Source organism: Vicugna pacos, unplaced genomic scaffold (genome assembly GCF_048564905.1).
Source record: "Vicugna pacos unplaced genomic scaffold, VicPac4 scaffold_21, whole genome shotgun sequence".
NCBI classification, from domain to species: domain Eukaryota; kingdom Metazoa; phylum Chordata; class Mammalia; order Artiodactyla; family Camelidae; genus Vicugna; species Vicugna pacos.
Window position 1 is genome coordinate 12,286,457 of NW_027328742.1, and position 71,904 is coordinate 12,358,360.

Sequence of the window (71,904 nt, forward strand, 5' to 3'; positions counted from 1 at the left end):
TACTGCTTAAATGGTGAAGTCCAAACTCCTTAGTCCGGCATTCATGACCCTGTAAGGCTCAACTATGATATACCTCTCCAAAAAGCTCACTGTAAGTTAAGTTAATACTCTGGCCAAATGATCTATAAGTTAAATTCTGAATAGACCACAGCATCTCCCACCTAGTTTCTCTTGCTTATGCTGTTCTTTCTCCCTGGAATGCCTCATTTACCCTGTTTACTTCCGCAAGACCCACCCAGGTATTAAGGTCTAGTGGAAACCCTCTATCCTCTAGGAAGGCTTTTCATACAACGCAGATAATTCTTTTCTCTCACTCTCCTCCGGCATTTAACACAAGCTACCGTACTAGAAGTTACCCTTTAGGTAGAGGCCTCCATACCTCTCAAGCGGGAACCTGTTAGTTTGTAAATTTTTAGCACCCTCAACTGTTCCCGACCCAGTGCCTTGTACACCGAGAGTTTGACAGCTGTTGGCAATCATGACCACCTTAGTCTGAAGTAGCTAACCCATCCCCCTACCGGTAGGCACCTGGGCCGGCTTCCTCACCGAAGCCCCTATGATGCACGAGGGAAGGGGGACGACTTCAACGCGAAGGATGGTTCACCCCCTGTGAGGTCAACAGCAGTGGAAGGAATGCTGTGTGAAGTCTGATTTAAATGCAGTAAGAGTGCCAAGGCGGTGACGCTCAGACTAAGATCGGACGGGGAAACGGTTTTTGATCACCTCGCGCACCGTTTCTCCGACGGCTGCAAAACAGAAACAGCCCGCGTGCCCCGCTGGCCGGGGGGGGGGGCTTCAATTTCCTTGCCCCTGATTGGCTCTCTGGAGCCGCCGCCTCCGGTGATTGGCCACTGCCGCGAGGGACGTCGGCCCGCACGCGGCGGGCGCCCTCCGAGCCTGAGGAGGCGGCGATGGCGGCTGAGGCGTTGAGGGCTCGGCGCGGCCCGACTTCCTGCGGGCAGGTGGAGAGGCAAGCCCGAGCCCAGGCCACGAGGGAGGCCCTGTGCGCCCGGTGTGGAGGAAGGGCGCCCGGAGCTTCGGGTGAGGGCCTGAGGGTCAGCCCGCGGCCCGCACGGGGGCGGGGCGGGGCGGGGTGGCCGCGGCGGCGAGGCGTGCGCGGGTCGAGGCCGGGCCCGGAGCCCGCGGGCCGCGAGGCGAGCGAGGCTGGGACGCGCTGAGACGGGCGAGGGCGGCTCTCCTCACCCCCAGCCTCCCCGTGCGCCGCCCCTTCCTCACCGGCCGGTTCGCAGGTCGGTGAGAGGGGAGCTGTGAGGCCCTAGCCGTCATCCTGTGGTGAAGCAACGGAACATGGCTTCCTTGGGTAGTTTTTGTTGTAGTAACGAATAGACCACTGTGAAATTTTTCTAAAATTACACAACGGACGTTGGGGATGGGCCGGGGCACGCGGCTCGGTTTGGCAGACAGCACCTCACTTCTGTGCGTCTTGCGTTCTGACCTTGTGCGGCAAGGGAACGAGCGCCCTTGATTCGCTCCCTCAAGACTCCCCTCAGGTGGAACAGGTTCAAGTTACTTAATGTAACCGGAAAGGCGGTACGGCGCTGTGTCTCTGCCAGGGGCGAGTTGTTGAATTTCAACTCCTGGAGCTGCTGAAAGCCTTATTACGCTGTGTACCTGTTAAATCTTTGCACTTTCGAAGGGAAAGTCAGTTTTCTCAGTCCCTCCAAGACGGACTCCATTTGGGAGACATGAGCGAGTGGGAAAAGTTGGTTAGCTGTGTTTTCGGTGGGGAGCCAAATTTCCCCTACCCCAAATTTCGATCACTGCTGTTGCATAGAAAATCGCCATTATTCGAATGAGATAGTATTACAAAGAAAAGTTTTAGAACATGGCATTTTAAAATCACTGCTTCTTCCATACATTTTTATTATAATGCTGAGAAGTTCTCAATTGGAAAGATAGTGCCTGTGCATACAAAGTTGTGAAACTGCTGTAAGCTGTAATGCAGCACAAGTTATTTTGCTTTGTACAATGCCAGAAACCTTATAAAAGAAAACAATTGAAATAGTTTTGATTTCTTTAGTAACATTATCTCTGGAATTTAAACGAGCTTTAAAATTTAGCTTGATTGTGAGCTAGCTTCAGATGTTTCAGTTGGCTTTAAAACTAAAGCTTTTTTTAATCAAAAGAATGCAATTATTATAACATAAATTAGCAAGAACACTAATTTTATAGTGAATGGTGACTAATTTTATCTAGTTTCTTTTTCCCTTTTTTTCTTGCAAAGTCTTTTAAAACGACAACCTGTGAAAGTGACATAGCTATAATGAATGCTTATTATGATAAACTCCAAATTCTACTTAGATTATTAACATCTTGATACTAGGTTTTTCAATCAAAATTACGGTATCATACAGAGGAGAGGCAAGACTCAAGACCACCTTGCTGGTGTGAACATGGCACAGGGGTTAGGGTTCTGGAATTGGCCGCAACATCATTTGCAACATCCTGATTGTGGCACGGGCAATAGAGCCATTGGCATTCCAGTTCTCAGTGTGGTCGGGGAGTCCCTCTCTGGTTTCTTTTTTATTGTGGTTTTAAAAAAAAATACCATTAAATGTACCATCTGAACCATTTTTAAAAGAACAGTTCAGTAGTGTTAAGTATATTCACATTGTTGTATAATAGATCTCTAGAACTTTTTCATCTTGCAAAACTGAAATGCTACCCATTAAACACTAATTCCCTCCCTACTCCAAAGATAAGATTATGGTATTTCCCTTCATAAATGCTAAGTTTGTGAAGATGATCTTTATATGAGTCATGTGTGTGTGACATTAGTGGCATCTGACTTCTGTCCTTGCCAGTGTCTTAGATCATGAAGAGAATGGTCTTGGCAGTGTCTCAAATTGGCCCTCTCTGTCCCATCACAGGTTGGGAAATACAAATTAGCAGAGGGCAGTATGATCAAGTAGAAAGAACATTAGACTTGGAAACAGAACTAGATTGGAGTCTAGATTATACCATTTACCCCAGATCACTAAAATGTTTACCCATCCCTAGGTTGAATAAAATATTCCCAGCCTTCTTAGCCATGCAATTTACAATGATCAAATGAAGTATGTGAGAGCACTTTATATGATTATAAGAGATGTCAAATTTGAAGAAGTATAGGTGCTAAATAACCATCTAAATGAATGCAAACAATATTACATAGCTCTGCCTGGTTTTTCTTCTCATTTTTCTCCCTCCTTCTGACCTGTTTTGTTTCTCCTGAATTTCGTTTAATAAGTCATCCATTTCCAACTAAACTACATATCTTTTCCTATACAAGAGAATCCCCTTTAACTTTCCGTCTGATTATACTGAACATTCAACATTAACAAATTGTGCAAAGTTTAATTCACAATAAAATTTCATCTGTAGGTCACCATCATGAACTTCAGTGTGGACATGCTTTTTGTGAACGGTGCTTGTTAGTAACTGAAGAATACAGCACAATTATATGCCCTGATTGTGAGGTAAGTTTTAGTCTTTCATATTGAATGCATTACAACCTAATGTTAAAGGTGAAAATATTGGAGAAATAAGACATACTTTTAGTTAGGAACTAAAAACTTGCATTTTTGCTCCTGAGTCTAAGGAACCTAGCAAAAGATAAGCTGTTCATATCCACTTTATGATTGTTCAAAGTGATCAAAGGGAATGCAAGGTTAAGTTTATACACTTAGCCTATATATTTTGACTTTTTTGGACATTTTTGTGGAATATTGCCTCTATTTATTTTTATCTTAATGAAGTAATATTCCTTTCAGATTTGTACCTGCATTTTCCACACCAATACCATGCAAGCAAATTTTGAACTTTGCCCTGCCCCTCAACCTTTGTGTGTCATCAAATTTACATTCGTAGAGATGCTAGAGTGAAAAAAAAAATGTTAGAAGTTAAGAATCTTTACACAGTTTTAACTGAAATATTTTAAATCAGTTGTATTTAATAATTTCTTAAATTTTCTGGAAGAAATGTCCTGTATCAAATCTGTTGATAGTAACATTAAGCTCTTACTATGAAATGCCAGGCCAAAAGGGCATAAATGAAGAGGCAGATAGAAATATAAGTTTTAGTCCTCAGTTCTGAGGGGACACTCTTAAAAATAACAATTGCTCCATTGTGATTTTCCTAAAGTAACACTTTTACCCTGATAACCTAATAATACATAACTATCTTTGGTACCTTATACTTAAAACCTTCCCAGAACATCCTCTTTCCCACCAGAGGTATATATTTAAATGAGAGACTATCGCATTTAGTAGTCTGCTTTATTTTTCTTAGCAGCATTAACCTATTCTCATGAGAGTCTCCTACATTACTTTTTTTTAATTGAAGTATAATCAGTTTACAATGTTGTGTCAATCTCTCCATAATAGTTCAGTCATACATATACATACATTTATTCATTTTCATACTTTTTCATTATAGGTTACTACAAGATATTGAATGTAGTTCCCTGTGCTATGCAGTAGAACCTTGTTGTTTATCTGTTTTGTATATAGTAGTTAGTATCTGCAAATTTCAAACTCCCAATTTATCCCTTCCCCCCACCCCCTTTCCCCTCTGGTAACAATAAGTTTGTTTTCTATGTCTGTGAGTCTGTTTCTGTTTTGTTATTAAGTTCATTTGTCTTTTTTTTAGTTTCCACATATAAGTGATATCATATGGTATTTTTCTTTCTCTTTCTGGCTTACTTCACTTAGAATGACAATCTCCAGGTCCATCCATGTTGCTGCAGTACTTTCAAAGACTATATAATAAACTATGGTACATAAGAGCTGTAATTCTTAACTAATCTCTTTATGATAAAACATTTAGGTGGTTTTCAAAATTTTTCACCATATCTTTGCACAATTCTTGAAACCCACTCCCACCAAAAAAATCTTATCTGCAGATTCTGTTAGTTTCCAGGTCTAAAAAATATCCGTGTTTGAGTTTGTCCATTTTTTTTAATGTTTGACCATTTAATGGACAAAAAGTGGGTATCTCCTTGTTTTAAATTGAAATTCCCTGACTACTAGTGAAATTGAGCAATTTTTCATATGTTGACTTCTTAGCTCCTCTTCTGGGAGGATTTTTAACGGATCCTTTTTGGTCCTTTCCATACTTTTCTTTTGAATTGTCTTTTTCTAGCTTGTCAGACTATTTCATGTGATAGAGATATTAACACTTTGTCCTGTGTATTTTAAATGTTTTCTCCCAATTTTTCACTTTTAATTTTGTTTATTACATTTTACCATTCAGAAATGTTTCCTTCTTGAATTGTTTTTCCTCCTCCTTAGTGGCTTCTAGGTTTTCTTTGATTAGGCAGATTTTCCATCTCAGAGTTACAGTACTTTTTTTTCAATACTTTTTTTTTTTAAAGTAAGTATTAAATCCCTTTATATTTTATATGATGTGAGTATGTGACTTTCTTCTTCAGAATAATTAGCTGACTTTCCCACATGATTTATTGAATAATCAATCTTTCCTCTATTTAATTGAAATGCCCCTTATAGTCTATATGAAGTTCCCATATATTTGTGGATCTGTTTCAGGGCTCTGTTCTATTCATTTACAGTTGTCCCTTGGTCAGTGCAGGTTTGAGCTGTGTAAGTCCGCTTATGTAGATAAATACTACAGTACTACATGGTTTGCTGTTGGTTGAATCCGTGGATGCAGAAGCACCGCACATGTAGAGGGCCAGCTGTAAATTACATGCACATTAAGCCCTGCGTTGTTCAAGGGTTGACTTGTATTGTGCCACTACCTTAGTGTTTTAATTACAGTAGCTTTATTTTCTGGTGGGATAAATCTCCACTGAATGTTATATTAAAAATTTTATATTCTTGCTCATTATGTTTTCATACGAACTTCAGAATTGTATTAATTTTATATCAGTTGTGTTTTAGGGTTTTAAATCTTTGTCTTCAAGACCCTAACCTAATTCTCCATTTATTCAGTTCTTGTTTATGACTGCCAATAAAGTTTTTTGTTTTCTTTTCTTAGAGCTTGTATTTTTCTTACTATAGTTATTCCCAAGTATTTTAGAGTTTTGTACGTACCTTAAAATAGCATTGTAAAAATTTTACAGTGAATTTTAAAAGTATTGTTCCAAGTATTTCCTTTAGAAATGTAGCAGAGTGAAGTATAGTTAATGTTCTGCTTAATTAATTGCCAATTAAATGATTTTTTTAAAAAAATAAAGTAGGATAAAAACATGTAAATGTTGCTTTTTCTTTGATTTAAAGAGGATTTCAGGATCTTTAGAGCTATTTTCAACTTTATCTATGGATGACACACTAGTTTTTTGAATTCTGGATAAACAGAATTTATTGAGTGACTTTCTGGTTTCTTACTTTCATCTTTTATCCTAAGGTTGCTACAACTATAAATACAAAACAAGGATACTGCCCAATAGATGGATATATTAAAGAAGAGTCTTTTATGGAAAAACTGCAGCCAAAAAAGTATGTTCTGTGTGCACTTATTTTAGTGTTTGAAGTTTAACATATTTCTCGAAGAGTTATTTTAGAATTATTGATAAAATGTCATTCTTAGATTAGTGTTTGTAACCCATTGTTTATACATTGCTCTTTAGGTTTGTAATTTATCTTAGCTGTAAATGAAATGGAGACTCCAACTCCTAAAGAAGCAGCATTAGTTTGTTCTTATTTAAAGTAGGGAAAGAAAAGAATGCAAGATTGCCACATCAGAGTAAGAGAAGCTGAGAATAGACTTCAGCAAAAACTAGTGTGCTGAGTGAGAAGATAATGGAGGAAAAAAATAAGAACGTACATTTCTATTGATTCCCAACAGTAGTATGAGTACAATACAATGCAGGATTTTGAAAAGAAGTGGTTTGAGAGGTGATTTATAGAAAGTGATAACTTTGAGATTATTTTATTCATTTTTCCATTCTTGTGTAAGATTTTACATGTATATGTATTAATAAATTCTCTTCTTGAAATAGTATGCAAAGTTTTTTTTTAACATATTCCAGCTGGAGATGAGCACCTGTGTTTTTTTTAATTGCACTTATTTATATTTGTCATCTTCTTCTAGTCTACAAGCCCCTTTAATGGCAAGGGCCATATTTTATTGTTTTCTACATCCCTGGTGCTGGACACAGAGTAAACATTTTATAAATGTTAGACGAAGAACCGTGATATTTTGACATTTGCTGTAGTTTTTCTGAAAATCATTTTTTGATCCTAGGCGAATGTACATTTAGGGTTGACTGTGGAATGAATCATGATTTAAAAAATGGTGAAGTTTGACTTTGCAACTTTTTAAGGGTCAAAGAATCTTCTTATTAATTTACCAAGACGCTACTCAGATGGTAATTATATTTTTGTATAACTTTTAACTTCTTAAATCATATTTAATATGGAAGTAAGTTATATGAGAAATAAAATAAATATAGGGTTCCCTCAAGGAACAGTCTCATTGGAAACTTTTCAATTTTGTTATTGGCCCAAACATCTATAGATCACCCAGTTCCTCATATCTCATCCATCTTACCTCCTGAAGATTCTATTTCCACAATATCACCCATATTTATAATTTATCTTCCATTTCTACACCCTGTTTGATTCTTTTAGTCTCTTTTGGCTACCTCCTTAGGACTTCAGACCCTTTCCTGCTCTATGGTTTTCATTACCTATCCAGGTAAAATCCAAAATCCTTTAGACTAACTGTCATGACTTTTCATGTTATTGCTGTAGCTTCTCTGTCCAGATTTATATGCATGCATAGAAACCAACAGAACAGTTTTTCCTTTGGGTAGCATAACCACTTAGCTAAAGTCCAGCAGTTGGTTATTGACAGAACCAGAGGTGAAACTCAGGCTCATGGAATACCAGTACTGCTCCCAACTGCTGTATTTGCATTCCACCGGTCACTTCCTCCATAGGCTCTGAGTGAATAGAGTAATCACTTCAGGAATCTTTTTGGCTTCCTGTGAGTCAGTGGCCATAACAAATTTGAACACCTACAGGAATCTAGCAGATGACTTACTGGGTGAGACAGACTGACATTAAATGAGCGTTAAGGATTGTAGCAGACAGAAGGTTTACCCACTCCAAAGGAGGTAGCCTGTACTCAGCTCCAGCCAATTACTGCTTTGTGTTAAGACCATCCCAGTGTTGCGAGATTATCCTTTTTTTTTCCCAAGAGAAAATATAAATGTGGGCTTCTGTATGAATCTTTCTTGTTATACATCGTCCAAATCAAATTTGATTGTACTTTTGTCTAGATCTATATAATATTGAATATGGTTGCAAAGTGAAATTTCATTTTCAGAAGTAGATGAATCTGTTTTAGGTACCCCAGTTTTTTTCTGAATTACCATTTTAAAATTAGTTCTCCATGTCAAATATACTTATGTTAGAAACTCCTCTATTTCCTAATTTCAGTAGAATTTGGTTTAAATGGTTATATATTTTAAAATAGAAGTATCTTTTGATACATGATGTGTTTCCTTCCTGATTTGTCTTTTAATATTTTGAAACAGGAATTGAATAATGGACTCCTTATGGCCAAAGCATTCACATATGTTTTTAAGAACATGAATGTTCACTTTTTAAGTAATAGAATGTTTAAAAATTATCTAGTCTATTATTTCTCTCTATGAGAGTAACATATTTAATAATAGTTTCTTCCATGAAGTGTCATAGGCTCCTGATTTACTTATTCAACAAACACTGAGTGCTTATTGTGTGCTAGCTAACATAGGGATATAAAGATAAAAATAGGCAAAAACTCTAGCATCTGTACTCAAGAAATGTAGCTTACTTTTTCTTTGAAACTAACTTATCTGGTAAATTCATTACCTTTATATACATTATCTAGGCCTATAAGTACATTTTTTAATAGCTGGCATTTGTGTATATAAATAATTGAGCTTGAGACAGTTAAAGGATTATCAACATGTCTACCAAAAAATATCAGAGAAGGAGAGATGGTTAGGAAATTCAAGCACAATTTATACTGTAAGCTATTATTTTTAGGAATTTGTTAAGAAATTGAATTCTTGCTTAAAATTAAGTTTTATATGAAAGCATATTTAGTCATGGTTTCCCTGTCTTTACTTACCATAGATAATTGAGAGCCCACTGTTAAGTGTTCTTAGAAGTCATGGTATGATTTATTTTTTTAGTTTTTTTGAGTGGGGAGGTAGTTAGGTTTATTTATTTATTTATGTTTAATGGAGGTACTGGGGATTGAACCCAGGATCTCGTACATGCTAAGCACACAGTCTACCACTGAGCTATAACCTCCCCCTGAATTATTTTTGAGAGAGAGTAAAAATCAGACTAGAGGATTGAAACCATTGTATTAATGTTGGTATTTAAAATAAATGTACTTGACATTTTCCAGAATAAAGAACTGTTCTCAGGACTTTAAAAAGACTGCTGACCGGCTAACTGTTGGTTTAGAACATTCAGCCTTCACACGTGGGACTGTTCTGAACCCATCAGCTGTAATGGAGGTATGAAGAATGTTATTCATCAAGTGACACGTGGCCAGACGTTTTTACTTTGTCTCTGGTAGCTTCACTTTCCTCTTCTCTCAAGGTTCCTATAACTGTAGATTCTTTTGAAAACATGAAGGTAACAGAGGTAAACCTATACTCCCTTGCTTGAATCTCTTGATTTGTTCTGAACTGTTTTCAGCAATTCTCTTTTCCTCCCAAGTTAGCCCATTCTGCCTTTGACCAGCTCTGTCAGTGCTCTTGATATTTACCTGCACGTAGCTTCCTCCTTTTGAACCTAGTTATTGAATTCACATTCTATGAGATTGTATAAAGTGCAAGTTTCTAAATTCTAAGGGTGATTTACCAGGTATTTTAACGGTGACTGAAAGGATGGTGTAATTGTTGTTGGAAGATTGAGTTTTACCTGTTACTACTCCATATCACTTTAAATAATGTATTCTTCTAATTTAAGGCTAGAAACAGGACAAACTCCAAAATACTGCTGAATGAAGTTAAGGGGATCATTAGTGGGCTGGGAGAGAAGACAGAGCGCTGTCTTCACCTTCATTGTTTAAATCTTAACATAGCCAAATTATAATCTTTTTGTCTTAAGAACTGTTACTTTTTATGTATATATATTTATTGCCATGATATATTTTTCAGGTAGTTTTAAGATGCAAAATGGTTGTAGGACATAATTCCATTTTTTCCAAAAAGGTACCTAAAAGAAATTTGGGATGCTATCACCAAAACTAAAATGTTAATTGTTGCTTCTTTTCTGATTTCTGTAGTGGGTCTGTAACCGCAATGGTAGCTTGATGCTTTTGCAGCTGCTATGTTGTATCTAAGCATCTATGTTTATACTTTGTGTTTGTATATTCCCCTTCCCTTTCTTAGGAGACTAAAACTGTGGAAGAAATTGATGAAGCATTGAAGATAGCAGGCCAGAATTTTGAAGAATTAAGTATTGCTGTAAAAGTAAGCATTTTGAATGATTAAATTCTATCATAAATTAAGGCATGTTCTCTTTAACTGTGTAATTTGGATGTAATATCACTGAAATTGGAGCTTAGCATTCAGTTATTAAGTATGATTATCAAATGATAAGAGAAATATACAAAAGAATGGACACCTCTCATGGCCTGCTAGCAGTAATCTCATAGCATTGTTGTGCTAGCAGCATGCTGAAATTGGAGCTCTGTTAAGGAGCTGTGATTTCCGCTTGCTGTGAGCTGAGTTTTGTCTTGGAAGCATTGCAGATCACCTTTCTAGCATTGCGTGTTATCTGGCTGTAGATCGTTACACAGAGTCTTATGCTCTTTTCTCCTTAACCCTGTCACCCGAGAGAGAGAGAGAGAGAGAGAGAGAGAGAGAGAGAGAGAGAGAGAGACAGACAGACAGACAGAGAGACTTCTTTATTGAGAAGGAACAAATTCCTTACACCCAGCAGCAGCAAATTCACAGCCAAGGCACTCAAAGGGTTATAGCTGATACGGGAGTTAAGACTTCAACAGGTGAATCTGAAAGGGGAGTGGGGTACAGAATTCAACCCATAGCAGTCTGCCCTTTGGCCCTCCCAGATTCATATCCTTCTCACATGCAAAATACATTCATCCCATCTCACATACCCCAAATTCTTAACCTATTTCAGCGTCAACTCTAGCTCCAAAATCTCATCCAAGTATCTTCTAAATCAGGTATAGGTGAGACTCAGAGAATGACTCATGCTGGGGCAAAATTCCTCTCCAACTGTGAATGTGTGAAACTAATAAATTATCTCCTAAAATACACTGGTTGGATAGGCATAGGTAGATATTCCCATTCCAAAAAGAAATTGGAAGAAGAAAAGGTCACAGATACCAAGCAGTGATTCTTTGAAAATATGAAGAAGTATGTGAAATAGTTAACACTTTATTTCAAATATTTTTAATACTACATTTTAAGTTTTATAAATTTAAGGAATCCTACCAGAGAGAAATTCAGCTATCCAAAACGATTCATTTTCTGTACTGATTGAAATGATAAGAAGTTTAGAAAACTTAGTGGGTTTTCTAGGCCTTTTTGCCAGTTTATCAGTACAAAGTGCCAAAAAAGATGTGATCTTGCTAACAAGTACCAGGATTTAAAGTTTAACCTTGTGAATTAGTCCATTTTTATCATCTAATCTCCTCTTGTGTTATTATTTTGAAAAGTCCAAAAAGTATCTTTTACTTTCAAAATTATGTTAAAGAGTACAGTTCCTCCAAAATAGAAATACCAAATTATATCTTTGTATTATGTTCTTCCCAGATGCTCGAACCCATACACAGTCAAACAAAAGAGGAAACAGTCAGTCTTATAGAAGTTCTGGAGAAACAGTTTGATCAGCTTTTTACTTCTCTTGATTCCAGGTAATAAGTTAAAAATATAGACTCAATGAAACTGAAGCTTTTAACATTAACTTGTCATTTTATTCCTTTGCATAGATTAAAGTAATGAGTAACTTTTAAACTAGTTTGGAAGGTTATGGGTGGTCCCTATAGGCTGATGTTTACAGCTTCAAAATGAAGAGCAGCGTTTTTTTTGTTTTTGTTTTTTTTTGGCTATTTGCCTTCTGATCCAAAGCTGTTCAGATAATTTCTTTCTTAAACCAGTTAGCATAGATAAATGATTTCAAATTCTGAATCCCGTTGTAGAATTCAGCATACTCGGGAAAATGCAAACATACTCTTTCTGGTACGTAATCTCATCATTTTTTCTTGTGTTTATTTGCATCACAGAAAATAATAACATACTTTCTAATACTCATTTCTAAACAAATACCACCATACTGTTATATAGCCATCCTTTTTTAAAACTTTGATATATAAGAGCTTAAATAATCTTTAATCACATTTTTGTATTTCAAGAGGCAGGCTCATAAAAGTAAGAAATATATTTGGTAATGGTACTTGCCCCTTTGGATCTGGGTTCTTTTTATTTTTTTTTAGTCTAATTAGGATATCTAGAACATAGGCTCAATACACAATGAATGAATCATATTCTTTATTCCTCAATGTTGTTGGTATCTCATGTTTAATATTCAGTTATAAAATTTTAAGTGATAGGTCATGTGCATACATTTTTATTACATTTTTTAACAGTGGTATATATGCATAATGAAGTTTACTTTTGTAACCATTTAAAAATGTACAGTTTAGTGGCACAGGGTACTTTTATGTTTATCTTGTTAAGAACTACCAAACTGTTTTCTAAGTTGGCTACACAGGTTACATTCCCACTAGCAGTGCATAAGAGTTCCAGTTTCTCCACATCCTTACCAACACTTGTTAATTCTCTTTTTTAAAATACAGCCATTTTGAGGATGTGAAGTGGTATCTGATTTTGTATTTGACTTGCATTTCCATAATAGCTAGTGGTATTGTGGACCATATCCTTTCAGTTGACCATTTGCTTATTTTTTTCTGGAAAAATATCTATTCCAGTCCTCTGCCCATTTTTGAATTGGATTATTTGTTTTGTTGTTGCTGGGTTGTAGGAGTTCTGTATCCATTATGGATATTAATCCTTTATCAAATATATCATTTTCAGATAATTTCTCTTGTTCTGTGGCTTGTTTTTTTTTTGACTTTTTAAATTGAAGTGTATTTGATTTACAATGTTGTGTTAATTTCAGCCGTACAGCAAAATGATTCAGTTATATATATATTCTTTTTCAGATTATTACAAGTTAGTGAATATAGTTTCCTGTGCTTTACAGTCAGTCCTTGTTGTTTATACGTTTTATATATAGTAGTGTGTATCTGTTGATCTCAAACTCCTAATTTATCCCTCCACCTTTTCCCTTTTGGTAACCATAGTTTGTTTTCTGTGTCTGTGAGTCTGTTTCTGTTTTGTAACTAAGTTCATTTGTATCACTTTTTTAGATTGCACAGATAAGTGATATCATATGATATTTATCTTTGACTTACTTCACTTAGTATGATAATCTCTAGGTCCATCCATATTGCTGCAAAGGACATTATTTCATTCTTTTTTGTGGCTGAGTAATATCCATATATATATATATACGTGTATATATATATATATATATACGTGTGTATATATATATATATGTTTATGTATGTATGTGTGTCACATTGTCTTTATCCATTTATCTGTTGATGGACATTTAGGTGCTTCCATGTCTTAGATACTATAAATAGTGCTGCTATTAACATTGGGTGCATGTATATTTTCAAATTAGAGTTTTTGCCTTTTCCAGATATGTGCCCAGGAGTGGGATTGCTGGATCATGTGGTAACTCTATTTTTAGTTTTTTTAGGAATTGCCATGCTGTTTTCCATTGTGGCTGCATCAGTTTACATTCACACCAACAGTTGTAGAAGGGTTCCGTTTTCTCCACAGTCTCTCCAGCATTTATTATATTTGTATAATTACAGACTTTTAAAATATTTATTTATTTATTTATTTGGGGAGTAATTAGGTTTACCTATTTATGTTTCAAAGAGGTACTGGGAATTGAACCCAAGATCTTCTGCATGCTAAGCATGCACTTACCACTTGAGCTGTACCCTCCCCCTATTTGTAGACTTTTTGATGATGGCCATTCTCACTGGTGTGAAGTGATATACTTCATTGTGATTTTGATTTGCATTTCTCCAGTAATTTGTGATGTTGAGCACCTTTTCATGTGCCTGTTGGCCGTTTGTATGTCTTCTTTGGAGAAATGTATGTTTAGGTCTTCCACCCATTTTTCTATTGCATTGTTGGTTTGGGGTTTTGGGTTTTTTGATTTTTTTTGATGTTGAGCTGTAAGAGCTGTTTGTATATTTTGGAAATTAAACACCCTGTCAGTTCCACCATTTGCAAATATTTTCTCCCAGTCCATAGGTTGTCTTTTTGTTTTGTTTATAATTTCCTTTGCTGTGCGAAAGCTCGTATGTTTGATTAGGTCCCATCTGTTTATTTTTGCTTTTATTTCTTTTGCCTTGGCAGACTGACCTAAGAAAACATTGCTTCTGTGGCTTGCCTTTTCACTCTCTTGATAGCATTCTTTGATCTAAATAAGTTTTTAATTGATAAAGTCTGTTTTATCTATTTTTTCTTTGTTGCCATGTTTTGGTGTCATATCCAAGAAATCATTGCCAAATCTAATACTGAAGCTTCCTCTCTGTGTTTTCTTCTAACAGTCTTATGGTTTTAGCTCTAACATTTAGGTCTTTGAGTCATTTGGGGCTGATTTTTGTATATAGTGTAAGGAAAGGGCCTAACGTCATTCATTCCCAGTACCATTTGTTGAAAAGATGGTCTTTTCTCCATTGAATGGTCTTGGCACTTTTGTCGAAACTCAGTTGACCATATATGTGAAGATTTAATTCTGGGCTCTCTGTCTGTGTGTCTGTCCTTGTGGCAGCAGAGCAATGTTTTCATTACTGTGGCTTTGTAGCGAGTTTTGAAATCAGGATGTGTGAGCTCTCCGACTTTGTTGTTCTTTTTCAGGATTGTTTTGGAAGGTTGGGGTCCCTTGAGATTCCATGTCACTTTTAGGATGGGTTTTTCTGTTCTGATTTTGATAAGGATGGCTTTGAATTGTAGATTGCTCTGGGTAGTATTGACATCTTAACAGTGTTGTCTTCTAATTCATGAACATGAGAGATCTTTGCATTTAGTTTACCTTCTTTAATTTCAGCAGTGTTGGGTAGTGTACACATCTGTTGCCTCCTTGGTTATGTTTATTCCTAAATACATTCTTTTTTTTTTATTCTATTGTAAATGGTTTTCTTAATTTCCTTTTCAGACTGTTCAGTGTAGCCGAGTCTTTTTGGAGGCCAGATTTGATTTTGAGGAAATCATTTTACTCATTTGTTTGATGAATAAAATGAGCAATTAGACACTATAATTTTTGGTGCAAAATATCTTTATTTCCATAATAAAGTAATTGCAACATAGGCACAGAAAATTTCTTGAGTAAAATGAGGTAAGTAATGAAGGAGTAATACTATAAGCTTCCTGAGTGATTACTTTGAAGATAATAGTTAATTAAGTTCTGGTTTGGTGAAGTATTTATAAATATCATTTTAAGTTCATGTAATATGTATCTACTTATAGAAATATTTTAATGTACAGATAGATTCTTGTGAGAAATGAGCACAGAATGTGTTTGATGTAATGGCACAAATGACAGCAAGATGGCCAGGGTTCCTCCTACTTTTAAAAGTGGTGGTGGAATCATCCAGGGTTTATCTTACTATGCAGCTCTGACAGCTGTCTCTGTGACATGATAACTGTGTCCTCCTACAGAGGCTGATTTTTCTCTAGTTACATGCACACAGCTTCCACTCTAATACATTTTAGTTCAACTGAATGCCCCTTCTAATAATCTTACTTTATTTACGTTCACAAAATAGTGAAATTATCTTTTCAATACTGTTGAGTTACTGTAAACTTACTGTCATAAAAATGTTTATGAAATACTGAAAAATAACTTTATCGTAAATGAAGGAAAAAGAACCTGTGTGAAGAAGTAGTAAGAAATACAGGTGATTATTTATCAAATGTAATGATGGCTAAGAGCTACATTGAGGAGAAAAAAAATGATTTGGATGCAGCTATGAAGATAGCAAGAGAATTAAAATCGGCACCTTCTCTAAGGACATACTGTGACCTGAATCAGGTAGTTTTAATATTTCATGTGAATTATTTCTGTGGTAGCTTATTTTACCTACTTTGGAATATGATATTTAAAACCTAAGAAAAATTTGTTTTTCAGATTATCCTAACTTGTAATGGCATCAGTTTAGAATTCTTAGGTGTTTGAATTCTAAGACAAACATTAATAAATGTGTTTGGACTTTTGTTATATTATTTATCACTCAGGGAAATGATGTAACACGATTCAAGAACAAGTAGGGTGACCCTCAATCTAGAGTTGTTTCTAGGTCACTAGAATAGAAAATGAGGACAAGTAAGAGTAGCAAATTAAATAGGACTCGTATTTTCCTTTTATAAGCAGTTAGGTATGATTGTCAGCTCTTGGCTTAAAAACTTACCAAGATCCCATTCAGGTTTTTCTCTCAGCCTGCCACCCCAAGATGTGCAGGTCAAGAGACAGGATGCTTCACTCTATCCTGTCCTCTAGTGATGTGCCTGGAGTTGTGCAGAGAGAGAAATATGTTTCTTATGCGCTCGTTGGCAGGACAAGGTTAACCATCAGTCCTCTTTGCTAATTTCTGTCTTGCTCCCTTGGGGTATAGATCCTACTCTATTGTCTTTGAATCCTCAGGGCCTCATTACCCATAGATAATGAGATGTTTGGACTGAACTGAGGTACAAAATAGAAGCCATTGGTTTACCTGCCTCTAAAGTCTTGAACTGCAAATTAAAGGAGAAGAGTTTACCACCATCTCACTTGGCCAGGCCTCCCTCCAGCTATAGTTCTAAAAACAGTAATCGTCAATTCCTGTGTATTACATGTGAGGCATTAGGAAGTTAAAAAAGTAGTAAAATTTGGTCTTTATCCTAGTTAGTCTAGTTAAGAAGATGGGGGGAAAAAAGAAAAACATGAGGATAGCAATGCAGATGCAAAATAAATCTGATCAGAAATGCCTCTGGAACTGTGTAGCTATATTCCATTTATTAACTAGTGTCCTGTGTTGTTGCTGTCTGTTAATACGTATCTCCAAGAGATTTTAAATTTTGGAGTTGGGGGAGTCACAGACACTTACATGCATCCCTCATTTTACTTGCCTAAGATCAAACTGTAAGCATGTTACTTAGTGAAATACCTAAAGGGTATAGTTTTGCTTCTCAAATCTCATTCTGTTTCAACAGTATTTATAACAAAATAAAATGCACACATAAGTGATACTTCTCTTTTGATTCTAGATTATTCAGACTTTGAAGCTAACATTTGAGAGTGAATTGTCACAGGTTAGCTCTCTAAAAGTAAGGAACTCTCCCAAGTAAGTTATAATTCAGGAGAACATCATAATTAAGTATAAAGATGTATTAGAGCCTAAATTTATTAAAATAGCAAGCAATTATTGATTGATAATTCAGTTCAAAAATGTTTCCCAAGTTAGCAACTAAATTAAAATAAGTAATTTATGATAAATTACAAAGTTATTAAATGTTCTGTATTTTGGAGTTTTTAATGTCAGCAACTAATTTTTATTAGAGAAAGTAGTAAACTTATATTAGAACATTTTTTTATGTGAAGTATTTAATTGTAGGTTGAACATGAATTGCGGTGAGATCATCTGTATGTTCAACACTATGGGAAAGATTGAATTTGAAGACTCAACAAAGTAAGTATTTAAAAGAATAGCAACATGCCATTAGTGTCTGACATGGCCTAAGGGACAGAAATATTATCTAAGGGACAGAAAAATTGATGTTTAGTGTCGTACTTGTGAGTCAAAAGCTGAAAAACAATGTAAAGGGCAGCGTGGTTTCTATCATTTAAATTCTGTGTAAGATATTTAAGAATTAAAAGACGTAGAAGGAATCAGCACTCAATGATACGTGTCTGAATCATCTTTGAGAGCCGTTCATTCAGCCAGCATTGAACACTGATTTTATGCTAGGTACTGAGATTTATGCAGAGAAGTTGCACTATAGAGAATGACCCTTGTAACGAAGTGCGTAATTGCTGTGAAAGTTGCACATGCAGAATCTAATGGAGCTGCAAAGGAAGGACATGAGCAGCTCTTGGGGCAGGGGGTAGGTAACAGGGGACTTGGAAAGAGGAGATTTTATGTTTCTTCGTCCATGAGAAATGAGTAGCAGTTGGAGAGGGAGGCAGGTATCTTAACAGGAAGATAACATACTACATTCAAGGAACTGCATGTATAACACCACATGGCAGAAGGTACATGGAGGCTAAATCCTAGACTTTGTATGCTGTGCGGGGGCGTCTGCACTTAGTTTCCTAGACCTGTGCTATCCAATATGGTGGCCACTAACCACACGTGGCCATTTAAATTTAAGCATAAATTAATTAAAACGGAATGAAATGAAGAGTTCAGTTCTTTGGTTGCACTAGCCCCATTTCAGGTGCTCAGCCATGTGTGGTTAGTGGCTGCTGTATTGGGTAGCACTGCACCATTTCATTATCGCAGAAGGCTCTGTTGGACAGCTCAGCTGTGAATAATAGAAAACCACTGAAAGATTTGCAGCATGAAAGCAAATAGAATTAGGTTACATTTCTTAAAGATAACTCTAGTGACCATTGAGAGGATTCTTTGGAAGAATATGAGGTTGGAAGCTGAAGGATGGTTTAGGCTGTTATATAGATAGTGTCAGCAAATGATGAGAAACCAAACATAGGTAGAGCACTGGAGAGGAATAGATAATGACAAATGTTAAGTTGGGAAAAGTGATGAAACTTAGTAGTTTGTTGGGTGTGAGGAATGAAGAAAAGGGAGGCGTCCTCGATGAGTTATAGGTCTGTCTTTGGTGACTAAGTTGGTGGACTGTGGTGTTATCCACCAAGGCTGGGACACAGGAAAGAAAGAAGTTGGGAGGGGGAGATAGTGGGGTATGTGGTTGCTGTGGTTTACTGTGTCTCTAGGGCAAAATGTCCAGAGGGAAGTAGGCCGTATGTGCTGAAACTTAAGAAGAGGTTCTGGACTTGACTCTTTGCTCAGGAGTAGTCCAAATATAAATACTTTAGAAACCACCCCCTGCAGAAGAAAGTAAGTTCATCCAGCTGTAGGTGGTATGTCTCCTGGGGAAATCATCCCCTTAGAAGCACCACATTCATCACCTTGGGAAACTAATGAGGGTCCCACCCACAGCCTCATCAGCTCAGAAACAGGCATGAGCAGATCTAGTCTAAGCCAAGTAAACTCTTGTAAGAGTGCCAGTTTATTAAATTGAGTGCAGTTTATTAAATTAAGGGGCAAATAGAATTGCCACGGGAACTAGAACAGTCACGTTGGCATTCTCTTCCAACATCCAGACAGACACAAGAAGCCAAATCATCAGAGGTTGCTTTGTTTGCAGCATTTTGGGAATAAAGAGAGTAAGATTTATCAAATAACTGAACTGCATCAGTCCTAGACAGCATGCTGCAGCCCTTGCCCCACAGGGAGGATGTTACGAGAGGACTTTGTCTCAAGTCATCATCCCCCGTACATGGAGCCCTGGCCCCCGTTTTCCTCTGTGACTTGACGTTTTACACTTCCATGGATAATCATCCTTTCCAGTCATTACATGCATCTAGATATTTTCATGACTAGAATATGGTGACTGTCAGTTATTTTTAATCCTAGATGCTATTCTGTCTCTGTAAGAGTTTGTATTGATTCAGATTTAACTCTGAGTAATCTTAAAGTTCTTCCTAGTTTTTAGGGAAAGTATCATTGTGACCTGCCTCTACCGTTTACAGGTGGTAATAAAGGAATCGGTTTGCCCAGTGAGAGCAAATATTGAAGTAGATCAAGTACAGTGCCCTCGAAAAATAATAAATTTTAAATTAGGGACAGGGTAACCTGCAAAAAACAAAACAAAACTGAGAAGGAACAGGAGAGAGTGGTGTTCTAGAAGTCAGAGGAGAGGTTTATGAGACTGGAGTTGGTTGATGGTGTTAAATGTCTCAGAAAGTTCAGATGAGAGTTGGTTGTGAAAAGAAATGTTTCAGTTACAAAGTTGTGTACATATGTGTGTTGTCAGGAGGTGTTTGGACCTTTATTCAGTGTGTGTTAAGAGACAGATAAGATAGGTCAGTGCTGATTCCAGTTGGCTTTGTTAGTTCTTATTTCTGAAATCGCTCTTAAATGGTGATCTGTGAAGAAACTAAATCTATCATGAGTTAACTAAAACTTTTGCGACTCAACCTCATTTCTTTGATAGAATTTCTATACTTGAGAGCCCAAATCTGTGTGGATTTGTAAAGAAGACAGAAAAATAATGGAGCAAAGTGAATAATCAGCTGTAGGTTGGTGACTGTTGAACAGTCATTCCCAAAGTATTCAAACGAATGGTGACTTTTAGCCTAGGTGGAGGTTTCTAGTAATTTGCTTAGGATTGTACCCCTCACTGCTTCCTATACTTTATTTTTACTTCAGTGAATTAAAAGAAATAATCTTAACATAATTTAAAATTAAATACCTAAGCCAAATAAAAATTTGAAGCTGGTTTTTTTTAGAGTTCTTAACAGTTTTTTTTATTCAAGTACAGTCAGTTACAATGTGTCAGTTTTGAAAATGGATTGAAATTAAAAACTACATCCAGTGTTCTTTTAGGATCAAATCATTGTGATGTGACTATGTCAGGTTCTTTCTTCAGCTTCTCATTGATTTTTACCTCTTGACCTTTTAAAACCCTTGGGCTTGCTTGAGAATGGGCAAAAGTTTCTTTTAGGGTAATGGAAATATTCGAAATTAGATTGCAATGGTTACACAAGTAAATTTAGTAAAAATTACTGGATCTGATAGTGTGTAAATTATACATTAATAAAGCTGTTAAAAACCCGTGAGACACCTGTGTGACTAACTCTGCCCATGTCACAGTATTAACTGTCAGGTGTAAAGGAAACGGTTTGAAGGTGGATATAAAAAATTTATCAAATGACTTAAAGTAGCCTTTATATTTTTAAACAGATGTGATCCTCAAGAAAATGAAATTGGACAGAATGTTCTAAAGAACAATAATCATAAAAAGGAATTTGCTTGTAGTCGTACACAACCATCACTAAAAAAGAAAAAGTTTGACATTTCTGTCCTAACTAATGAAGCCCCACCAACTACTTTGCGATGGGAAACCAATAATGTGCATTTAGAAGCAAAAAACTTCCAGCCACAGAAAGAGATTGTTGCAACAACATCCCCTAAAACCACTGCTGCTTTACCTCAGATGGGATCCAGCCCTGATGTGATCATTGAAGAAATTATTGAAGAAAACCTGGAAAGTGAGTAAAAATACAAAAGCAAAGAAATAATGTATCATGTCTGGAATTAGAGGCAAAATTAGCTCTTCTTTGTCCCTGTACTTAAACATGTTTTTGTTACTTACACCTCACTGTGAGTTAACACCTATTGATTCCATGCCTCTACTGTCACATTCCTAAAGTTCAGATTATTTTTATTTTTAATTCAAGAATATTAGCTAAGCTCTGAGATGTAATTTTAAGATTAGAGTATTTGACTTTTTAGTGTTCCACCCATATAAAAGATGAGAATAGTGGGAAGGCTATAGCTCAAGCGGTAGAGTGCATGCTTACCCTGCACAAGGTCCTGGGTTCAACCCCCAGTACCTCCTCCTAAATAAACCCAATTACCTCCCCCTCATAAAACAAAACAAAACAAAAAAGGCCAAAAAAAAGATGAAAATATTATAAATAAATGAGAGATTGTAACTTTGTCCTTAAATTTAAGAAGACCATGTCTTAAATCTTTGTTCTGAGATAACTCCTGTTATAAAATGAACTATCATGAGTACAATAGCATCTGAGTGGTCACATTTTAAATGTATCACAGCTGTTTGATTGGGTTTCCAGTGGTGTCTCCCATCAGCACCAGAGTGAGATCACGCTGTGTGCAATTATCCCGTCAGTCTTCTTCAGGACCATTTTCAAGATCCACTTTGGTTTTTTCCTTCCCCCACCCCACCCCCCCCAGTCTGTTTCATTGGTTGACTTTCCAGAATATTTTGGATACATAAAAAAGGACACGCTATTTTCTCTCATTTCCACTGGATGATTATTGTCACTGATTAACTCAGTGAGTTAAGAAAACTATCAGTATTTTGCCTACTGATACAGGGGGTCCTGCCACTCCAGTGTTTTACCAATTCAAGTACAGCTTTTTAAACAGTATGTTAAGTGTGCCATTGCCAACATAATAAAATTAATACAGTTGTCTTTCTTCCCTATTTTGATGAAGCATGCTGCACAGATTATCTTACGGAGACACCTAAATATCAAAAAAAGCCTCTTCAGAAGAAATCTCCTTTTGGATCAAAAGCAGGTACTTTATGTATAGTAACTCTTAAGAAGAGTGAGGCCATGAGTAACATGAATTTTACTGATATGTAAAACGTCTTCCTTTTTAATGGTTAAAGTTCTGGCTGTTATTGGCAAAAATATTTCTGAAATTTATAGCACTTCTCTCAGCGATCTCCCCAGTTACACGTGCTTATCTCTTTACCTCATTCTCAGTATGCATATTTTTCTTTGCAGTCTGTTTTGGATAGGTAAAATGATCTGTTTGTTCTGTTTTTATCATGTATCCTTCAATTCCTTCAAGTCTTTGTTTTTTAAACATTTTTACTAGATTTACTAGAACATCTACATCGTTCAAAAATTAAATGTATACATATTAAAACACCCCATGAAACTTTTCCCCTAACCTGTTCTCTTTCCATCTAGTCTCCTCTTCCCTTCCAGAGTTTCTTTATGCATATTCGAACAAATACACAGATATTATTTTTCTAGTTCTCGTTTTTTGTTTTTGTGCACAAAACGTAGCATGCCATACACACTGTTCTGTTCTTTTAATTCCTTTCTTAACATTGTACTCTGAGATCTTTTCATATCAGTAAAAACACTTGGCTTAATTACTACTATATACAAAAAATTTCTCACTGTCTTATTCTACCCAACCCTTGCTTCCACCAAAACATGCACATCTTCCCCTCAATTGCTGCTCAATATGTTGGCTTTCCCAGGCATTTTTTTCATACCTCTCCAGCCTGACAAGATTTAGGAGTCAGAGTGGCTATGAGCTAATTATTGGTTCTTTTGATTTAGTACAGTTTAAAGGAGATTTGGAGCTATACTGGAAACCTAATCATTATCAAGGGGGTTCCAAGTTCCAATTATATTTATAAATAAACGTTGGTGTTTTGTTGTAAAACAGTAGAGTTATAGCACATACTCTGACTTTAGAACCTAACTACCACAGGAACTACAGCTCATTTATTTAACGCATTTTACAACTAAAATAAAATGTTCATGGTTCGGGTTGCAAAAGAAATCTGTGAAAGTGGGCTCTATTTGTTTTATCAGTCTAGTTACTGTTTTATCGTTTGGACTCTTGTGGGGCCTAGGTCTTCTAGAGTTTGCAGTGCTACAAGACACTTATTATTCTTTTAGAGGATATTGCATTCTGTTTTTAGTGAATTTTTTCCTAACTTTTGGTTTCTTAATATGGTTTAAATATTCTTATCCAGGTTCTCCAGAGCTAGTTTTTGTAAGCCATGTAATACATCCTTGCCACTTCTATATTCGGAAGTATTCACAAATAAAAGATGCAACAGTATTGGAAAAGAAGGTGAATCGGTTTTGCAATAAGAGTTTACACCTTGATCCTTCAGACATTTTGGAGCTAGGTAATGAAATATTACCCCAAGTTAAAATCTGAAGTTTATTTAAATATTGTAATATTTGGCCAACCCATATAGACTTTTTTTGTGATACAGATTTGTACAAGCGTAAAAGGCTTTGAAATTGTTTAACATAAGTTTAATTTTATTTAACTTATTTAGATAACTTAACTAAATATTAAAATTGACTGTCAAATGAGGTACACAAAAACTCCACTATGGAGTAAGGTGAGATATTTTTTAAATATCTTCCTGGGCCACACAGCATGGTAGGTACACTTAATCAGCCCATCTTAATTCTAAGGCTGTATGTGATTTGCTGTAATTTAAACTTTCATTACAAATACTTCCCTTATAACATGGATTAAATATGGTGTATCTATAATAAGATGAGGCTATGATTTGACTTATTATTATAGCATTTTTCTCATTCTGCTAACATTGGTCAACACCTGCATATAACTGATACCAGAAAGTACTGTATGATCTGTTTAGCTTTATATAGTAGTTCTTTAAAAGTGTGATTAATTCCCAGCTTGTCTGTGTCTTTTTTCAGAATATCAGAAGACTAGAACCATCATATACTAACAAAAATGAATAATAATTTTAAAAGTTAAAAAACAGGGTTTAAATTATGAGCATCTAAAGCGGGAAGTGTAGTGTTAAACTTACTTTTTATGGCTGGAAATAATTCTTTAAATTTAATATATGCCCAAAAGCTCAGTTTAGTTTCAGAAAATATGCTAAGAAAGCCAGAAATTCATCCTTTGCTTTAAATTGTCAAGGATAATTACTATTTCAAGGCAAATATACATGATTTAAATACTCATTTATCTTTTGAGAAGTGGTTGGTAAGGGAAGAAATGTGATATGATGCTTTAGCAGAGTATCCCCTGTTCCCTTTTCCTACCTATGTTCTTCATTATAAGGACTAACAAGTAGCTCCAGTAGACTTGTATCTCACCTACTGCAAGAAAGAATGTTTTAATAGCATGTAGTTTAAAACTAAAAATATAGGTCATGTGGTATATAGCAACATAAGAAAAGGGTTGATGACAATCTCAAGGCCAAACTAATGTTTTGGTAGAAGTTAAAATTGCCTCTCAGCTATCCTGTGTTTATTAGCATATACAGAGGGGATTATAGAGCATCTTTGTATATAATCTGTGACCAGGTCATACCAAATTTCTCTCTAATGCTGAATTAGTTAAAAGGATGGCCTCCAACACCACCTGCTACCTCTCCTTAGTAGCTACAAGGCTCTGTCTGCCTACTTTCCTCACACATTTGGGTGGAAGACCACTTTCATGGGGTTGTTGTGGGGAGGAGGTGAACTCACACACAAAGTATTGAGAATGTTGCTGAGCCCATTGTAAACGTAAAAATTCGGGCCTCTTTCTGGCTTGATCTTTTTTTTCCTGGTTATTTATTTGTAATTCATCTGATGCCTCCATGAGGCCCTCCTCTGCTGCTACGCCCTTGGTTCATCTTCCCCTTTTCTGAAGTCCACTGTGTGTACATTTCTTAATTTTGGCCTTTCCCACTCTGCCTTTCTTGGTTCCTTTACTCTCACTCCACTTTTAATTGAGGGAAGGTAATTGCTTCTTCCTTTATGCTTCCAAAGAAGTATGTTACAAATTTCAGCATGCATGTATCTGTGCACATGTGTGTGTACATGCAAAAGGCTAGAAGTTCTTTTTTCTTTTAATGTTTTGCATAGTGTATTATAGTAACTTAATTTGCCTGTCTCTTTTCCTTTCTTGAGCTTCTTGAGGCAGCATGGTCTCATTCATCTTTGTTACAGTTCATAAAACACAGGTCCTCAGTAAAGGACTGCTGACTTTGTATTCTTTGTTTTTACCTCCCTGTCTAGCTCATGAGTTTCTGTATTACAGAAACTGTCAGAATATACTAGCTTTATTTATCCCTCTCATAGCATTTGACAAGGGGCTGTGTATTCACTGTATGTCGTCAGTAAATACATGAATTAAGACTTCTTAGTGGTGAAACTAATGTACATGTTTGTAACTTAGAGGTTATTGGGTGTTTTTCTCCATAAATATTGATAATGATTCATCTCCCTCATTGTTTAGGTGCAAGAATATTTGTCAACAGTATTGAAAATGGAATGTGGTGTCGAGGAACTATTACTGAATTAATTCCAATAGGAAGTGAAAATATCAGAAGACGTAGTCCAACCAAATACTTAGTCCATGAAGTTGCACTGATACAAATATTCATGATAGATTTTGGAAATTCTGAAGTCCTGGTTGTCCCAGGGTATGTTATTTTATGATTATTATGTGTTCTTGGCCTGCTTAGACACACTCGTATGTGGAGGAGGGAGATACTAAAGAAAAAACTGGACAGGTAGGGAGGAGTCATTTATCATCTTTCACTTCCAAGGTATAGACTTTTTATTTTGCTCTGTAATTTGTCTTATTAATTACTAAATTGGTAAAGTGGTATGATTTGTCTGTGTTATTAAGATGGGGAGCTTGCAAAAGGAACTTTCCAATATATCAAACTTAAATACTCTTCTCTGTTGCTTCAAAGCAGGGCATGAGGCACAAAAATAGTCCTACTAAAAAAGTGTTACAGTTAGTTACCAGATGATTGAGTACAGTTTTTAATGAGATTTCCAAAATTTAATTGACGTTAGAATTCAATCTATGTGTTCAAAAATGTTTCCTCAATCTCCTAGGAAAATAAACTTGATATTGTTCTTGTGGTAAGGACTAGTATTAATTATAGCATGGTCACTTCATTTAATGGTCATAGCTTTATAAATAAATATATTTCTGTGTGGGACTGTCATTATGCCTTTCAAGTTTAAACTGAATGGGTATATGAAGGACAATCCAGATGAAGGCAGTTGAGATTGATTTCTATGGATAGAAATAATGTCTGTGTTTATAAAAGCTAGATTGAATCTATGTAGTGAGATAGCATGAACTAAAATACAACTTTCTAGAAGATTTAACTTAAGGAGAGTATTCTTAGAAATGTATACCTTTTGTGAGGGAAGGCAAGTTTGGGTTAAAAGCATCCTTTTTTTAAATTTTTTACAATATGTGTTTTTATTGAAATATAGTCAGTTTACAATGTCATTGTCAATTTCTGGTGTACATCATAATGCTTCAGTCATACATGAACATACATATGTTTGTTTTCCTATTCTTTTCCACCATAAGTTACTATAAGGTATTGAATGTAGTCTCCTATTCTATACAGTATGAACTTGCCATTTATGTATTTTATATATATTAGTATCTGCAGATCCTGAACTCCCAATTTATTCTTTTCTACTCCCTTCCCCCTCCCAGTATCCACAAGTTTGTTTTTTGTCGGCTTCTGTTTTGTAAGTAAGATCATTTGTCTTTTTTATTTTAAGATTCTGCATATAAGTGATATCATACGGTATTTTTCTTTCCTTTTTGACTTACTTCACTTAGAATGACAGCCTCCAAGTCCATCCATCTTGCTGCAAATGGCATTATTTTATTTAATATGGCTGAGTAGTTTTCCATTGTATAAATATGCCACAACTTCTTTATCCAGTCATCTGTGGATGGACATTTAGGTTGTTTCCATGTTTTGGCTACTGTAAAAAGTGCTGCTATGAGCACTGGGTGTCCTCGCGTGTCCTCCTCAGCCTGCTCTGGGGGCGGTCTCTGCTGCCCCAGGGTCCCTGGAGGCTTGTCCTCAGGTGATCCTCCTCCTGAGAGGTGGCCGTGGTGCAGTCAATGTGCAGGGGCGGGGGCAGCGACAGGGACAGAGACACAGACAGCGACAGTGACAGAGACAGCGGGCAATGGGAGCAAGTACCTGGCTAGTAGTATGGGTCAGCCCCAATCCTGCCATCTCCAGCTCTGCTGCTGCCACTGCCGCCGCCCCGCCCCCCTGGCCATAGCCGGCCTGCCTCCCAGGGGCAGGCTGACAGGGGGAAACTCCTTCCAGGAAGCTCTGGCAGCAGAGGCCAGGCGGCGGGGGAAGTGGGAGCAAGTGGACTTGCTCTCCCAGGACAGCCGCCCTGTCCCGCCTCCGCCGCCACCCCCCACTACCACTACCACTGCCACTGCTGCCCGCTGTCCATCCCAGGGGCCGAGGGCCGGGCTAAGGCTGCACCCTCCCTCCCCGCACCAGCATCAAGCAGCCAAGGCCCACTGGCAAGCGGTGTGCAGCTCGGGACCACCTATCCCATGGGCTCTGAGGAGGCATTGGGCTTCGGGGTGGGATGGGGGCGTGGGGGTGGGGCTGGGAATTGGAATGGCCTCAAGCCCCGCCCACCCGGCCGCCGGGCCCGCGCCCCTGGGAGCCAGGACTGCGTGCCTGCCATGGGCCCGGGGCATCCCTGTCTAGCGGCTGTCGCCGTGGTGATCGGAGCCCGGAGCGCCCGGCTCTCGCGAGGAGAGGGCTGAGGGGGTCATCTGGGGTAGGGGTGCACTCCGGGTGTGCGGCGATCTGGCGATGAGGGCGGACAGGGGGAGGGGGAGAGGTTGCTGGGAGCGGAAGTGACCCGGCTGAAGGGTGGGGGCTCATTCCCAGGTGAAGGGTTAGGGGAGTATCTCCGGACGGTGGGGGGACCTGGGGTGAGGCCCTTGGGGTGAGCGCGGTTTACAGGGGCTGTAGCTTAGGACCAAGTGGGGCGCAGACCTGGGGCGGGATTTGGGTGTGAGGAGAAGCAGCTTTGTCTCGGGGGTGCAGTGGATCGGGGACCGGGCGTGGCAGGGGGTGGGGAGGCACTGACTGGGTGGGGGGTCGGCGAGCAGTGGTAGCGGGGCTGGTGGGGTGAGGCCTGGCCCTGGGCCCGTGGTGGTCCTACTTGGGGGCCGGGACCCTGGAGGAGGGCGTGGGGGGCCGCGTTGGTGTTGGGGACCCGACCAGCCCTGGCCGCGGGCTGGGCTCGCCCCACCGCCCCACCGCCCCACCGCCCGAAGCTCCACCGGCCCACCGCCCGGCCCCACTCGCAGCATCCCTACTGCTGGAGTCGCAGCCAAGCCTCCATGCTGCTGTCAGGCAGGCGGGAGGGGGAGGGGCGCTGAAAGCTGCGCGCTCCCGCAGGGGCGCCAGGACGCCGGGTCCCTGGGGCGCGCGCAGAACGTGAGGAAGCTGGGCGGGAGCTGGGTGCTCCTGGACCAGCTCCGGGAGGAGGAAGGCTGCCTGGGGTCTCGGCCTCCCGCCGCTTGCTGTCGCCTCTGCTGCCGTCGCGAGCCAGGTAAGGGGGCGCTGGTGGGGGCGCGCAGGTCGGGGAGTCGGCGGGTGAGGCCTGGGCTGTGCAGTTGGGGAGGCGCCCGGGGTGGGGGAGGGGTGCGTCGGTGGGGTCCAGTCCGCGCGTCCAGGTTGGGACCGTGAGGCGGGTCCCGGGGCCCCCCCGGCCTGGTTGGGGTGCCTTCCTCCCCCTCCTTAGTACTGGCTGAACCGCGCGGCTTTCTTGGCCGCCGCTCACAGGCGGCTTTGGCAAAGTGGGAGCAGCCCCGGGAGATGGGAGGGCGCTGGACGGCCCCGGGCCAGCCGAGACTGGCCCTCAGGCCTTGCGAGGCCTTCCCGCGCGGGTGGCCCTGCCCTGGGAGTGGAGGCCGCCCCGGACCCTGTGGGGCACAGGCGAGCTGGGGCAGAAGCAGGGGCGAGGCCGGGCCTTTGGGAGCTTGTTGGCATGCCCCCGAGATCCAAAGCTTCTGACCAGTGTATTTTCCGTCTTTTGAGGACCCTCCCTCCTGTTTTGCACAGTGGCTGCAGCAAACGACATTCCCACCGACAGTGTAGGAGTGGTCCCTTTTCTCCACAGCCTATGTAGCCTTGATCCTGTGTGGGCTTTGGAATGGTGGCCACTCTAACTGGGGCGAGATGCCACCTCATTGTAGTTTTGCCTTGTATTCCTCGGATAATTAGCAACCTTGAGCCTGTTTTGTCATGTGCCTCTCATTGGTCGCTGGAGGGTCATCGCTGAAGAATTGCTTCAGAGGTCGTCTTCTGCCCATTTTTGGATTGGTTCGTCTTCTGTCCGTTGAGTCGGATGAGCTGTTTGGATATAGTGGAAATGAACCCCTAGTCAGTCTCATGTTTGGCAAAGATTGTCTCCTATTTCGTAGGTCGTGGTTTAGTTCTGCTTCTGGTTTCTTTTGGTGTGCCAAAGCTGATGAATTCAGTTTGCTCCCGTTTGTGTTTGTATTTTTGCTGAGTTTTCTGTTGCTTGGGGAGACTACCCTAGGAGAAAATGGGTGAGGTGTACGTGGGATACTGTTTGGCCTACGTTTCCTACCGAGAGGTGTGTGGTGTCTTGTCTTACGTTTAAGTGTCTAAGCCATTTTGAATTTATTTCTGCGTATGCTGGGGCTGTAAGCCCAGGGGCCGGGATTGGGGTAGGGGGCGGGGCGGCTGCAGAGAGGGCAGCAGCGAAGGACGTGACCTGCCCAGGCAAGCCTTTGGATTTCCTCCCGTGTCCCTCGCAGCCTGCTCTGAGGGCGCCCCATGCTGCCCCAGGTTCACTTGGTGCACATCTCCTTGTTGGCTGGCTCCCTGGACGTGGGCGCTATTCACTCAGGGGTCCTTCTACGGGGCAGGGGGCGGGGCGGCTAGAGAGAGTATGGCAGCGTGAGGCGGGGGCTGCGCAGGTAAGCTTTAGATTCCTCCCGTGTCTCCCTCTGCCTGCTCTGTGGGCGCCCTCTTCTACCCCAGTTTGACCTGGTGTAATTCCCAGGGTTAGCCGGCTCCAAGGATGCTGGAGCGGTATGCCCAAGGGGCGGGGTCATGGGAGGCGGCAGGGTGGCTTCTGACAGGGCAACAGGGAAGTATGGCGGCAGCCCACGAAAGCCTGTGTATTTCTTCCCTTGTCCCCCTCAGCCTGCTCTGGCGGCGCCATCTGCTACCCTTCGTGCACGGGGTGCACTTCCCCGTGTTGGCCGGCTCGCGGGATGCTGGGGCGATATTCCCAGGGGGCGGGGTCGAGGAAAGGGGCGGGCGGCTGCGAGAGGGCAGCAGCGAAGGATGGGGCTGCTCACGGTAACCTGTGGATTTCATCGACTGTCCCCCTGAGCCTGCTCTGGGTGCGTCCTCTGCTACCCCATGGTCACTGGGTGCACTTCCCCGAGTTGGCTGGCTCCCAGGATGCTGTCGCAGGATGCCCAGGGGGCAGGATCTGGGAAGGGGGCGGGGCGACAGCAGACAGGGCAGCAGAGAAGGATGGGGCTGCCCAGGCTAGGCTGTGTATTTCTTCCCTTGTCCACCTCAGCCTGCGCTGGGGCGCCCACTATTACCCCAGGTTCACTAGGTGCACTTCCCGATGTTGGCCGGCTCCTGAGATATTCTCGTGATATGCCTAGGGGCTGGGCGCGGGGAAGGGGTGTCGGGGCGGCTGCAGACAGGGCAGTAGCGAAGGTTGGCTGCTGTCCAGGCAAGCCTGTGTGTTTCCTCCCTTGTCCCTCTCAGCCTGTTCTGAGGGTGTCCTCTGCTGTCCCAGGTCCACTGGGTGCACATGTCCTTGTTGGCTGGCTCCCTGGACGCGGGTGTCGCTGCATTCAGGGGGCGGTGAAAGGAGTGGGGGCGGGGCGGCCACACGGAGGCCGGCAAAGGGGGACAGGGGCTGCCCAGGCAAGCCTGTGGGTTTCCTCCCGGGTCCCCTTCAGCCTGTTCTAGGGGCGCCCACTGCTGCGTGGGCTTCACTGGGTGAACATCTCCTTGTTGGCTGGCTCCAAGGAGGCGGGCGCTGTGCGCTCAGGGGTCCTTCTAAGGGGTAAGGGGGGGAGGCTCCAGAGAGTGCGGCAGCGAGGGGCGGGGGCTGCGGAAGTAAGCTTTGGATTCCTAGCGTGTCCCCCTCAGCCTTCTCTGAGGGCGCCATCTGCTAACACAGCTTCACTGGGTGCACTTCCCCGTGTTTGATGGCTCCAGGGATGCTGGCGCGCTATGCCCAGGGGGCGGGGCGGCTGCAGACAGGGCAGCAAGGAAGGACTGGGCCTCCCAGGAAAGCCTGCGAATTTCCTCCCGAGTCCCCCTCAGCCTGCTCTCTGGGGTCCTTCTACTGCCTCAGGGTGGCATTTGACATCCTTCCAGGTCAGTCGAGTCCTGGGAGGCTTCCTCCAATACACAGACAGACACACATATCAATAGAGAGGCAGAAACACTAGTCTCTTCATTCGTTTATTAACAAATAGATATACTAACCTCCTCCTCCTCCTCCTCCTCCATTAGGTAGGTACACACATACATAGATACAAAGACAGACACACACACGCACGCACGCACACACACATACACACACACACACACACACACACACTACCCCTCCTTCTCCTCCTCAATTAGGCAGACAGACAAGCACACTAGCCTCCTCTGCATCCTTCGTTGCACAGATAGATTGGCAGAGATATAGGTAGGCAGAGAGATAGACCGACATACTAGCCTCCTCTACCGCCCTCCTTGTGGCCGCGTCGCCCCAACCCCTTTCACCGCCCCATGACCGCAGACGAAGCCTCCTCCAGGAAGCCAGCCTACAAGGAGATGTGCACCCAGTGAACCTGGGGGAGCAGAGGGCGCCCCCAGCGGAGGCTGAGAGGGACAAGGGAGGAAACACACAGGCTTGCCTGGACAGCAGCCAACCTTCGCTACTGCCCTGTCTGCAGCCGCCCCGACACCCCTTCCCCGCCCACAGCCCCTAGGCATATCACGAGAATATCTCAGGAGCCGGCCAACATCGGGAAGTGCACCTAGTGAACCTGGGGTAATAGTGGGCGCCCCAGCGCAGGCTGAGGTGGACAAGGGAAGAAATAAACAGCCTAGCCTGGGCAGCCCCATCCTTCGCTGCTGCCCTGTCTGCTGTCGCCCCACCCCCTTTCCCGATCCTGCCCCCTGAGCATACCGCGCCAGCACCCTGGGAGCCAGCCAGCACGGGGAAGTGCACCCAGTGAACCTGGGGAAGCAGAGGGCCGCCCCCAGAGCAGGCTGAGGGGGACAGTGGACGAAATCCACAGGCTTCCCTGGGCAGCCCCCATGCTTCGCTGCTGCCCTGTCTGCAGCCGCCCCGCCCCCTTCCCAGATCCTGCCCCCTGGGCATCCTGCGACAGCATCCTGGGAGCCAGCCAACTCGGGGAAGTGCACCCAGTGACCATGGGGTAGCAGAGGACGCACCCAGAGCAGGCTCAGGGGGACAGTCGATGAAATCCACAGGTTACCGTGAGCAGCCCCATCCTTCGCTGCTGCCCTCTCGCAGCCGCCCGCCCCTTTCCTCGACCCCGCCCCCTGGGAATATCGCCCCAGCATCCCGCGAGCCGGCCAACACGGGGAAGTGCACCCCGTGCACGAAGGGTAGCAGATGGCGCCGCCAGAGCAGGCTGAGGGGGACAAGGGAAGAAATACACAGGCTTTCGTGGGCTGCCGCCATACTTCCCTGTTGCCCTGTCAGAAGCCACCCTGCCGCCTCCCATGACCCCGCCCCTTGGGCATACCGCTCCAGCATCCTTGGAGCCGGCTAACCCTGGGAATTACACCAGGTCAAACTGGGGTAGAAGAGGGCGCCCACAGAGCAGGCAGAGGGAGACACGGGAGGAATCTAAAGCTTACCTGCGCAGCCCCCGCCTCACGCTGCCATACTCTCTCTAGCCGCCCCGCCCCCTGCCCCGTAGAAGGACCCCTGAGTGAATAGCGCCCACGTCCAGGGAGCCAGCCAACAAGGAGATGTGCACCAAGTGAACCTGGGGCAGCATGGGGCGCCCTCAGAGCAGGCTGCGAGGGACACGGGAGGAAATCCAAAGGCTTGCCTGGGCAGGTCACGTCCTTCGCTGCTGCCCTCTCTGCAGCCGCCCCGCCCCCTACCCCAATCCCGGCCCCTGGGCTTACAGCCCCAGCATACGCAGAAATAAATTCAAAATGGCTTAGACACTTAAACGTAAGACAAGACACCACACACCTCTCGGTAGGAAACGTAGGCCAAACAGTATCCCACGTACACCTCACCCATTTTCTCCTAGGGTAGTCTCCCCAAGCAACAGAAAACTCAGCAAAAATACAAACACAAACGGGAGCAAACTGAATTCATCAGCTTTGGCACACCAAAGGAAACCAGAAGCTGAACTAAACCACGGCCTACGAAATAGGAGACAATCTTTGCCAAACATGAGACTGACTAGGGGTTCATTTCCACCATATCCAAACAGCTCATCCGACTCAACGGACAGAAGACGACCCAATCCAAAAATGGGCAGAAGACGACCTCAGGAAGCAATTCTCCAGCGAAGACCCACCAGCGACCAATGAGAGGCACATGACAAAACAGGCTCAAGGTTGCTAATTATCCGAGGAATACAAGGCAAAACTACAATGAGGTGGCCACTCACCCCAGTTAGAGTGGCCATCATTCCAAAGCCCACACAGGACCAAGGCTACAGAGGCTGTGGAGAAAAGGGATCCCTCCTACACTGTCGGTGGGAATGTCGTTTGCTGCAGCCACTGTGCAAAACAGGAGGGAGAGTCCTCAAAAGACGGCAAATACACTGGTCAGAAGCTTTGGATCTCGGGGGGAGGCTAACAAGGTCCCAAAGGCCCGGCCTCGCCCCTGCTTCTGCCCCAGCTCGCCTGTGCCCCACAGGGTCCGGGGCGGCCTCCACTCCCAGGGCAGGGCCACCCGCGCGGGAAGGCCTCGCAAGGCCTCGCAAGGCCTGAGGGCCAGTCTCGGCTGGCCCGGGGCCGTCCAGCGCCCTCCCATCTCCCGGGGCTGCTCCCACTTTGCCAAAGCCGCCTGGGAGCGGCGGCCAAGAAAGCCGCGCGGGTCAGCCAGTACTAAGGAGGGGGAGGAAGGCACCCCAACCAGGCCGGGGGGCCCCGGGACCCGCCTCACGGTCCCAACCTGGACGCGCGGCCTGGACCCCACCGACGCACCCCTCCCCCCACCCCCGGGCGCCTCCCCAACTGCACAGCCCAGGCCTCACCCGCCGACTCCCCGAACTGCGCGCCCCCACCAGCGCCCCCTTACCAGGCTCGCGACGGCAGCAGAGGCGACAGCAAGCGGCGGGAGGCCGAGACCCCAGGCAGCCTTCCTCCTCCGGGAGCTGGTCCAGGAGCACCCAGCTCCCGCCCAGCTTCCTCACGTTCTGGGCGCGCCCCAGCGCCCTGGCGTCCTGGCGCCCGTGCGCGCGCGCGCACGTGCAGCTTTCAGCGCCCCTCCCCCTCCCGCCCGCCTGACAGCAGCATGGAGGCTTGGCTGCGACTCCAGCAGTAGGGATGCTGCGAGTGGGGCCGGGCGGTGGGCCGGTGGAGCTTCGGGCGGTGGGGCGAGCCCAGCCCGCGGCCAGGGCTGGCCGGGTCCCCAACACCAACGCGGCCCCCCACGCCCTCCTCCAGGGTCCCGGCCCCCAAGTAGGACCACCACGGGCCCAGGGCCAGGCCTCACCCCACCAGCCCCGCTACCACTGCTCGCCGACCCCCCACCCACTCAATGCCTCCCCACCCCCTGCCACGCCCGGTCCCCGATCCACTGCACCCCCGAGACAAAGCTGCTTCTCCTCACACCCAAATCCCGCCCCAGGTCTGCGCCCCACTTGGTCCTAAGCTACAGCCCCTGTAAACCGCGCTCACCCCAAGGGCCTCACCCCAGGTCCCCCCACCGTCCGGAGATACTCCCCTAACCCTTCACCTAGGAATGAGCCCCCACCCTTCAGCCGGGTCACTTCCGCTCCCAGCAACCCCTCCCCCTCACCCTGTCCGCCCTCATCGCCAGATCGCCGCACACCCGGAGTGCACCCCTACCCCAGATGACCCCCTCAGCCCTCTCCTCGCGAGAGCCGGGCGCTCCGGGCTCCGATCACCACGGCGACAGCCGCTAGACAGGGATGCCCCGGGCCCACGGCAGGCACGCAGTCCTGGCTCCCAGGGGCGCGGCCCCGGCGGCCGGGTGGGCGGGGCTTGAGGCCATTCCAATTCCCAGCCCCACCCCCACGCCCCCATCCCACCCCGAAGCCCAATGCCTCCTCAGAGCCCATGGGATAGGTGGTCCCGAGCTGCACACCGCTCGCCAGTGGGCCTTGGCTGCTTGATGCTGGTGCGGGGAGGGAGGGTGCAGCCTTAGCCCGGCCCTCGGCCCCTGGGATGGACAGCGGGCAGCAGTGGCAGTGGCAGTGGTAGTGGTAGTGGGGGTGGCGGCGGAGGCGGGACAGGGCGGCTGTCCTGGGAGAGCAAGTCCACTTGCTCCCACTTCCCCCGCCGCCTGGCCTCTGCTGCCAGAGCTTCCTGGAAGGAGTTTCCCCCTGTCAGCCTGCCCCTGCGAGGCAGGCCGGCTATGGCCAGGGGGGCGGGGCGGCGGCAGTGGCAGCAGCAGAGCTGGAGATGGCAGGATTGGGGCTGACCCATACTACTAGCCAGGTACTTGCTCCCATTGCCCGCTGTCTCTGTCGCTGCCCCCGCCCCTGCACATTGACTGCACCAGGCCCACCTCTCACTAGCAGGATCACCTGAGGACAAGCCTCCAGGGACCCTGGGGCAGCAGAGACCGCCCCCAGAGCAGGCTGAGGGGGACACGCGAGGAAATGCACAGGATTGCCTTGGCAGCCCCCGCCCCACGCTGCCGCCCGCCCTCTCTGCAGCCGCCCCAGACCCCGCCACCACCACTGCCCCCTGAGCACACCGCGCCAGCATCCCGGGAGCCGGACAACACGGACATGTGCACCCAGTGAACCTGGCGTAGCACAGGGCGCCCCCTGAGCAAGCTGAGGGGTCACGAGAGGAAATCCAAAGGCTTACCTGGGCAGCCCTCGCCACCGCTGCTGACCTCTCTGCAGCCTCCCCTTCCCCGCCCCGGGCCACCATCCCCTCAGCGCACCGCGCCTGCCTCCTGGGAGGCATCCATCACCTAGGCGTGCAGCCAGGGAACCTGGGGTATCAGAGTCCGACCCCAGGCCAGGCCAAGGGATCATGGGAGCAAATCCTCGGGCTTCTAGGGCAGCCCCGCCTCCTCTCTGCAGCCCCTGACCGAACCTCCCCAGCCTCCCATGACCTGGCTGACAAGGAGACTTCAATCCCGCAAACCTGGGGTGGCAGAGGCTGTCCCCAGGCCAAGGAGAGGGGGAGATGGGAGGAAACTTGCCAACTCGCCAGGGCAGCCCCCTTAGCCGCAGTGCCTCCGGCCCCTCCACCCCTGACCTCTTTCACTGACCGCACCACGCCCGCTCCCAAGAGCAGGCTGATTAAATGGCTTCAGTCTGAGGAACGTGGGAGAGCGGCGGTCGCCCCCAGGCTAGGCCGTTGGGGACATGGGAGAAAATCCTCTGGCTCACCAGGGGCACCCCAGTCCCCGGACCCTGTCCCCATCACTGTCCCCTGACTGCACTCCGCCTGTAGTGAGTGTGTCTGTCCGTCTGCCTGCCTGCCTGCCTGCCTGCCTGCCTGCCTGCCTGCCTGCCTGGCTGGCTGGCTGTCTATCTATCTGTTGGAGGAGGGGAGAGGCTAGTCTATGTCTGTGTGTCTCTGTGTGTCTATGTAATGGAGGAAGAGGAGGCTAGTATGTCTATCTCTCGGCCTATCTATCTCTCTGACAATCTATCTAAGCAATGGAGGAGGCAGAGGAGGCTAGTGTGTTTGTCTATCTACCTAATTGAGGAGGAGAAGGAGTGTAGTGTGTGTGTGTGTGTGTGTGTGTGTGTGTGTGTGTGTGTAAGTGTGTGTGTGGGTCTGTCCATTTCTGTATTTGTCTATCTAATGGAGGAGGAGGTGGAGGAAGCTAGCGTGACTTTCCGTCTGTCTGTCTGCATACGCACCTAATGAAGTAGGAGGAGGCTACTGTGTTCGTCTAAGTGTCTTTCTATTGGAGGAGGTGAGTGTGTCTGTCTCTCAGTCTGTCTGGGTGTTTCTTTATCTACTAGAGGAGGAGGCTAGTGTGTCTATCTACTTACCTACCTGATTGAGGAGGAAGAGGAGGCTGCTGTGTGTGTGTATCTCTCTGACAATCTATTTCATGGAGGAGGAGATTGGTGTGTCCATCTACCTACCTAACTGAGGAGTAGGAGGGGGCTTCTGTTTGTGTGTGTGTGTGTGTGTGTGTGTGTGTGTGTGTGTGTGTGTGTGTGTTGGTGTGTGCCTGTCTGTCTTTGTATCTATGTATGTGTGTACCTACCTAATGGAGGAGGAGGAGGAGGAGGAGGTTAGTATATCTATTTGTTAATAAACGAATGAAGAGACTAGTGTTTCTGCCTCTCTATTGATATGTGTGTCTGTCTGTGTATTGGAGGAAGCCTCCCAGGACTCGACTGACCTGGAAGGATGTCAAATGCCACCCTGAGGCAGTAGAAGGACCCCAGAGAGCAGGCTGAGGGGGACTCGGGAGGAAATTCGCAGGCTTTCCTGGGAGGCCCAGTCCTTCCTTGCTGCCCTGTCTGCAGCCGCCCCGCCCCCTGGGCATAGCGCGCCAGCATCCCTGGAGCCATCAAACACGGGGAAGTGCACCCAGTGAAGCTGTGTTAGCAGATGGCGCCCTCAGAGAAGGCTGAGGGGGACACGCTAGGAATCCAAAGCTTACTTCCGCAGCCCCCGCCCCTCGCTGCCGCACTCTCTGGAGCCTCCCCCCCTTACCCCTTAGAAGGACCCCTGAGCGCACAGCGCCCGCCTCCTTGGAGCCAGCCAACAAGGAGATGTTCACCCAGTGAAGCCCATGCAGCAGTGGGCGCCCCTAGAACAGGCTGAAGGGGACCCGGGAGGAAACCCACAGGCTTGCCTGGGCAGCCCCTGTCCCCCTTTGCCGGCCTCCGTGTGGCCGCCCCGCCCCCACTCCTTTCACCGCCCCCTGAATGCAGCGACACCCGCGTCCAGGGAGCCAGCCAACAAGGACATGTGCACCCAGTGGACCTGGGACAGCAGAGGACACCCTCAGAACAGGCTGAGAGGGACAAGGGAGGAAACACACAGGCTTGCCTGGACAGCAGCCAACCTTCGCTACTGCCCTGTCTGCAGCCGCCCCGACACCCCTTCCCCGCGCCCAGCCCCTAGGCATATCACGAGAATATCTCAGGAGCCGGCCAACATCGGGAAGTGCACCTAGTGAACCTGGGGTAATAGTGGGCGCCCCAGCGCAGGCTGAGGTGGACAAGGGAAGAAATACACAGCCTAGCCTGGGCAGCCCCATCCTTCTCTGCTGCCCTGTCTGCTGTCGCCCCGCCCCCTTCCCAGATCCTGCCCCCTGGGCATCCTGCGACAGCATCCTGGGAGCCAGCCAACTCGGGGAAGTGCACCCAGTGACCATGGGGTAGCAGAGGACGCACCCAGAGCAGGCTCAGGGGGACAGTCGATGAAATCCACAGGTTACCGTGAGCAGCCCCATCCTTCGCTGCTGCCCTCTCGCAGCCGCCCGCCCCTTTCCTCGACCCCGCCCCCTGGGAATATCGCCCCAGCATCCCGCGAGCCGGCCAACACGGGGAAGTGCACCCCGTGCACGAAGGGTAGCAGATGGCGCCGCCAGAGCAGGCTGAGGGGGACAAGGGAAGAAATACACAGGCTTTCGTGGGCTGCCGCCATACTTCCCTGTTGCCCTGTCAGAAGCCACCCTGCCGCCTCCCATGACCCCGCCCCTTGGGCATACCGCTCCAGCATCCTTGGAGCCGGCTAACCCTGGGAATTACACCAGGTCAAACTGGGGTAGAAGAGGGCGCCCACAGAGCAGGCAGAGGGAGACACGGGAGGAATCTAAAGCTTACCTGCGCAGCCCCCGCCTCACGCTGCCATACTCTCTCTAGCCGCCCCGCCCCCTGCCCCGTAGAAGGACCCCTGAGTGAATAGCGCCCACGTCCAGGGAGCCAGCCAACAAGGAGATGTGCACCAAGTGAACCTGGGGCAGCATGGGGCGCCCTCAGAGCAGGCTGCGAGGGACACGGGAGGAAATCCAAAGGCTTGCCTGGGCAGGTCACGTCCTTCGCTGCTGCCCTCTCTGCAGCCGCCCCGCCCCCTACCCCAATCCCGGCCCCTGGGCTTACAGCCCCAGCATACGCAGAAATAAATTCAAAATGGCTTAGACACTTAAACGTAAGACAAGACACCACACACCTCTCGGTAGGAAACGTAGGCCAAACAGTATCCCACGTACACCTCACCCATTTTCTCCTAGGGTAGTCTCCCCAAGCAACAGAAAACTCAGCAAAAATACAAACACAAACGGGAGCAAACTGAATTCATCAGCTTTGGCACACCAAAGGAAACCAGAAGCTGAACTAAACCACGGCCTACGAAATAGGAGACAATCTTTGCCAAACATGAGACTGACTAGGGGTTCATTTCCACCATATCCAAACAGCTCATCCGACTCAACGGACAGAAGACGACCCAATCCAAAAATGGGCAGAAGACGACCTCAGGAAGCAATTCTCCAGCGAAGACCCACCAGCGACCAATGAGAGGCACATGACAAAACAGGCTCAAGGTTGCTAATTATCCGAGGAATACAAGGCAAAACTACAATGAGGTGGCCACTCACCCCAGTTAGAGTGGCCATCATTCCAAAGCCCACACAGGACCAAGGCTACAGAGGCTGTGGAGAAAAGGGATCCCTCCTACACTGTCGGTGGGAATGTCGTTTGCTGCAGCCACTGTGCAAAACAGGAGGGAGAGTCCTCAAAAGACGGCAAATACACTGGTCAGAAGCTTTGGATCTCGGGGGGAGGCTAACAAGGTCCCAAAGGCCCGGCCTCGCCCCTGCTTCTGCCCCAGCTCGCCTGTGCCCCACAGGGTCCGGGGCGGCCTCCACTCCCAGGGCAGGGCCACCCGCGCGGGAAGGCCTCGCAAGGCCTCGCAAGGCCTGAGGGCCAGTCTCGGCTGGCCCGGGGCCGTCCAGCGCCCTCCCATCTCCCGGGGCTGCTCCCACTTTGCCAAAGCCGCCTGGGAGCGGCGGCCAAGAAAGCCGCGCGGGTCAGCCAGTACTAAGGAGGGGGAGGAAGGCACCCCAACCAGGCCGGGGGGCCCCGGGACCCGCCTCACGGTCCCAACCTGGACGCGCGGCCTGGACCCCACCGACGCACCCCTCCCCCCACCCCCGGGCGCCTCCCCAACTGCACAGCCCAGGCCTCACCCGCCGACTCCCCGAACTGCGCGCCCCCACCAGCGCCCCCTTACCAGGCTCGCGACGGCAGCAGAGGCGACAGCAAGCGGCGGGAGGCCGAGACCCCAGGCAGCCTTCCTCCTCCGGGAGCTGGTCCAGGAGCACCCAGCTCCCGCCCAGCTTCCTCACGTTCTGGGCGCGCCCCAGCGCCCTGGCGTCCTGGCGCCCGTGCGCGCGCGCGCACGTGCAGCTTTCAGCGCCCCTCCCCCTCCCGCCCGCCTGACAGCAGCATGGAGGCTTGGCTGCGACTCCAGCAGTAGGGATGCTGCGAGTGGGGCCGGGCGGTGGGCCGGTGGAGCTTCGGGCGGTGGGGCGAGCCCAGCCCGCGGCCAGGGCTGGCCGGGTCCCCAACACCAACGCGGCCCCCCACGCCCTCCTCCAGGGTCCCGGCCCCCAAGTAGGACCACCACGGGCCCAGGGCCAGGCCTCACCCCACCAGCCCCGCTACCACTGCTCGCCGACCCCCCACCCACTCAATGCCTCCCCACCCCCTGCCACGCCCGGTCCCCGATCCACTGCACCCCCGAGACAAAGCTGCTTCTCCTCACACCCAAATCCCGCCCCAGGTCTGCGCCCCACTTGGTCCTAAGCTACAGCCCCTGTAAACCGCGCTCACCCCAAGGGCCTCACCCCAGGTCCCCCCACCGTCCGGAGATACTCCCCTAACCCTTCACCTAGGAATGAGCCCCCACCCTTCAGCCGGGTCACTTCCGCTCCCAGCAACCCCTCCCCCTCACCCTGTCCGCCCTCATCGCCAGATCGCCGCACACCCGGAGTGCACCCCTACCCCAGATGACCCCCTCAGCCCTCTCCTCGCGAGAGCCGGGCGCTCCGGGCTCCGATCACCACGGCGACAGCCGCTAGACAGGGATGCCCCGGGCCCACGGCAGGCACGCAGTCCTGGCTCCCAGGGGCGCGGCCCCGGCGGCCGGGTGGGCGGGGCTTGAGGCCATTCCAATTCCCAGCCCCACCCCCACGCCCCCATCCCACCCCGAAGCCCAATGCCTCCTCAGAGCCCATGGGATAGGTGGTCCCGAGCTGCACACCGCTCGCCAGTGGGCCTTGGCTGCTTGATGCTGGTGCGGGGAGGGAGGGTGCAGCCTTAGCCCGGCCCTCGGCCCCTGGGATGGACAGCGGGCAGCAGTGGCAGTGGCAGTGGTAGTGGTAGTGGGGGTGGCGGCGGAGGCGGGACAGGGCGGCTGTCCTGGGAGAGCAAGTCCACTTGCTCCCACTTCCCCCGCCGCCTGGCCTCTGCTGCCAGAGCTTCCTGGAAGGAGTTTCCCCCTGTCAGCCTGCCCCTGGGAGGCAGGCCGGCTATGGCCAGGGGGGCGGGGCGGCGGCAGTGGCAGCAGCAGAGCTGGAGATGGCAGGATTGGGGCTGACCCATACTACTAGCCAGGTACTTGCTCCCATTGCCCGCTGTCTCTGTCGCTGCCCCCGCCCCTGCACATTGACTGCACCAGGCCCACCTCTCACTAGCAGGATCACCTGAGGACAAGCCTCCAGGGACCCTGGGGCAGCAGAGACCGCCCCCAGAGCAGGCTGAGGGGGACACGCGAGGAAATGCACAGGATTGCCTTGGCAGCCCCCGCCCCACGCTGCCGCCCGCCCTCTCTGCAGCCGCCCCAGACCCCGCCACCACCACTGCCCCCTGAGCACACCGCGCCAGCATCCCGGGAGCCGGACAACACGGACATGTGCACCCAGTGAACCTGGCGTAGCACAGGGCGCCCCCTGAGCAAGCTGAGGGGTCACGAGAGGAAATCCAAAGGCTTACCTGGGCAGCCCTCGCCACCGCTGCTGACCTCTCTGCAGCCTCCCCTTCCCCGCCCCGGGCCACCATCCCCTCAGCGCACCGCGCCTGCCTCCTGGGAGGCATCCATCACCTAGGCGTGCAGCCAGGGAACCTGGGGTATCAGAGTCCGACCCCAGGCCAGGCCAAGGGATCATGGGAGCAAATCCTCGGGCTTCTAGGGCAGCCCCGCCTCCTCTCTGCAGCCCCTGACCGAACCTCCCCAGCCTCCCATGACCTGGCTGACAAGGAGACTTCAATCCCGCAAACCTGGGGTGGCAGAGGCTGTCCCCAGGCCAAGGAGAGGGGGAGATGGGAGGAAACTTGCCAACTCGCCAGGGCAGCCCCCTTAGCCGCAGTGCCTCCGGCCCCTCCACCCCTGACCTCTTTCACTGACCGCACCACGCCCGCTCCCAAGAGCAGGCTGATTAAATGGCTTCAGTCTGAGGAACGTGGGAGAGCGGCGGTCGCCCCCAGGCTAGGCCGTTGGGGACATGGGAGAAAATCCTCTGGCTCACCAGGGGCACCCCAGTCCCCGGACCCTGTCCCCATCACTGTCCCCTGACTGCACTCCGCCTGTAGTGAGTGTGTCTGTCCGTCTGCCTGCCTGCCTGCCTGCCTGCCTGCCTGCCTGCCTGCCTGCCTGGCTGGCTGGCTGTCTATCTATCTGTTGGAGGAGGGGAGAGGCTAGTCTATGTCTGTGTGTCTCTGTGTGTCTATGTAATGGAGGAAGAGGAGGCTAGTATGTCTATCTCTCGGCCTATCTATCTCTCTGACAATCTATCTAAGCAATGGAGGAGGCAGAGGAGGCTAGTGTGTTTGTCTATCTACCTAATTGAGGAGGAGAAGGAGTGTAGTGTGTGTGTGTGTGTGTGTGTGTGTGTGTGTGTAAGTGTGTGTGTGGGTCTGTCCATTTCTGTATTTGTCTATCTAATGGAGGAGGAGGTGGAGGAAGCTAGCGTGACTTTCCGTCTGTCTGTCTGCATACGCACCTAATGAAGTAGGAGGAGGCTACTGTGTTCGTCTAAGTGTCTTTCTATTGGAGGAGGTGAGTGTGTCTGTCTCTCAGTCTGTCTGGGTGTTTCTTTATCTACTAGAGGAGGAGGCTAGTGTGTCTATCTACTTACCTACCTGATTGAGGAGGAAGAGGAGGCTGCTGTGTGTGTGTATCTCTCTGACAATCTATTTCATGGAGGAGGAGATTGGTGTGTCCATCTACCTACCTAACTGAGGAGTAGGAGGGGGCTTCTGTTTGTGTGTGTGTGTGTGTGTGTGTGTGTGTGTGTGTGTGTGTGTTGGTGTGTGCCTGTCTGTCTTTGTATCTATGTATGTGTGTACCTACCTAATGGAGGAGGAGGAGGAGGAGGAGGTTAGTATATCTATTTGTTAATAAACGAATGAAGAGACTAGTGTTTCTGCCTCTCTATTGATATGTGTGTCTGTCTGTGTATTGGAGGAAGCCTCCCAGGACTCGACTGACCTGGAAGGATGTCAAATGCCACCCTGAGGCAGTAGAAGGACCCCAGAGAGCAGGCTGAGGGGGACTCGGGAGGAAATTCGCAGGCTTTCCTGGGAGGCCCAGTCCTTCCTTGCTGCCCTGTCTGCAGCCGCCCCGCCCCCTGGGCATAGCGCGCCAGCATCCCTGGAGCCATCAAACACGGGGAAGTGCACCCAGTGAAGCTGTGTTAGCAGATGGCGCCCTCAGAGAAGGCTGAGGGGGACACGCTAGGAATCCAAAGCTTACTTCCGCAGCCCCCGCCCCTCGCTGCCGCACTCTCTGGAGCCTCCCCCCCTTACCCCTTAGAAGGACCCCTGAGCGCACAGCGCCCGCCTCCTTGGAGCCAGCCAACAAGGAGATGTTCACCCAGTGAAGCCCATGCAGCAGTGGGCGCCCCTAGAACAGGCTGAAGGGGACCCGGGAGGAAACCCACAGGCTTGCCTGGGCAGCCCCTGTCCCCCTTTGCCGGCCTCCGTGTGGCCGCCCCGCCCCCACTCCTTTCACCGCCCCCTGAATGCAGCGACACCCGCGTCCAGGGAGCCAGCCAACAAGGACATGTGCACCCAGTGGACCTGGGACAGCAGAGGACACCCTCAGAACAGGCTGAGAGGGACAAGGGAGGAAACACACAGGCTTGCCTGGACAGCAGCCAACCTTCGCTACTGCCCTGTCTGCAGCCGCCCCGACACCCCTTCCCCGCGCCCAGCCCCTAGGCATATCACGAGAATATCTCAGGAGCCGGCCAACATCGGGAAGTGCACCTAGTGAACCTGGGGTAATAGTGGGCGCCCCAGCGCAGGCTGAGGTGGACAAGGGAAGAAATACACAGCCTAGCCTGGGCAGCCCCATCCTTCTCTGCTGCCCTGTCTGCTGTCGCCCCGCCCCCTTCCCAGATCCTGCCCCCTGGGCATCCTGCGACAGCATCCTGGGAGCCAGCCAACTCGGGGAAGTGCACCCAGTGACCATGGGGTAGCAGAGGACGCACCCAGAGCAGGCTCAGGGGGACAGTCGATGAAATCCACAGGTTACCGTGAGCAGCCCCATCCTTCGCTGCTGCCCTCTCGCAGCCGCCCGCCCCTTTCCTCGACCCCGCCCCCTGGGAATATCGCCCCAGCATCCCGCGAGCCGGCCAACACGGGGAAGTGCACCCCGTGCACGAAGGGTAGCAGATGGCGCCGCCAGAGCAGGCTGAGGGGGACAAGGGAAGAAATACACAGGCTTTCGTGGGCTGCCGCCATACTTCCCTGTTGCCCTGTCAGAAGCCACCCTGCCGCCTCCCATGACCCCGCCCCTTGGGCATACCGCTCCAGCATCCTTGGAGCCGGCTAACCCTGGGAATTACACCAGGTCAAACTGGGGTAGAAGAGGGCGCCCACAGAGCAGGCAGAGGGAGACACGGGAGGAATCTAAAGCTTACCTGCGCAGCCCCCGCCTCACGCTGCCATACTCTCTCTAGCCGCCCCGCCCCCTGCCCCGTAGAAGGACCCCTGAGTGAATAGCGCCCACGTCCAGGGAGCCAGCCAACAAGGAGATGTGCACCAAGTGAACCTGGGGCAGCATGGGGCGCCCTCAGAGCAGGCTGCGAGGGACACGGGAGGAAATCCAAAGGCTTGCCTGGGCAGGTCACGTCCTTCGCTGCTGCCCTCTCTGCAGCCGCCCCGCCCCCTACCCCAATCCCGGCCCCTGGGCTTACAGCCCCAGCATACGCAGAAATAAATTCAAAATGGCTTAGACACTTAAACGTAAGACAAGACACCACACACCTCTCGGTAGGAAACGTAGGACAAACAGTATCCCACGTACACCTCACCCATTTTCTCCTAGGGTAGTCTCCCCAAGCAACAGAAAACTCAGCAAAAATACAAACACAAACGGGAGCAAACTGAATTCATCAGCTTTGGCACACCAAAGGAAACCAGAAGCTGAACTAAACCACGGCCTACGAAATAGGAGACAATCTTTGCCAAACATGAGACTGACTAGGGGTTCATTTCCACCATATCCAAACAGCTCATCCGACTCAACGGACAGAAGACGACCCAATCCAAAAATGGGCAGAAAACGACCTCAGGAAGCAATTCTCCAGCGAAGACCCACCAGCGACCAATGAGAGGCACATGACAAAACAGGCTCAAGGTTGCTAATTATCCGAGGAATACAAGGCAAAACTACAATGAGGTGGCCACTCACCCCAGTTAGAGTGGCCATCATTCCAAAGCCCACACAGGACCAAGGCTACAGAGGCTGTGGAGAAAAGGGATCCCTCCTACACTGTCGGTGGGAATGTCGTTTGCTGCAGCCACTGTGCAAAACAGGAGGGAGAGTCCTCAAAAGACGGAAAATACACTGGTCAGAAGCTTTGGATCTCGGGGGGAGGTTAACAAGCTCCAAAAGGCCCGGCCTCGCCCCTGCTTCTGCCCCAGCTCGCCTGTGCCCCACAGGGTCCGGGGCGGCCTCCACTCCCAGGGCAGGGCCACCCGCGCGGGAAGGCCTCGCAAGGCCTCGCAAGGCCTGAGGGCCAGTCTCGGCTGGCCCGGGGCCGTCCAGCGCCCTCCCATCTCCCGGGGCTGCTCCCACTTTGCCAAAGCCGCCTGGGAGCGGCGGCCAAGAAAGCCGCGCGGTTCAGCCAGTACTAAGGAGGGGGAGGAAGGCACCCCAACCAGGCCGGGGGGCCCCGGGACCCGCCTCACGGTCCCAACCTGGACGCGCGGCCTGGACCCCACCGACGCACCCCTCCCCCCACCCCCGGGCGCCTCCCCAACTGCACAGCCCAGGCCTCACCCGACGACTCCCCGACCTGCGCGCCCCCACCAGCGCCCCCTTACCTGGCTCGCGACGGCAGCAGAGGCGACAGCAAGCGGCGGGAGGCCGAGACCCCAGGCAGCCTTCCTCCTCCGGGAGCTGGTCCAGGAGCACCCAGCTCCCGCCCAGCTTCCTCACGTTCTGGGCGCGCCCCAGCGCCCTGGCGTCCTGGCGCCCGTGCGCGCGCGCGCACGAGCAGCTTTCAGCGCCCCTCCCCCTCCCGCCCGCCTGACAGCAGCATGGAGGCTTGGCTGCGACTCCAGCAGTAGGGATGCTGCGAGTGGGGCCGGGCGGTGGGCCGGTGGAGCTTCGGGCGGTGGGGCGAGCCCAGCCCGCGGCCAGGGCTGGCCGGGTCCCCAACACCAACGCGGCCCCCCACGCCCTCCTCCAGGGTCCCGGCCCCCAAGTAGGACCACCACGGGCCCAGGGCCAGGCCTCACCCCACCAGCCCCGCTACCACTGCTCGCCGACCCCCCACCCACTCAATGCCTCCCCACCCCCTGCCACGCCCGGTCCCCGATCCACTGCACCCCCGAGACAAAGCTGCTTCTCCTCACACCCAAATCCCGCCCCAGGTCTGCGCCCCACTTGGTCCTAAGCTACAGCCCCTGTAAACCGCGCTCACCCCAAGGGCCTCACCCCAGGTCCCCCCACCGTCCGGAGATACTCCCCTAACCCTTCACCTAGGAATGAGCCCCCACCCTTCAGCCGGGTCACTTCCGCTCCCAGCAACCCCTCCCCCTCACCCTGTCCGCCCTCATCGCCAGATCGCCGCACACCCGGAGTGCACCCCTACCCCAGATGACCCCCTCAGCCCTCTCCTCGCGAGAGCCGGGCGCTCCGGGCTCCGATCACCACGGCGACAGCCGCTAGACAGGGATGCCCCGGGCCCACGGCAGGCACGCAGTCCTGGCTCCCAGGGGCGCGGCCCCGGCGGCCGGGTGGGCGGGGCTTGAGGCCATTCCAATTCCCAGCCCCACCCCCACGCCCCCATCCCACCCCGAAGCCCAATGCCTCCTCAGAGCCCATGGGATAGGTGGTCCCGAGCTGCACACCGCTTGCCAGTGGGCCTTGGCTGCTTGATGCTGGTGCGGGGAGGGAGGGTGCAGCCTTAGCCCGGCCCTCGGCCCCCGGGATGGACAGCGGGCAGCAGTGGCAGTGGCAGTGGTAGTGGTAGTGGGGGTGGCGGTGGAGGCGGGACAGGGCGGCTGTCCTGGGAGAGCAAGTCCACTTGCTCCCACTTCCCCCGCCGCCTGGCCTCTGCTGCCAGAGCTTCCTGGAAGGAGTTTCCCCCTGTCAGCCTGCCCCTGGGAGCAACTTCCTGGCGCTGAGCAAGGTTATGGATCTCTCACTTTCAGGGCTGTTTATGAAACAAAACCACTCAACCTGGGTGTGCACACAGCCATCTTTGGAGGAAATGGCACTGAAGCATTAGGAAGTAGTTTTAGGAAAAGAGACCAGCATGCTATTCACAGGTTCAAGTAGTTTAAACCATTCCAAAGAGAAGCTAGAGTGTTTGATTACTGGTGTGGAACTGCAGGTCTGGAACCTCAGGTTCCTGGATCCTAGCTGAGGTTCTGACATTCAGTCTCTCTGACTTTGAGCACACTGTAGTTTACCTCTGGACCTCTGGTTAAATCCCTACCCTACCCTATTTCTTTCTGGAAGGATGAGAAGATTAGAAGAGAATGATTCCCTGCCAGTGTTAACAGTCCTTGACTCTTGACTGTCCCACCTTGCATGAAAACCTGTTCATGTCTAAATAGTCTAGGCTCTTTCTCTAATAAGGTGGTAGCAACTGAGTAGCCAGAATTCCCCCTTGACCTCCAGACACTTAAGAAAAAATGATACCAGTCAATGTAGGTAGGACATATTAGCTGCCCACATATTGCGAACTTTAACAATCTTAGACTCTACCTGTACCTGCTGCCTGATGCCTGGAATTCATTTTTGTGAGAAAAGTCCCAATGTCCTCAGAGTCAAACTAACTATTCAGACTCTCAGGAGAGGAGACTCAAAGCCCACCTTCCCAAGATGCAGACAACTGACGGCAGAGTCCTCAGAACTACCTCGTAATTATCTGACATCTAGGGATGAAGGGGCCATAAACAGGAGCAAGGGGACAAGAAATGGGTGAAGGATACACTATTTTGCCCAAGGTCAGCTTTGTCTAACAAACCTTGATACCAAGATAAAATTTCATTTCTTATCTGCAAGAGAAAGAGAACTAGCTTCTCTTTGGAAGACTCACAACAGTGATGATTCCTACGCAGAATTACAAAAACATCTAAGGAGATAAGGATGCAAAATACTTTCAACTGTGTTGTTTCAATGGAAAGATAACGGTGGGCATTTGTGGACTGAATTGAAAAATGAATAACAACCTTTATAGAGAACTGAATATGGGCCAAGGACTCTGGTAAGTGCTTTCAGTCCATCAGCTCACTTAGCCCTCATCAGCACTGTGATGTAAATACCACCCCTCCTCCCCGCCCTCAGCATTTTTCAGACTGAGGTTTAGACACATTAAGCCACTTTGTCAGGCAAAGCACTACTGATAAGCTATGAATCCAGAATTCAAGTAAGCTTTTCTGATTTCAGAAACGTCATTCTTAATTAACTGAACCCTATAATGTGAGAGTGTTCTCTGTCACTGGACAAGTCCAAGAGGCTGGAGAATCAGGCACCATGAACACTGAGTATGGCTGAGTATGTTTCTTTAATTGGAGCCAACCTATGTAGATTTCTCAGATCATTCTTAGAAAAGGCAGATTCTACAGACATAGCCATGCTGAACTTTACTTCCAGGGCATTTGTTAATACCTGAGGAGAAGAGCAATCAAAGGCGAGCTGAATTCAACAAGAAGACTGTCTTTCTCTTTATTATTATTATTATTTACTGTTTTTAACTGAAGTATAATTGGTTTACAATGTTGTGTTAATTCCTGGTATATAGCATGGTGATTCAATTATACACACACACACATATAATTCCTATAACAAAAAGGAATATATATGTTATATATATATGTGTGTGTATGTGTGTGTGTGTGTATAGGCTATTACAAGGTACTGAATAGAATTCCCTGTGCTGTATTATATACAGTAGGACTTTGTTGTTTACTGATTTTGTATATAGTAGTTAATATCTGCAAATCCCCAACTCCTAATTTATCTCTCTGCTTCCCCACCTCCCCTTACCCTCCCTGGTAGCCATAATGTTGCTTTCTATGCCTGTGAGTCTGTTTTGTAAAGAAGTTCATTGGTCTCATTTTTTTAAGATTCCCCATATAAGTGATATATGGTATTTTTCCTTCTCTTTCTGGCTTACTTCACTTGGTATGACAATCTCCAGGTCCATCTATGTTGCTGCAAATGGCATTATTTTGTTCTTTTTTATGTCTAAATACTGCCTTTCTTCCGGCAAGAACTTATCTTCTATCTCCTTTGTTGGAAATTGCTTACACCCCTTGGGTTTTCAGAATAGGCGTTTGCTCGTCCTCATCCTATTGCTCATTGTCTAATCCTCTTTATTTGCTGTGCTTCACCAGGGCCTATGGAGCTCAATCCCCGTGCCCTCTCATTAACCCAATTTTCTCTCTCAAGATCTGCAACTAAACCATGACTAATATCACTTCCTTGGCTCTGTGTTATGGGCCCTGCATCCCTGCCACTGGTTAATGGGAACAAAAAGGTAATTAATCCACCCAGGTACCATTAGTTCTGTGAAAAAGGCTTTTGTTCATATTTTTAGAAGCTGTAAGATTAACCTGCATGGAATAGGAAACTTGTCTTTGAATAGAATGGTAACAGCCCCATCCCTCAGCTTCTGCTCATGGCCTGATTTTAATAAGTAGTCATTTACCCAATACCTACTACATGTGCAGGCCTGTGCTTAAAACAATAAACTTTAAAAATTACACAGAAGACTCATTTTTTCCTGATGTAGATGGGAAATAAACTATTATTCATAAGCGAATTTCACATAATTAAAATTTATCCCTTTGAGTCCCAAAATAAAAAAAAAATACACCTTTCTTGCCTATAAAATTTCTATGATGAACTAAACATTTCTTTATCTACTGGAGCAGAGTATACATGTAATTAAATAACCCCGCCCTCTTGATAACTTAGCATCAGGCACATCAATTACTATGCAATCCCATGACACATGAATGTTCTGGGGGATCCAACAGACTTTTTGCCTTCATATTAAATGTCTCACAAAGTGCTGTGCTTTTAGAAATCTTAAGTCTTTTTTCTGTTTACGTGTCCTCTCCACTATCACCACCTACTTACACATACACACTCACACCAACACACATTAATTGGCCAAAATTTCTGCAACTGTTAGTCTCTACCTCTAGCCACACATTCTCAATTGCACTCCTTATCTTTTAAGTTCCGAGGAAAAAGTATGGATGTTGATCTGCAACTGTGCTTGCCTACAATTCCTCCCATCAATAGGCAGATCTATCTGAATCTGGGTCAGCCCTATGACTTGCTTTGATGAACAGAATTCTCCCATGATTTACCAGTTCGGACCCCAGGCTTGACAGTGTTACTTTCACTCTCAGAAGCCAGCCTCCAGGCTGTAAAAAGACTCAGAAGGAATGAGAGGCCAAGAGGAGAGAGAGACCCTGGAAGATGGGAGGTCCTCCTGGACACAGCCACATTCTAGATCCCAGTTGAATGTGCCCACTTATGTGACCTCTGTGGATAAGAAGCTGAGCCCAGTAAATCTGATTCATGAAAAATAATTATTGCTGAGTTAAGCTAAGTTTCGGGCAATAAAAAAATATTTTGAAATCATATATGAGAATGAAAAAGCTTTGAGTACATATTTGGGTCTCCTATAAATGTATCGTGTTCAGTAATAGACTCAGGTATCCATTTAGAATGGTAGAAAACTAATTTCTCATCTTTCTAGTTATGACTATACTCTATCAAGGTGATGTGAGATGAATGAGAAGCTATCAAGACGTAAAAGCAAGTATTTTCTTAAAAGGTGTCTAAGGAAAAGATGCAAAAGTGTGGCCAAACATGGTATGAGGCAAGATGGGAAGATAAGAATGGTTAATGAAATGCTAAAGTTCATGTTACAAACCAATAAAAAGGGTTAGAAGGGATGGGTAGGAAGATGGTGAGTAACAAAGGAGCTGAGGAGGATTTACAAAGTAGCTGAAAATGTTCTCTGTGACATGAATTTTTGAAACAATAGAATGTCAATTCTAACCATGAAGTAAATAACACAAGAATAGCCATTACACCCTCAGCTGGGACTAACTGGAAGTTTACAATTTGACCTAAAGTGTTTTATAAACTCTCAAAAAGCTGATAAGTAAGTTGGTGAAACTATGAAGTAGGCAATTTTCCATTAACATATTCAACCAACATTTATTGAGCACCTGTTCTAGATGACAGAGATATATCAGTGAAAGACACAACCACACCACCTCGTGTTCTTGAAAAGTGCATTCCATCTGGGGAAGAGAGATAATAAGCCTAGTAAGCAGGTGAATTATAGATAAGAGCTATGGAGTAAAACAAACAGAACAGTGACAGATCAGAAGAGCTGTGGGGAGGTGCTCATTTTTAATAGGGTGATCAAGGCAGGCCTCCTTGAGAAAGGGGCCTGTGAGCACAGACTTGAAGGAGAGGAAGGGGTGAACCATGTGGAAACTGGGCAGGAGAGTGCAGTGTGTCTAGCCAAGAAAACAGCCCTTGGAAAAAATCATGAAGTGGAAGCAGGTATGGCATGTGTGAGGAACAGAAGAGGACAGTGTGGCCTGAGTGAGATGGAGAGGAGGCCAACAGCAGGAAAAGAAAACCAGCACGGGAACAGAGGATAGATCCTGGAGGCCTCGAGACCATGTTAAGCACTTTGGTTTTTACTCAGTGAGGCAAGCAGCCTTTGGAGGCTTAAACAGAGGAGTGACATGACTACCTTTTTAAAACATCATTTCAGCTACTGTTGTGAGAAACAACCATAGGAGGACAAGGATTAAAGTAGTGCACTTGTTTAAGAGGTTATTTATTTGATCTAGTAGAGAATTAGTAGTGACTTTGGTTAGGGTGTGTATACACACACACATGACTGGAGTTTCAAAAGACTTTGGGGGAAGAACTGGTCATGGGATCATAAACATGAAGTTTCTAACCCTGAGGCTCCAGAACCTTGGACAGATACCTGCAAGGTAAGATTCAAGGGGACTTAATAATCACGTTCACCCCAACAGCCTAGTCGTTCTTAGGATGCTTCCTAAAACTTTACCACCAGACATAATTTTTTTAAGAATTCCAACTTAGATGTGAACTATCCCAAGAACCTGAACTCTACAAATGATTGTCACTTACTTATATCTTGAATGAAGAAGCTGAGAAAACAAAGGGTTGTGGATAAAGGAAACTGGACTTGTGCTCTACAATGTCCTAAGAGAAACACTTCCTTTTATGTGGAAATTAAAGAAAAATGGGTTACAAGAAAAAAATGTGATTGATAGTTACAACTGCCTTTGGTAGATGTTGGGCTTGTTATGGAGACGACTCTCCATTTCGGTCAACAATGATGCAAACGGGAGATGAAAGGCAGGACCTGTGAGAGGCAGCACACCCCGTTCTGCAGTGTGTTCCTTCCCCGTGGCTTCCCAGCCATCAGTAAAGGCACTAACATCACAAAACTCTTCCAGGGAAGGATGAGTGTCTGTGTGGTATGTGCCTGTGTGTACATAAAGGGATTGAGGTCTGTGTGCCGAGTCTGATGTGACCGAAAGCAGATGAGTAGGAATTAAATAGTGTAGGGTGCTATGGAGGCAAATAGCAGAGGCAGCTCAGCCAGACAGAGATGAGGAAGAGACTGCTAGAATGAGAGGCCTCTCACCTGAGGCCCACGAACGCGCAGACGTCTAACAGGAGGGAGTGGTGGTGGGAAGGAGGGGAACACTCCAAGTGCGGGGGATGCCATATGCTGAGGCCTTGAGGTGAAAAAGTGGAGAGCTGGCTATTTCAAAGAAATAAAAAAGATCACTATATCATGATGGGAAATGGGCCTCAGGATTGAGCAAGAAGAGTTGTGGAGGGAACCTTGCCCAAGAGTTAAAACGGAGGCAGAGGCAACAGGAGCCACTGAAAAGTGTTCTGCAGGGGACTGCCAAAACTAGACTTATATTCGACATGACTTTCTCTGTTGCTGTGAGCAGAGAACCCACTTTAGACAGTGGCCATTGGCACAAGAGAGAGATGACGGTGGCCTAGAAAGTGAAGATCCAAAAAGGTAAAGATATTTAGAAGTACTTAAGAAATGCAGTAAGTAGGAAGCACTCACTGCCTACATATGGCAGAGACGTGGGAGAGGGAAGCAGAGAGGATGGCCAAGTTTTTCTGTAGTACATGCACACCCTTTGTCAAATTCTACGCGATTCATATTTTAAAAATGACATTTCAGATTTTAAACATTAAGAAGTGTCCAGTGTGAAGAGCACAACACAGTCCGTCAGGACACCTGGATTCTACTCTAATTTCTGCCTTGGCCAGGTAACCTTTCCCTGCTAAAGCAGTCAAGAGACCTTGTTCCCCATGAGGTAGGAAATACACTGGTCTCTGAAAAAAGGAGGCTTCCACTTGGTGATGGGAGCCAGGCTGGTGCTGCAGACAGAGGAGCTATCTCTCCCCCTGACGTTCTGGCAGGAGGCCACGTAATACACTGATTCCATTTGGCAGCAGCAAAGTAGCTAATGAAAACTCCTCTTTCAAGATGTGACATGCTCCGCGTGAGCTGTCACAGGGAAAGTTTACATAATGAAGAGTACTGGCATGCATCAAAGCCATCTGGACTAGCCCAGTACCCCTTGGGGCATCTTGTGACTGTGGAGTCCTTCTGAGAGGGAAGCAGACATGAATTCTGGTTCCGTTAACAGCTAGCCAAGGGGATGAGCTCATGGTACTAAAAAGCTTGAGATCAGGGGTTTGATTTTCAGGGGATCAGGAAATGTAATGTTGCATACTGTGTGTACTTTCTGGGTACAGGACCACCCAGAATGCATTACTTCAATGAACAGTCCCTTATTTCAAGTTGTCCTCTCCTCCCCTCATTCCACAGTTCAGGTGACACAGGCACATGGGTGGTACTCTGTTGCTCAAGCCCCCATAAGCGGGGTGGGGGGAGGCATGTGAAACGCGTAAGTCCAAACAGAGAAAATCTCTTTTCTGGAAATTCTGTGGCCAAGGTACTCTCCCCGCCAAGCACCTTCCCTACCTACCCCCACACACACTTCACTCCAGATTTCCATCTGGAAAGATGTAATTTTAGGAGCCTACTTGCACCCCTTTGACTATTCCAACAGGCAACCTTAATGTAGCCAGTGGCAGGATTGACACTAGAATCCAGATTACCTGGCTGCCGCTCTTGTGCCCTTTCCACTGCATGCCACCTGATCTTTAAAATCCAAAATGCTCTTTTTAAATTATGAATTGAGTAAGTGAGGAGAGGGCTTATCCAACGGTGGAACCAATCCAGAGGACAAGGAGAGGAGTGACAGATCACCACTTCATTATCTGAGCCCTGAAGCCACCCTTGTCTCTGGACTTCTTGGATATAGAAGCCAGTAAACTCCATTGATATTCAGACCATGATGAGGTAGTTTGCTTGCTCATAATACAGAGTCCTAACTGATACACAGACTCTTCTTTCTCTAAATCCAAAGGCTTTTCTCAAATCTAGGGCATGATTTTACTAGCACAGGACACTGAGTGTTAAAGCAGAAGTAGAGAAGAATCTGTACTCTTCCTCTCCATCAACAAGAGGGACCGATGGAACAACGCACTGGATCCTGACTTAAGTACCACCCGCCTTCGTTCAAGCTCCCAGGGCACAACAGCAGGGACCTCAGGGTTCCTGTAAGTAAGGGACAGATAATGTCCCATGTCATACCTTCTCATGAGGCTACTGAGAGTATGAAATGACACCATGCTTGTGAAAGAATTCTGGCAAGCCTAAAGCCTGAGAGAACTATCTGGTATGATGATTAGCTCAAAAGATGTGCTCTTACTTATATGTTTTATTTAGTATCACAGTAAGTTATGAAAGACAACTTGCCAATATACAGTACCTATATACGTTCGGTTCTGGACTACGCAAGTTGAAAAGGTTACATGGTCATTCAAGTCAGTGTTGGGCATGACATTAATAATTAGCACATCTGTAAGGCATATTGCTATTCTAATAGTTCTATTTTTATGAAATAAAAAGTATAATGACATTTTACATTTTTTATTTATCAGTGAAAGGTGATTTCCTGGGCTCTAGAAACTGAACTAATGTACCATGATTCTACAGAGAAAAAATATGTATATAAACATTGTCCCCAGAGGAATTTCCATTCTAAAATGCAAATTCTTGACAATTTTTAAAATTAATGAAGCTGACAAAAGTGACAGCTGAAAAACACAGCTATTTTCCAGCACCTCCTACCGTGGGCACTTCATCTGCATAATGACTGCATCTTCCTGCATAAACCACTGATCTCTACAGTCTATCTATACATTCAGAGAAGAAAAGCCAAGCCAAAGATTGACAGCTTTGAAAATACTCAAGTTATTTTAAGTCGGTTTCCTATCCTCTTTCTTTACCTCCTGTATGCCTCCTCTCAAAACTTTTCAGGAAGTAAGTGTCCCCAGACTTCATAAGGTGAGCTTCCTTCTAGCAATATTTGGGGGAAAAAAAAGAACAGTTTTCATCCTATTACTCATTCAGACTGATTACTTTTATTAAGCATTTCTTAACTAGTATGTAGTTTATTAAATGTCTTCCAAGTATGAGCCTTGTCTAACTTAATTTTTTATTTCATGGGAGGCAATGGTATTTTCCTAGTCAGTCACACGCTAGAGTAGACAGATGCTCAAATGTGATGAGCGGATACTGTGAGGTGCTCCAGCAATTTGGTTCTATCAAAGACAATTCATTAGAAAGTGACCATTGGGCTGGAAAATAAGGACGCAGACAAGCCTCAGGAGAGAGTATGGTCCTCTTTATGGAAGAGACATACACACTGCCTGACTTCTACATGACATGGCTCTGGCCTCCCCTCCGGCTTCTCCTGAGCACACTACTTCTCACTCAGCAAGCTCCAGCCACTCTTCTTCAGTCCTTCCAACGTGCCAAACAACTCCTCTCTCTGTGGACTTTTTCTCCCCTCCGTTCCCCAAGAATCTTTCTATAACTGGCTCTTCCCATCTTTCAGGTCACAACTCAATTGGTGGTGACAAGATTTACGAGACCCCCTTTTAAACACATCCTCTCCCATGTTTTTCTTTAACCTCCGATCTCATGTATTTCTTTCAGAACACCTAAAATACTATGTAACTATCGATTTAAAATTTTCAGGGGTTTATTGTTTATCACTCCTCCTAGAATGATGCTGTGCAATTCAGTAGCCACATTTGTTCAAATGAATTAAAACCACCTAAAATTAAAAAGTCAGTTTCTTGGTCATGTTAGTCATGCTCCAATGCTCAGCAGCCAGAAGTAGCTGGTGGGTACCATGCTGAGCAGCAGATATAGGACAATGAAAAATCCTATTACATGACGCTGTTCCAGAATATAAGCTCTTTCAGGGCAGGTTCACCACCTGTGTTGTTTGCTGTTGTAGTCTTGTGTCTACTGCAATGCCTGGAACATAGTAGGCGCTCAAATATGCATTGAATCAATGTATAAATGAGTGAATTAAAAAATAAAAGGATCACTCGCTGACTACTAGTAAGGGAAATCTTTAAAACTAAGAACTAGAAGAGATAGTTGGGTAGATTATTTGGAAAGAATTAAAGCCCAGCCTGAGACAGAGGTTGCCACGAAACACGTGTCGTATGTAACCGCTGGTTGCCGGCTCACCCCCTCCCCTTGCTAGAATACAAGCTCCCTCAGGGCTGGGGCTAGCTCCTGATCACTGCTGTATTCTCAGCACCCAGAGCAGAGCCCATCTACGGTGAGAAAATCCAGACCAGCTTGTCCTTTTCCATGTACTCTTTTTCACCTAGGGAAATGAAACGACGAGTTTTTAGAGAAGATTACATCTATTCATGAACTACCCCACTGTTCCTCACAGTGCTTGCCCGATTTTGTCATTTCTCTTTTTTTTAATCCATAGGTCTCTCCATGCTCTGGGTAGCTATCTGACACCTCCCTGGAAGCAGGTGCAGGATTCCCTTCCCACCCCCCGCTGTCTTCCTCCACTCCTCAGTGTGACCTGCGTCTTCAGGCAGTGACTTGGGCTCAGCATCTCGTTTTTCCATCTGCATCCCTATTGAAGTGTCTACTTTTAATTCTGAAAAACAGCTGTCACCCTCCAGCTAAGTATCTAATGGCTGCAAAGAGGTCCAAGGGTTCCTTCTCCAAGGTGATGAGTCCTGAGAGGGATTTCCTGGAGTTGAATTAATTCTGAATCTTATCTCTCAAGGACTCAGCTTAAAATTCTTCTCCTTCATGAAAATTAAATGTGAACATGCTTTTGACTTTAGCCTAAGCACATCTGAAGTAAGTCATTTATTTACTTGTAGCCAAAAACTGCCCAAGCACAGCACTCCTCAGCCGCTCTACAACAAAGTCGTTTCTTAATCTTCTCACCTCTCGTAGCAATTTATCCATTCCTCACCGATGACACATGTTACTATCTATCCTGTATTGTAATGACTTATGTCCAGGTCTTATCGCTGTGAGACAGAAATTCATCTCTATCAATCATCCCGTCTTACACACAATAGGTATTCAGTAAGTGGTTTTCACATGAATGAGATGGAGTGTTGTGCTGGGCCCATGGTTTGGATTTCAAATTCTTACCTAATAATTTTTGTATGAAACTTTTGCAAGATACAGAGAAGAGAAAAACTCTTTCAGCCCTATGAATAGAAAATAACAAGAAATGAACTTTATATGGAACACACAAGTCTTAATATAGGATGATATCAAAATGATCAAAAACTGCACTCTAGTCTAACTTTTCACTCATACTGACTCATTTCATTCATTGTAAAGACCATAGCGAGGTAGGTAAGAGAGGCCATGTTCTAGAAAGTAGCACATTTTTTATGTTTTGATTAGATAATAGGTTAGAACGAAGATATTGTTAAGAATGTGACGAAGAGGCCATTCACAAAAACAAGCATGATACTCAAGAAAACAAGAGCACGGCGAGGCAGTCAGAAAAGCCAAAGGCAGACAGATGTTTTTAAACTAATGACTCCCTCCCCAAATGATGGCACAGACTTCGTCCTTGCCCCAGTGTTCCTTCTCCTCAGCGTTACGACCCACCTGTCTAACTCTGGTAACAGTACCTAAAATTCCAGCATGTGAGACACATACCTTTGAGTTAGAATTTATTTCTAAGAGACTCTCGTAAGTTGTAAAAAGGGTTTACACAGCAAGGTTAGGACATGAACATAATCTCGTTTAAAAAAAGAAGCTGCTCACTAAGAAGCATCGTTACAGACCTAGCTCTGTCACATTTGTTAGGGCTAGGTCCTCAGTTGCCTTCTATGCAAACTGACCAATACATGCACACACAGGCACAAAGACGTGTGGACAGGCACACACATATTTTGTACAGAAGCATTTAATATAAAATGTGTGACAGGTACTGGAAAAGGCTCCAAAAGACTGTCCTTCTCATAGAAAATTAAAATGATCAGGCAAAACATAAGACCAACTGATTTATATTTTCTATTTTACATATGGGGAAATTATGACCCAAAATACTGATGTCATTTCCTAGAAAATGGTCGTTCTTTCCCTTTTTTTATGTAATTTTCTTAGGAGGAACACATCACTTTCACAATTCTAGATTTCGAGGTTTAAGAGAAATCACACCTGTCACAACTCTAAGAATGAGCCTGTAATTCAAGAACAAGGGGAATATGCACAGTATTTAACACCCGGAACAGCACAGAATAGCTGTCAGCCACAGACAACGGGAACAATTGCCCAGGCAAGTCCTGGTCAGTATCTTCACTGCCCAGAAGTAAGCAAATGAGCCTGTTCCAGTCCCACTGGCTATAGTGACTGGTGCCTGGTTCAGGATCGATCACAAGAGACAAGTCAAGCCAAAGACTGGAGCTAAGGCCTTGCGTGACTTACTGTGGAATGAAATTTTCTCCATCTTTGGAGGTTTGTTGAATGATCAGAGTGAACTAATTACAAAGTGACTGAGGGTCACCACACAGACTGAGAAGAGCACCAATACAGGGGAAGGAAGAGCTAAAGAGATGGAGAAATACAGGTGCTTATGCTATTGAATCCCTGATCGAGTCATACTTGAAGCCAGTAAGAATCATCCTTGCACATTTTAAGCATGTGAGCCACAAACTACGCCACACTTCCCCCCCCCCTTTTTTTTTTTTGCTAAGACCAGTTTCACTTGGCCTTTTGCCACTTGCAACCAAGACCTGAGTAATAACAAAGATTACCTCGGAAAAGCCAGCAGGACCAAGATTCAAACCTAACACTGTCCCTTAACTTAAAATTTAATTTGTCTTTCCATTACATCAAAGGTTCCCATTTGAGGGGGGAAAGAATTTTAGGTATCACTTGGAGGAACTTTTCAAAAATATACATCTGCCCTCAACACTTCCCTGTCCCCAAGGAAACCAGAAGAAAGAAAGACTGGGGGTGGGAGGTACGAAGGGAAATGGAGGTGAAAATAAAAGCAAATATATTTTGAGAAAGGTCCTCCAGTGACTGACACATGCTTAGTTCTAAAACAACTCAGCAGTCTTACGTTGCTTTGTTACACCGAGTGCCAAGGGCTCAATTATGGTGCAGAAGTGAAACTCTGATTTAAAGCATTGCCTTAAGCCTTGTGCATCAAATAAGTGGTTTCTGAGCTAGAAACAATGAAAAACGTACTGGAAAACTTTCTTTCCTTAAGAAAATGATTGACTTCTCTGGGTCCCTGAAATAAAATGAGTTTTCAGAATTGCAGGAAAAAAAGTGCATAACAATCATGCTTTGGAATTCACCAATGACTACTGGAGGCCACTGTGTCTTCTCACAAGCAGAAATGACAATATCCTCAAAGATGCAGAACCAAGTACCAGGTCTGTCAGCTCCTGTACAAATGTCATGTTGTTTGGAATATTTACATAAGTTTGCATGAATTGTAATAATGCAGACTATCTTTTTAATAGCTTTCAGGCATAATAGAGGAAGTGATGAATCTTTTTGCTTATTACCTAGAAAATAAAATGGGGTTTCAAATAAGTCCTTGGACTGAAAGGCTACAGAAGACCGTTAGGCACCCTTATGCCTAAAGCAGGAATAACAAATAAGCCAATTCTGAATAATTAGCAGTGCCCACTGGGGACCCCAAATTGAGAAGAACTGTGAAGCCCCATCTGGATCCACTGGGAAAGGATGTCATGATTGATGACTGATGTCCACCATGGTCATAGAAAGGAAAAATGGTAGCTTGAGTACAATTTACTGATCTTCTCTGACTTCAACCATCCACATTTTTCAACTTGTACCTCCTCTCTTAAGTACCCTCTAATCAATAATCATACTGGCACTTGGCCATTATTTTTGAGCTAAATAACAACTAATTGGCTTATTTTGAGAAATAACCCTTAAGCTGAGTTGGCTGTGTCTGTCAGCTACACCTCTACTGTCCTTTCCAGGCAAACTTCTTTGACTATTTCCTCCCATTTAGTACAAGTGACCAGGATGGATGTTAAGTGGTACCTTTCACTCTTAGGGAGAGACACTTTCATTCTGGGACAAGCTAAGTTACATCCGTTAAAAGTTTTGGTACCCATTCTGCTTCTTCCAAGTATCAGTTGTGCAGTCCTGTGTCGATCAGTTGACCTTTCTGAGCTTCAGGTTCTTTATCTACACCATGGAGGGACCTGTTAGCGGTGCAGAAGCCCCCCTGGAGTAATGTATGTGGAAGTGTCAAGAAATTGAAAAAGGGTATATAATGTATATATGAGGGCTATGAATAGGAGCTATTACTAAGTGAAAAAGTTCTGCAGAGTTCACTATGTAACATCGAGAGATCACTTGCAATTACAGGTCTCTAACATCAACTTCAGTTATGGTTAAATGAACTCAATTCTACCACACAGGGTGGTAACTCCAGTGAGTAATGTTATACTGACTCTCCTGATGCCTTCAGCCTTGTCACTTATTGAACATTATTCCAACCTCCCTCCAGGCCAGTTGGAGATCTCTTTGTGAACTCCCGTCCAGTTTGTCTTGATTCTCTGCTAGGTTAGAACCTATTCATGCGATCACTTCCTATCCCAATAGGCTGTATTCTCCTCACTCCTGTCTAGGTTTCCACTGTTGCCTCTGTCCTTGGCATATAAACAGCACAGGCTTCAAACTTCTCAAACTCTAGCTATTCCCGTCCTCCACTGAACCATCTGAGCAATTGCAGTGGGCTCTATCTTTGCATTTAAACAAATATTTTTACGGCCCTTATTTTATGATGTTCACATTGCTATTCCTGAACATTCACTCTCTAACTTTGTATTCTGCTTTTTTCTCACTCATATCTTTTTCTCAGTTCTCAAAAACTACAATCACAACAGGTACTTCAGAAGCATTATCTCATTTAATCCTCTTAACAAATCTATGAGGTACAGGTACTCATTTTCTCATTGTAGATGCTACTAAAATGGTCCAAGCTCAAAGAGCTAGTATGCATAATGGAGACAGAATTTAAATCCAGGCCTACCTGACTCAAAAGCCCATACTACTTTCAGAGTGCCATGTGGCTTTTCAAATCCTCATCCATCTTGCAATTATCTTCATTCTGTACTTTAAAAGATGACTGTGCCAGAAAGGGCTATAATGCAATCTGTTCCTCATCCGAGAAAGACACCACCGTTGCAAGCACAGCTCAATACTAGTCAACGCTGTTCAAGTTGACGATCAGCCTCTGTATCTATCCATAGTATCTATAGACTTTGAACAATAAGGAAGAAACTATGGGGTCAGTAACACTGGTCATAAAATTAGGACAGAGTAAGAGAATATATTAAATGTCTCTGCTTTAGAAGCGGGACCTGAAGATGCAGGGCGAATCCTTACGTTTCTCTTGAGTTATGTCTGGGGTTTAGAACAGACACTCAATTTTGTTCCAAAAGCCTGTGCTCCTGGAAGGCTACCAGGTTTTAAATGATAGAACTCAGTTTATTTTCCAACCCCATCATTGGAGAGAAAGTGAAATTGAGATGACGAAGGTCAAGTGGTTTACTTATAATTCCTGCAGCTAATGCTACTCAAAGTGTCAGGCTTGTAATAGGATATAAATTAGCATACATGGCTTCCTTCATTAAGAAAGTTTTGCTACCAAAAAAAACCAAAATCAGCTGAATCCAACAGTGATGTAACTGACTGTCATTCTCCGCGTGCTCCTTACGTGGGGCAGTCTAGCCGCGAGGAGTCTGTGAACTCGCCATCCCCGGCTCGTATTCTGAGTAGCACTGACTGCCGCTGAGTGGTTTACAAAGTCAGGACTGGCAGTTAGTTTCCAGAGACCAATCCTGTGGTCTTTCAGTTCACTAGCATTTCTTCCGCAGCACTCCACGAAGCAGTATTCCTATAAGATGTTATCTAACAAGTGTCCCACACTTTCAGTAAGTTTGGAAAACATCCTCTAAACATTTTTTTTCATAGTACTGAATCTGGGTGGTTTTACTATCTTCAATGTGTTTCATGACACCACGAATGGAAGAGACTATATATTACTCCCCCCATTTCATTGCCCAAACACTTATTAGAATAACTGATACAAGTGACCCAAGGCGTAGAGTTTGGGAGAACCGTATCCACTACCTAACTCACATTTTAGATTAAATGCTACCCTCCCCAGGCAGGTTTCCACTCTACCTTTGCTCCTGTTTGTGAATAAATGCCTGGACAGCAAACACTTCTCTAACACAACCAGAATTCACACAGTCCCAGGGTCAAGATAAAATCGCCAGCAATAAACAAAACAAGCACCGGCAGCCCTAGGGAGCTCTTCTCTCCTTCATGTAGGCAAGGAGTGCTTCTTGTTGAGTGAATTCACCATCTACTCTAAGACAGGTACTTTGGCAGAGGACAAAAAACCAAAACACCTTGTCACACGCCTTGAAAGGTTGACAATGGCGGCTACAGAATTTCTATACCCAGGGCAACAAGAGTGACAGTGGGGATGAATGGGGACTTGGGGGAAGTTAAGTGACTTACCCTGAATTTGAGTTTGCATAGCAAAATCACTGTTAGATTGTTTAATCTGTTGAAGGATAAATTTGGTGGGGTTGAGATAAACTGTGGGAAGATGATGTCTGAGCATGCCCTCAGTTCTGCCATTAGAAATAGGCTTTCCGACTGGGCAGACAGATGGCAAAACAACTTATAATACAAAGAGGAGCTCTCTACACAGGGTACAGCATGTGGTGCTCAGGGAGACCTGAAAAGGGGGTAAATCTAGGGACATTTTTATCTACATCCATAATAGAAAAAATACTTTAAGTTGCTGTTAGACTGCCATATTGAAAAAAAGCAAAGATGGAATTCTCATGTGTTGCCCAAGTGAAGGAGACACTGTATAACAGTCTTTTTAAATAATAATAAAAATAATAATGTTCTAGATTGATGCTTCCTCTGCTTACTTTTAAAGCCTCTTATTATCAATACTGTCCTGGGAAAATTAAACCTAGGGTCTTATACTGTCACCCCTGAACCCAATGACCTTGGCCAAATCCCTTAATACCCATGTGACTCAGCTGATTCACCCATAAATAGAGTTAAACTGAAGTATTGCTGAAGTCCCACTAGGCTCAAAAATGAGATGATTTCATAACATTCCTCAGTGCCTCTTAGGTATTCAGAGCAGTGATTAGATGATCAGACTCTGGGTTTAGATCCCAGCTTTGCCATTTAGTGTTTGGTGACTTTGAACAAATTAATGACTCTCTCTAAGTCTCATTTCCCTAAATTATAAAATAGAGATAATAATATCCACTCCGTATGTTTTGGAGAAGAGTAATTGAAGTAATGCATTTAAACTACTTAGCTTATTTGCTAGAACCTAGTTATAGCTCAATACATAGGAGACATTATTAGCGACACCTTTATAGTTATACGTTTTTTCAGAGCACATCATAATGTCTGGCATATACTGCCCAGTGAATAGCTGCTGAGTAGGGCACATCCCAGGCTTTTGTTCAATCATTAACGTTACTGTGACTTCTTAAGCCTAACACAGAAACTTTTTTTCAAGAAATATTTAACGTAGTACTTACTACGTGTTGGATACTCTTATAAGCACTTGAAAAATATTAACTAATTTAATCTTTCCACAATCCTATGAATTAGGTATGGTGTCATCTACCCACTTTACAGCTGAGGAAACTGAGGGGCAGCAAGGGTAAGCAGCATGCCCTAAAGCTCGTGCCAACAGCCAGCACGCAGCAGAGCCAGGCTTTGGACCCAGGCAGCCTGGCTCTAGAATCCATGCTCTTAACCATGCTACACTGTGAGTTTTGTATCTTACCTTCTTCTGACTTATCCCTTCTAGGTGGTTCCTTGCTCTTCTCACAGTTCCCCAAGAGCCCAAGCTGATTCGCTCACTCACACTATGATGATTTCAACCCCACCCCTCTTCCCATCTCTTCCTACCCCATCAAGTGGCATCTCCCAGGTTCTACACTCTATTTACCTGAATCTAGGATGCCCTTCAACACTTGTAATTTTCCCTCCTAAAGTTGTCAGTTTTCTTTCCGCTCACTGATTTTTCCTGTCTCAGTCTATTTTATTTGCAAGCCAAGGGGACGGGGTAACATGTCCTAATTTCTTGCAGGTCTGACTCCTTTTACCCCACTAAACTGTAGTTGTCAGGAGAGCAGGACCCACAAGCACTCCTTTGCATCTGTTTCTCAAAAATGGCTGTCTTACAACAGCCACAGAAGATGCCTTATGACATGAAACATTAGGATGCTCGCTCAGTCTCATTTTCCCCCTAGGCACATTTGGGAACAACGGATACAGTAGTCTCATTTGACAATAGCTAGTCTAGAGTGACATCTGGTGGTTATTTCTCCAAAGGTTACAAATATTCACCGCTCCTTATAGGAAAGGGTTGCTCCTTTAAGGGAAAAGTGCAGTATCTAACATAGTCTATGTCACAGCTGGGCTACCCGCCCAGAGAGCAGGAAGACTCAAGTGAGACGAGGTGAACAGAAGTCAGTACGGGGCACCTCCCCTCAAGAGGAGAGAGCTTGGGTCCTGAGGCCCAAGTATAGAGACAGAACTTCAAGCCCCATATTGCAGTCCTAGCTGTTCACCCTAGAGAACAGGCAAGACTCTGTCCACTTCTGGGCCTCAGCTGTCTACAACACTGGAATTAAATTCTAAGTACGTTTCTCTTTACAAAATAGAATATCATCTGCAAATAAATACACAAAAGACTCCTAAGTTCCCAAGACCAAGTAAAGTTCATAGTTATGATCTCCCATTTAAACACCATTTCTCTTAACACTAGGTCTTAAAATGAACCCAAATGAAGGAGCTAAAAGTACTCTCATAAAGGCAGTAAGAACAGCACCACTCCCACTCAGATGAGCAGTGAGGGCTACCACACGCCGTGCTAAGCCTTTTCTCTGTGTTACCTCACACTGTTGGATGCCAAAGCTCAGAAGGCACCACCCACACACAGACACAAACTGCCTATCCTGGCACAGGAGCCACTGGAAAAGAGTAGGAGACCAGCCAGCAGCTCCCCCTTAGGACACACCCCACAGCCCAGGGCAGCACCACTGGGCTACACACCGCGCCTGCCCTCACGTGACTGTGCGTCCCCTTCTCCACAGCCCTTCTGTGGTTGTATAGGAGCCAGAAGCAAGCTTGTAGGTGGAAGATCAGGAGAAGGACAGATAAGTAGGTGGCAAAGCTGGCCCACCGCTTCCCAACTTGTCCACTGGAGGCATCCAACACCCACTCAGGCTCAACCTGGAGGAGGGGCAAAGCCTAAAACCAGAAGAAATATTGATGCTCCGATATTAGATTGAATGGCTTGGCGGGGGGAGGGGAGGGGCTGGAGAATGAGACTATTTATTATTACCGAAAGTGACAGCAAAACCTATAAAACACGCGCAAGGTACTGTCAGGGGCATCGAACAGGTGTGACATGATACTGAGGGAGGGATGGTGACGGTGCAAAGTAAAGCTGTTTTCTGTTTGAGGCTTACCTAATCCAGTCCATTCAATAAACCATACTTACTCTTTTGGACTCAAGAGAACTGTGCATTTTGAAAGACAGCTAGGCAAAAGAAATGACCCGGCACACAACCTCTGAAAGAAAGGAAGAGACATGAACTACAAGAGACAGAGACGAAACAGTACACTCCAACTGCTGGTCTCTGTCAAGGAAACTAAACAAAACACACATGCTCTGAAACAGGAAATAAATCTCTTAAGGCACAGTGAAAACTAGCAGAGCAAAGGAATACAGGCATTACACGAACTCCGAAAAAGGACGAGGAGTTACCCAATGCAGAATTGGGCATTCACGGAAACCCAGTCTTTGCTCAAATGTCACCATCTCAGCAGAACTTCCCTGACAATCATATTTAAAATTGCCACCTCTTATTCCAGCTCTCTCGTGTCCGTTCCCTTGCTCGTTTTTATAGCACTTGTAACTTTCACATATTCCACATACTTTATTTCCCATGCTTTTCTCTCTGCCTCCTCCCATCACTGCCCCATTAGAACGTAAGTTCCATGAGGGCAGCATTTTCGTTTGCTCCCTCTCTGATCCAGCACTCATAATACAGTAGCAGATGGAAATGAAGACCAACCAAAGGAGAAGATGCAAAAGGTATTTATTCAGAGCTTCCTGGAACAAGTGTCTTAGCCACCATCACCGCATTTTCATGGAGACTTACAAGCAGGCAGAGCAGTGGGAAAGCTCTATAGTGGAAAAGAGAGAAGACATCCTGAGTGCCCTGACTGAGGGCTGTCTGGTGTGGGAAACTGCTTGTGTCATAAAATTGACATTTTGATTGAGTAAAATAAATTATTATTAAGCAGACTTTAATACAGTAATAAGACGGAATGTACTCTTTGAAGCACCAATTTTTTAACTGACTGCCTAATACGGCACAAAGAAAAACTTAAAAAAACAGCCGTAAAGCAAGACAAGTACTAACTTTATTTTCTCATCTCTGCAATAAACCAGAAATAAATAATCAAAAGCAAAAGCCAAAGAGGAGAACCGGCAGCAGCAGTAGCAGTGGCAGCTGACAAAATGTTAAGTGAGCAACACAGAGAAGCACGTCTCTCTCGTAGCAGCTCTTCTATCACAAAGGAAATAAAACTTCAAGTACAGACTTTGCATCTAGCAATATGCTGCACTGGATTCTTTAACAAGACTTGTATAAATTACCAACATATTTTCTTGAATGCTTGTCAACAAACTAAAAAATAAGGGCACTTAAACAGCAACAGTGAGCGGAAATCAGGGCTCTGAGAAAACGTTTAAGATCCAGGGCTGCGCTCCAGGCAAGGCTGACCAAGGGCACTGGGAAACTCTAGACCCTCGTGAAGTTCTGGAGCTGAACTTGGACTCCCACATGAAGCCAGGAGCCTCAAAGCTAGACTACACACTGCAAGTGTCTGTCTCGGAAAGGGAACTTTCTAGGAATCCTGGATGCAAGTATCTCCACACCCAGCATCCTCCGAGAACTGTCACTCTTAGCCTGCTCTCACCTGGCTCTAGAGTCAAAATGGTTAACATCTGTCTGGTCAGTGAAAGCTCAACACAAGAAAATAAAGGAATCCCTGCCTGTCAGCACATCCTGGGGTCCAGCAAAAGCAAACACCCATAGAGCACGAAGCAAAACCTCCTGAGCTTGGTCCTGTGGTGTTCCATGAGCAAGTTCAACCCTACATGTGCTCATTGAAAAGCAAAATGAAACAACAGAAAAATACAGAAACTACGGGTGAGAATCAGCATATTTGGATCCAGAGTACTTCAAATACTGGAATCACCGACAGAGAGAAAAGATAAATCTTAATATATGACTTTTTTCAAAGTTAGGAGATGAAATAAAATGAACAGGAAAATGCAAATTTAAGAGACAGTTTCTCCGAATAGAGCGAGAAGGAGATGCCATGGGAGCCCACACGGGCATCACGACACGGTGGATTTTGTTCCCTTTCATAGGCTGTGAGGTATGGTCACAGGTGTTTGGTTGTTACTAGGATTAAGTAACCTTTGTTTCAAATATTGCATGAAATACAACTTCAGTACTTTAAACAACAGGTAAGTCCCTTTGTGCACACAGATATTTCATTCTATTTCCTCCTAAAGCCTCACTAAAATACTTGAAATATTTCTCGAGGTGTGAATCAAGCCACAAGAACAAAGCGGACAGGAGGAGAGATAATGAATACACAACGGAGGGCTCGGGAGGGTGCTTCCTGGAGTCCTCCGGGCTCCCCCGCGGGCCCCTCCATCACAGCTCCTCTTCTGTCACAGCAATGCTTCTCCACCTGGCTGCTCCCAGCCCTACTTTCATCCTCTACTTCCAGAAATACACCCCACAGCCTCTCAATGCTGGGCTTCCTTGTCCTGCCAGGCTATCTTCTTGTCAGCATCTTAAAAAAAATCACTCTGTGCCTCCACATGTATTTAGACCCAAGAATTTGTGCCTCTGTGACCTTCCTCAGAGGGGACTTCAATTGGACCTAGACCACCTTCTCTTTCTCAGGCACCACTCAAGCCCCAGTGTCTGTTTCCTATAGCAATTAACCAATCTCCTGTCTTATTCCACAAATTCTAGCGAGGGCTTGTTCCCTCCTCCCATGTTGGCAGAGCATTAGAAGTTTATCCTCTGGAAGGGTTAACAGAAGTTTCCTAAATGCGAAGCACAGTTAAAAGCCGTGCTACCACAATGCCAACAGGAGGATTAAGTATCACACACATCAAAGTAGGAAACGCCACAAGAAATGGAACACCTAGACACACTGTAGAGTACCTGCAAAATATTTAAGCAAAGAGAGGATTTAAAATCGCTCAGAGAGAAAATGCCGATTTCCTGCAAAGAACAATTTGACCGACGGTAGGCTTCTTAACAGCAAAAAATGGAAACTGAAGAGTAAATATCTAGAAACACGCACCCAATAAACGTAAGAGTAACGTTTTCAGCAAGTAATTCTGAGAGCTTGCCACCCACAGAACCTTAAGAAATTTCCAAAGAATGAATCTCACGACTGTGAAAAACTGAAAGATGACCTAAATGGAAGCTCTAAAATTTCTGAAAAGAGAGCAAAGTTGATAAGTGTGAAAAGATAAATAAATGTATGAAAGTAATACCAAGTATGGGCTTTAAAAAGTGATAATCACTGTAGAAAAATTACATGTCAGTCGGGAGTGGTCAGAGATGAAACAGTCTAATAAGTTCCTTGTAACTTTAGTACAGAAGGTTAATATGCTGGTTAACCTTAGGTTTTTAATTATGTATTACTGATACATAATTATAAGTAGAAACCACAAGGATTTATCATAAAATTTGTAATTTTCTCTTTTACCCAGCTTCATGGGTGACCTTTGTGGACCCCTGAATGAATATTCTTGTAGTTGCCACGACTTTTCTCATCAATTTTAGGTAACAAAAAGTAAGGCAATCTTTAAGATATAAAACTTAATCTCAATTCTCTAACAAGCAGTTTCCAGTCAAACATGTTGTTTACTACTTTAGTCTTTATTTACTAAAAGGGAGCTTTTATTCCCCTTCCTCAAGCTCGATGTAAATGTAGGCAGACTCCTTCTGGATGTGAATAAGAAGGTACTAAATTCTTTTCTGTTTCTTTTTGGATGTTGTTTCTTTTCCAGATGACCAATATTACTACTGGAAGTTAAGTTCTGGTGTCTTCTGACACTTCTTGGCTCTCAGAAGACTAGCAGTCTGGCCTGTCCCTTCAGGTAGGGCATGAGGACAATCTTTCCTAAGAATCTGGAGGGGGTAGAAGATATTCACATCTGGGGGACACACCCCTAAGAAAATGGTCCCTCCAGATTACCCTCAGTACAACCTGCTGGTGACAAGCACCAATCTCACACCCAACAATATGGCTAGATTTTGAATGCCTGCTCTTAAATAAGGAAAAACACCAAGGATCACAAACATCTTAGAAAATCCTATTTAGGAAAGATCAAGCCCCAAATATAACACGCAATTGACAGAAAGTCAAGAAGCAAGGAGAAGCTTAAATAAAATCAAAATGATATCCCCCAAAACTTACAGAGCAATAACATATTTTTCATCAACAAACCATGTGTAGGATGCAAAAAGAGGCATGTTTCTGAAAGCCAAGAGAGTTCTTGCACACTAGAAAGATTATCAAAAATTTCAGTCTCACATGAGGATTGGAAAATAAAGTTTAGGGAAACTAGAAAGTAGAGCAAAGAGACAGGGAGAGAATATGAAAGAGGTATTTTAAAGAATAAAGAACCAGTCCAGGCACTCCAACATTCAAATATTAGGAAATCTAGGAAGAAAAAACAAATTGAATTTAGAGAAGTACACCAATAAAATTATTCAGAAAAGTGTTAGACTTAAAGGGCATGTAGTGACAAGTCAAAACTACCCACCAAATTCCCAGAACAACAGATGAAACGGACTGATGCTAAGGCACCCTCACACAGTGACACTGTAGGACCACTGCTGACACAGAGTAGATCCTATAGGCTTCCACAGATGGACGGGGTGGGTGACAGTAGTTCAATATTATGTTTTTAACCTTAGTACATCAAAGAGTGACTTTTTAATTCATTCCCTCTTTGATCCACAGTTCTGTTCCTCCCCATCTAGTGCACCTTTTCAATAGCCATGACATCCATCTAGTTGCTCAGATATTTATGATTCTCTATTTTCCCACTTCTAATCCATCAGGAAGTCTTACTGACTCCATCTCCGAAATTTATCTTGCCTTCATCCCC

The 71,904-nt window shown here is 45.9% G+C and overlaps 1 protein-coding gene across 4 annotated transcripts; it reads left to right on the forward strand.

The window, feature by feature from the left end:
* The first annotated feature begins 903 nt into the window (after positions 1–903).
* Positions 904–26,590, forward strand: LOC140694479 (RING finger protein 17-like). Of its 4 annotated transcripts, none has more exons than XM_072957711.1 (13): positions 904–1,041; positions 3,385–3,479; positions 6,367–6,458; positions 9,370–9,481; positions 10,364–10,444; positions 11,756–11,856; positions 15,950–16,121; positions 17,333–17,409; positions 17,680–17,754; positions 21,052–21,359; positions 22,306–22,416; positions 23,621–23,721; positions 25,867–26,590. In XM_072957711.1, the coding sequence occupies exons 1-13, from the start codon at positions 912–914 to the stop codon at positions 25,930–25,932; spliced, it is 1,521 nt and encodes a 506-aa protein (XP_072813812.1). In that variant the 5' UTR covers positions 904–911; the 3' UTR covers positions 25,933–26,590. The 4 variants fall into 4 exon arrangements, with proteins under 4 accessions (XP_072813812.1, XP_072813813.1, XP_072813815.1 ...); XM_072957712.1 differs by having other exon boundaries at positions 22,333–22,416; XM_072957713.1 differs by lacking the exon at positions 904–1,041 and adding an exon at positions 1,240–1,321.
* Positions 26,591–71,904: the final 45,314 nt, after the last annotated feature.

Coding starts and splice junctions, on each gene's coding strand:
- LOC140694479 (XM_072957711.1), top strand. CDS start 912: ATGGCGGCTGAGGCGTTGAGGGCTCGGCGCGGCCCGACTTCCTGCGGG. Junction 3,480..6,366: donor TTATATGCCCTGATTGTGAG/GTAAGTTTTAGT, acceptor TTTTATCCTAAG/GTTGCTACAACTATAAATAC. Junction 21,360..22,305: donor TATTGAAGAAAACCTGGAAA/GTGAGTAAAAAT, acceptor AAATTAATACAG/TTGTCTTTCTTCCCTATTTT.